Genomic DNA, 72089 nt, shown 5'->3' on the forward strand with positions numbered 1-72089 from the left:
GAGAAAATTTCATTTAAGAGCCAACCTTTTGACCCTAATTCCGAATATGGGCCACACTTTTGCGGCTAATTTTATATGATTTGGTGATGTTTCCATACGTTTGATACTCTAGAGTGATTGTAGATCATACTAACTAAAAATCCTAAAAATGACCAAACAAATTTCAAAAACTTTCTTATCAAACACTTCTTTTTCAAAATGGCGAAAAGAAAGTGAATCAGTATAATCGCATTTTACAAAAAAGTATGATACCTACCTAACTGGAAGGCATGTGTCTGGTACAGATTTTGGTGCCATCAAATTTTAACTGGCTTGTTTCGTGCTTGGAGGATGGATCAAAGGCTTAGTTTTGGTCAGAACCTTGGTCATCCAACAAAATTCTTATTGCAGAATTGCCAGGGGAGGTTTATGGTTTAGTTGAAAAGTTTATATTGTTTTTAGTTCAATATTTCTTTCTTAATGAACACTCCTTTGACGTGGGGATCAGATCCTCCATTAACCTGTTGTTGGTGCATTTGTCTCAGGCTTCAGGCCGGCTTGTATGGTCTAACAGTCCCTCCACCAAGATGTTTTATGGTTTCCTATGAGTGTAAGCCAGAAAGACGCAACCCCATGCTCACAGGTGTCATATTGTCTAGAAACTCTACTGTCTGCAGAAAATGCAATGGACGGGCTCAGCCCGTTTGGAGAGATTGATAACTTCGGTTCGCATTCAAAGTTTCGTAGTCCGGATGGGCAATGGATGTTTCTTATGTGGCGTTGCTGCTGAATGTTCAAATCACCTGTTTTTCACTTGCAAGTTAGTGGCAAATGTATGGAAAAAAGTGGTTTTCATGTTTGGCAAGAGGATCCCATTGCTTCTCTATAATACTGTGAGAGTGTGAGATGGAGCCCATGGACTGTGAGAACCCGTCGACAAAGAACTCCAATGGAAATCATCGACCACTTTCTTAAGGGGATCAGAAGCATGATGCTTCGTAGCCCTGGATCTCAATCTCCATTTCAATCATCCACTTGGTCTTGGGCGGGCTGGAAGGGTTAGCGAATGCAGGAACTTCACCAAAGGTGGTCATGGTGAAGTATGGTGATGGTTTGTGTTTGGAAATCACCTTGGAGAGATACATGAAATGATGATGGCATTTAAATGGACCCTTCTGGCTGGATTCTTTAGAGGAAACCCACACAAGCATATTTGAATATCAATATGCATTTTAAGAGTTACGATCTCTGAGGAAATGGGCATCCCCGTTGAAATTTTCTTCATTGAGACAAGGTTTGTTCTTGATTCATGTCAATAATATGGAAGATATGAACCGTGTGCTTCATGGCCAATGGCTACTAGGTATGGACCTAAAATTGCAGGTATCCAACACAATGATGCGCTAACTTTGTTTCTCGGCTGTTTCTGGTTTGATTTTAGGGTTTGTGCTTAGAATCACAGTAGGTCAGATATGACATTGATGTGATTAAGAAACACAAACAATTACAATAAAAATGCTAAAGAAAATAATCACAAAACACAAGGATTTTACATGGTTTGGAAAAATTGCCTACATCCACGACAAGAGTACTGAGAGTCATTATTAATACAATAAATTCACAAATGAAAACAATCACACTTGTCGTTCAACCCACTAAGAAGATCGATGCCTGCAACTCAAGATCTTCCTCTTTGACACCTTCTCTCACACTCCTCTCAAAACTCAAGAGAAGCCCTAAACCTTAGAGAACACACTACTCTCTCTCCCAAGCTAAGAAACTTCATATTTTTCCAAAAAGAAAGAACACTTTCTTTCCAAAACCCAAAACCCAAAATAATACTTTATTACTATAGGAGAGCCTATATGAACCAAGCAAAGCTGAACGGGCTGGTGTTCGTGTTTGGCTGCCATGCCTATTTTATAAGTTTAAACAAGCTCATTACAAGCCCACCACTGGCTGAACAAGTGCATGCCATGCCCTATTTAGGGTTTCACATAAACCCGGTGTTACCTGATCATCTCTAGGCTCACTTTACTAACTTCATTCGTTGGCAGTGACACCTTTCAAGGCTTGTTTTTTCAAACAAGAGGCATGAACATGATATCATTTTCACAATTTATTTAGGGATGGCAGTGGACCGGGGAAAACGCCCAACCTTGTCCCATTTGGACTAGGGATGGAGGTTAAAATCAAAACCCGTGTGGGGATGGAAGCAGGAATGCACTTATGCTTTCCCCCGCCCCGTCTCGATCTTCGCCCCGTTTCCAATTCTTTTGTAGGGATGGAAGTAGATCGAGGAGAAACGGGGCCCTCTCTGCCTCACCCCATTTGAACGGAGGATGAAGGACATGAAACAAGGATGAAAGCAGGGATGGAGGTTAAAATCAAAACTCATGCGGAGATGAAAGCGTAGATGAAAGGCAAGATTTTGAGACAAGCAGGGTGGAGACCTTGTCCCCTGCCCCGCCCTGGTCCATTGCCATCTCTAAATTTATTGGGTAACAAGAGAACCTAGCTCGAAAGGACTAGGTTCTCAACGATCTTTAGTAATCCCACCACTCATGCTCTTGAACTATCACATACATGACAAAAAAGACACGAAACACAACATTCTTGAGTCATTTTTCATTGAAAATAGTACGCAATGGATCTTGACACATGGCAAGTCGAGTGTCTCTTTGGCATGGCCCTTGAAAATGGAACATAGTTGTTTAGTAAAAAAAAATATGAATTTGCCACAACCTGTTTTTTTAAAAGCTTCAAAAATCAATGGCTTATAATGGGCTAAATTTCTAAATTTTAGAAAAAAATATAGTTTTATATAAAAAAAATATAATCCAAGGCTTGATTCCCTAGCAAACAAGACATGTTGAACACAACTATGAGATCAGACTCTGAATTATGTCTCTGTTTGGCAGCCAGAGATGGGAACAAGATGGTATTTGATAAGGGTTCAATTACTACCACATAATCCCACAAATGTTTGGAAACCCTATTTTGGGAGAGAATGGTGTTGAGAGTGGAGAAGGTAGCGGAGATAAGCCATTTTCAACTATATTCTCACATGTAGTTGACAACTCTAGCCTCATCACTCGTTCTCATCACTTCTCTCATCTCCTCTCTAACACCAGTTTTCAAACAGAGCCTAAGATACTTACAATACTGGAAGTTCTTGCTGAGCTCCAATGGTTCATCTGATGACTTAAAGCCCGGAGGCCACTAACATGGGCTCCGCGTGGTTGGTAGGAGCTGTCATTGCACGTCTTTTTGTGGTAGGACGTTGCATGTTCAAACCCCAATGGTATGTTGAATAATAACTGGTGGGGGTTTGCTTAACCCCAACTTGCCTTTCAAAAAAAAAAAAAAAAACAACCCTCAAGCTACTTCCTTGCTTTTGGTGTTCCTGCTGCTTTTGCTGGTATAACAAGGATGCCTGCTTCAAAGTTGGCACATGTGACACAAGTTTTGTACCACCTTATTCACTTGCCTCTAGGGGTGTCAACACGTCAGGTTTGGTTCCAATCTAAGTGGGACCAAACCCAGACCTGATTTGAGATGCTGGTATCGCTTTCAGACCCAAGTTCAATCAAACCTACCATAAGAAAAACTATATCATGATCCTATAAGGATTATATGAACCAGTCCCACTAACATGATATTTTTTATCTTTTTTACATAGAAAAGTTATGGATCTTAGTTGGAACTTGGTTTAGACCCAAGTATGATATGATATTTCACAAACCATACCTGGCGCCGTATATTAATTGGACCCTTTGAATCTGACCAGGATTCTAATCGCACCTCCTTGTTTATCACCAAACATTGATTGTATAAGGTTTGGTATGGGTCGTTACAGGTCAAACCCGACCCATTGACACCCCTACCTCCCATCCAAATCGGCTTTCTTGTGGAAGACACTATTATTATTTTACCATTATAAAAAAAAACTTTTAATAAAGAATGCCAAAAGCTAAAATTTGCTTGCCAAATCAAGCTCGAGACTCAAGTAATTAACTAGGTGTCCATTAGCAGCAACTATGGGTTAGGTGTAATTAGAATCAAAACTACAAGATAAGAATGGCTTGGATCTAATAACACATGACTGATTTGGTTTGGACTTAGTGGAGCTCCAACTTGGTCTAGGCAAAGGCAGACCAACCCCATGTTCTAGGCAAATAAAACAATTTTCACCTGCAACCCTTACCCATTTTGGTTGAGGCTATTCCTCTCCAGCTTGTTTGATGGCTTGTTCAGGATTGGATGAACATGTTCGTTCTGTTTGTTTTGTAACAATTGTACCAAGTCCAACATTTGTTTTGATCGTACATGGACACTATGTTCCGAAGTCCAACATTTGTTAGATCCACTATGTGGACAGCATGGACACACATGGATAATGGGTTAGATAACTTTGTTTTCGATCATACGACTCGATTTGTCCAACCATATGAGTGTTTGAACATGTTTATTATGGATTTTAACTTCGGATATGGATCTCAGATTGGATCTAAATTTTAATTTTTTTTAAAAAATTGAGTAATTTGAGAAAAATAATAATTGATATATTTTTAATATAAATGCTTTAATTAATATCATATTAGATCTAATTATGAAAGTTTATCAAAAAATTATGGATTTTAACCCTGAATATTGATCTCAAACTCCATTCAAGTACCAAAAAATGTTTAATTTTTGGCTAATTTAAGAAAAAAATAAGAATTCATAGTTTTTTATATACAAATGTAAAAACCATAAATAAATCATAAAAACCTTAAAATGCAAAAAAAAAAAATCATAAGTAAACCAAAGTACTCTAAACTACAAGATCAAGGGCTTGTACATATATATAAGTGAACATTGTCGTAATAAAAACAATTGATCATTTGATTCTTCTCATTCACGTTTCCTTAAACCCTGGAATTCATATCCGCTTCCTGATTTGAGAGATTGTGGTTTTCTTTTCTGCGATCTGATTTTTTTTTCAGGTTCTGGAATTGGTAGGGAACACAACGAGGGACGATAAAAAGATACAGATCATCCCGAGACACATCCACGAAGATGAGTTGAGCCGACTATTGGACACTGTGACTATCACCAACGGCAATGTCCTGCCCAACATCCATAACGTCCTCCTCCCCAAGAAGACCGCGATGGGCAAGACGTCCCCCTCAGAAGATTAGTTTGCTTTGGCTCTGTTGCAACACTATTGTCGCGGCTGATGCAAGATTATTTTTCTTTGGCTCTTTTTCTCTCTACATTGATCTTCTTTTGAAAATGGTTGTGGGCAGAAAGAGTTATGTTTTTCTTCCTTTACGATTTTTTTGAATCATGATGTTAAAGAATGCAGTTAACTCAGAATGAGAAGTGGGTAATTGGTGACGAATCTGATAGGATTATGGAGCATAAAGTGATAAGGATAAAGATAAGGTTACTGAAAACATAAGAAATATACATGTGATTGATAAGGATAAAGACAGAGTTAACGCAGAGTCAGTTCAATCTAGAACACTGATTTTCAATAATAACAAAAGTTTGAATTCGTTGAAAGACAAGGATGTTCAGGAAGCCAGTAGAAGCTCTTAGAAGATTGAACCAGGCATAACGTGAAAAGTCCACAGTCATTAGCTCTATCGTTTCTGATAAATGATAGAGCCTGGTTTTATTAAAAATGATAGTCTCTATCATTTATCAGTATTGCATTTTATTGTATTTGGTATTCTCATTGATGTAACGATTTTTTGCATATATATACACTCGATTTCTCTGTGAAAAACGTATAGGGGAAAATCGAGTTTTCTTAAGCATCTATATTCCTTTCATGGTATCAGAGTCTGTTCAACTCCCATGAGTTTTCAATGGCTTCTACATTGCTCTTTGTTACTCCAGTGACTTAGTGGAATGCTATCGCCAGTCTAGTTTTGATTAAACTAAATTGAGACAATTACTTATTATAGAGATTGCAACTTGAATCCATTATGCTTAGTCAGGACTTTCTTAAATTCGTCGATGGCACTTTCCCTCAATCAGACCCTGTCATCACCACAGAAAATGATAAAAAATCAAAAATCCAAATTATTCTATTTGGATTCATTCTGACCAACTTGCCCTTAGCTGGATTAAAACAACCATGTCTAAAGTCATTTTCGATCAAATTATGAGAACAAAAACGTCGCATGAAGCATGGCTTATCTTAGAAAAAACTTATGGGTCTCAATCTTCTTTAGCACTCATGATCTTAAAGAAAGATCTGACTTTCATCAAGAAAGAAAATATAGACATGCTGTTTTATTTAGATCGCATAAAGTTTCTTGCCAACTCCCTTGCTGCTGCCAACCATCTCGTAGAGGATGAAGACCTAGTCCAAATAACCTTGAATGGTCATCCTATTGAGTATGAAAGCTTTGTGACATCAGTCACTACTACTCAGGCACTGTATTATTTCCCTGATATCTATGATTTGCTTCTCAACCAGGAAAAATGCATGCTCTTAAATCACGCTAAGCCCCTTGAAACGTCTGAAATCCAGCAAACAACCTTCACTACCTCCAGAGGATGAGGCCGTGGCCGTAGTTCTTACCATGGTCGCGGTAGAGGACAAGGTAGAAATTTTTCTCTAAATTCGTCCTCCACCAATCCTGTACCTCAGAGTCCAGGTACCTGTGGAGTTATTTCTTGTCAGTACTGAGGCAAACATGGCCATACTGCCAAAAATTGTTGGGATATTCCTAAAGCCTTCTCTGCTATGTCACTTCAGCAAGCCACCGATGACTATTGGTATCCTTACACAGGTGCTACAAATCATCTATCCATGAATAATCAACAACTCTCAAATAAGTCATCATACCATGGCAATGAGCAAATCATGGTTGACAATGATAAGATGCTTCCCATCTCTTCCACTGGTAATCTTACTCTAACATCTTGAGGTTCTTCTTTTGATCTAAAGAATGTTCTTCATGTTCCTGCTATCATGAAGAATCTGTTATTTGTGAGCTAGTTCATTAAAGACAATGATTGCATCTTTGAATTTACTCCTTATGAATTTCTTGTCAAGGACCGTCAGACAGGTAAGATTTGTCTCAGGGGACCGAAATCCAGCATGAGACTCTACCCAATTAAATCAGATAGTTGCATGTAGGTGACAACTTATGCAGGCAAAGCAGCCTCCTTTGACTTATGGCGTCATCGTCTTGGACACGCCAACAAGAAAATTATTTCTTTTTTAAATTCCAGTAATGCTATTTCTGTTAATAAAAATAATTCCACAACAGTTTGTATGAGTTGCCTTGTCGGTAAAGCTCACCAACTTCCTTTTCAACAATCTTTGTCTTTGATGTCTTCTCATCTTGAACTTCTTCATGCTGATGTGTGGAGGCCTACCCTAGTACCTTCGCATGATGGTTTTCAGTTTTATCTTCTAATTGTTGATGATTTTACTTGGTTCTCTTGGTTGTTTCCTTTATATGCTAAGTCTCAAGTGTTTGAAGTTTTCAAGACTTTCAAAAGTGTTACTGAAAAGTAACTCCAACATCCTATTCGCTCTTTTCAATCTGACAATGGTGGAGAGTTTACTAGTCATGAGTTTGACAACTTTCTATAGGAACATGACATACTGCATCGATTTTCATGCCCACACACACTAGAACAAAATGGGCTTGTTGAGCGCAAACATCGGCATGTCGTTGAAACAGGGCTCAGTCTTTTGCATACCTCTTCTCTATCCTATTCTTTCTGGGTTGATGCTTTTTACACTGCCACTTACATCATTAACTGTCTCCCAACCTTTATCCTAAATCGCAAGACCTTATACGAACTTTTTTTTCACAAACCTCTCGATTAAACCCATCTCCATGTCTTCAGTGCCCGTTGCTATCCACTTTTAACACCTTATCACACCTTCAAATTTCAGCCCAAAACCTCACTGTGCATTCTTCTTGGCTTTGCCTCCTGCCACAAGGGATATCTATGCTATGATCCCTCTCACAATCACACCTATATCTCTCGTCATGTCTATTTTGATGAGTCCCTTCCTGATATTGAACCACAATCCGCTTCTCCCTTTCCTCCTTTTTCTGACTGGGGTCTTATTAACCGTGTACTTCTTCCTCCCCCTCCTCTTCTCCCCTCTCAACCGACACCCTCTCTGGATAATTCGGCTCATCCGATTTCTCCTGTTTCCAGTGCTCTTCCCACTTTGGTCCCTATTCCTGACCCACCCATCCCCTCATCTCCAATACACATATCTATTGTCAGTCGGCCGGTTGATCACACTCATCCCATGGTCACTCGTTCCATGACTAACTCCCTTAAGCCTCGTGCTTTCCTCTCGACTCGCTATCCCATCTCCTTTGAGTGCTTTAGCACTATCCTCCTCCCAACCGAACCAACCTCCATCAAGCAAGCCACTCTTGATCCCAAGTGGTGCATGGCCATGAGTGATGAATTCAATGCTCTTAAACTTAATCACACCTGACATCTTGTCCCTCCTCTTCCACATTATAACGTTATTGGCTCTAAGTGGGTATTTCGAGTTAAACGACATGCTGATGGTTTTGTTGCTCGTTATAAAGCTCGCCTCGTTGCTAAGGGGTTTCATCAAGAAGAGGGCATTGATTACTTTGAGACTTTCAGCCCTGTAGTAAAGCCTACCACTATTCATGTGGTTCTTGTGCTTGCCGTCTCTTCAGACTGGTCGATTCATCAATTGGATTTTAATAATGCTTTTCTTAATGGTCTCCTCTCTGAGGACGTTTATATAACAGCCTCCTGGTTTTGTTGATCCTTCTTGTCCTCAGTATGTCTGCAAACTTGACAGGGCTCTGTATAGCCTCAAACAGGCTCCACGTGCATGGTACCAGCGCCTCAGTTCCTATCTGCTGTCCCACAACTTTCGTATCTCGCTCTCAAATGCTTCGTTATTTATTTTTCAAGATCGTGGTCTGGTTATCTATTTACTTGTTTATGTTGATGACATTATTATTACTAGCAGCTTTTCTCTTACTATTCGGGAATTAATTAAGTATCTTAGTATTGCCTTCTCCATCAAAGATCATAGGTGGCTAAATTATTTTTTGGGCATTGAAGTTATTTATGCCCCCTCTAGGCTCTTTCTCAACCAACACACATATGCTCTTACGTTGCCTCTATGGCTGGTGCCAAGCCCATCACCACGCCATTAAGCTCCACCTCTCGACTTTCTAAGGATGATGCTACTCACTTTCACGATTCTACTTTATATCATAGCATTGTTGGTGGACTCCAATATCTTACATTCACCAGGCCCTACATTACGTTTGCAGTAAATAAGGTATGTCAATTTATGCATCAACCTACTGTTACACATTGGTCTGCTGTCAAACTCATCCTTTGCTATGTCAAGGCAACCATTCATCATAGCCTGTTTCTCGCACGGTCCTCTTCTCTACATCTCAACGCCTTTTCTGATGCTGATTAGGCTGGTAGTCTTGATGATCTTTACTAGCAGTTTTGCAATTTTTCTTGGTTCAAATTTAGTGTCCTGGTCCTCCCGCAAGCAATTGCCCGGTCCAGTACTGAAGCCGAATACAAGTCCCTAACCTGCGCTGTTGCTGATATTCTTTGGCTCAAATCTCTTATATCTGAGCTTGGACTTGTTCCTTCCTCTTCACCTACTCTCTGGTGTGATAATCTGGGAGAATTATATCTTGCGGCTAATCCTGTTTCCCATGCATGCACCAAACATGTGGAAATTGATTTTCACTTTGTACGTGACCATGTGCAAAAAGGACATCTTCAGGTGCAGTTTGTTAACTTCGCTGATAGCAGATGGCCTCACCAAGCCTCTACCAGTCTCACGTTTTACTGTTATCCGTAACAAGCTCAACGTTGCTGACCCCACGTTAAGCTTGCAGAGGCATGATAAGGATAAAGATAAGGTTATTAAAAACATAAGAAATATACATGTGATTGATAAGGATAAAGATAGAGTTAACGCAAAGTCGGTTCAATCTAGAACACCAATTTTAAATAATAACAAAAGTCTGAATTCGTTGAAAGACAAGGATGTTTTGGAAGCCAGTAGAAACTCTGAGAAGATTGAACCAGGCATAACGTGAAGAGTCCACAGTCATCAGCTCTATCGTTTTTGATAAACGATAGAGCCCGGTTTAATTAAAAACGATAGTCTCTATTGTTTATCAGTATTGTGTTTTATTGTATTTGGTATTCTCATTGATATAACAATTTTTTGCATATATATACACTTGGTTTCTCTGTGAAAAACGTACGGGGGAAAATCGAGTTTTCTCAAGCATCTATATTCCTTTCACAAAGCATTCGTGTGAAAAATGCAATCTGGAAAATTGTGATAGTTGAATTTTGAAACGAAAATAGCATGCTGGAACACTATTGACTATACTCTGAGATTTAACCGAAAATGCACCGAAATGGTTGGATGTTGGAACCTGGGAACAACAAGATCCAAGTCTAACATTATGGAAGCGGGGTTAGGTCATTTGGGTCGAACTGGGAGAGACGATCATATCAAAGAAAAGAGTTGTTAGCTTTAGGCATTACAAAAAATGAGCAAAACCTGGCCAAACAGATCACTCGGACTAGCTGTCGCGTCAACTGCCCGAATCTTTAGACATTGTTTGGATGTGAAAGTGTAAGCCTTATGACCAAAAAGTGGGAAAGTGAATAAACCGATCTGGATCAAGTTTTTGGTTGTTCAGATTGGTTTGTTAAGTTTTCTTCAAAGAAATCCCACAGACATAAGCATCATAACTTTTTTATTTTTTATGTGGGCTCAATCAAACGTGGGAGAAGAATTTCCTAACCTGTTTTCTGAGGAGAAAAGTGGGCAACCTCGGTCTGATTTTTCTTTTTTATAGGCAGGCTGTGGTTTGGTAGACCCTTACCGGTTTACTGAAGGAAACTTACGTATGCAAAAACAACTAGGTTGGTCATTCCAAGATTTACTCACCCCCATTTTCGCTATTTTAGCTGTCTGGCCAAAAAAATGTGAATGTCTCTATGCACTATTCATATGAATTCTGTCAAAACTATACAAGATTTCCTTTATTTGACTTGGCATATTCTACCTCGGTCTGATTTTTTCTCCCAAAATAATCTCAGAGGGAGATCTCCAGCCTACTCAAATGCGTTACAATCCAGCCAAAACCTTGAGTAGTTCAAAAGCAGAGGCTGGCTTACATCTCTCATGATCTCCTAAATTAACTCAAGACACCGTATGTGGTTTCACACAAAGCGGCTTTGTTCCGCCAACATAGCAGTTCAAAAATTAAAACCAGTCCAAGTCACTGTTATATTGACATGAATGGTGAAATCCATCCCATCACCCTCTACTGTCACTGTTCTAAGCACCCTTCCCACATCCATCCCAACACCGGCTCCCAAACAGAGCCTAAATGAAAACGGTCCAGCCATATCTTTGAGATGAAATTAATAGACAATAAATAATTTAAATATCGAAATTATCATAAAACAAGATTCATGGCCAATATCCATCAAAGAAAAGTTACATAAATTGAAACATGTCAACATATTAGATAAAAAACAAAGCCGCCCACTTTGCTAAAAGAAGCCAAAAAATGATTGTCCTTCCTAAACTCTCATTTTCAATAAAGAAAAGCTCCCCCATCATTCAGAAACTACATGAACAAGTTAGGCCTTGAGGCCTTGAAAGTGGTTTTCAAATTCCTAGTTGGAGGTCTAACCATCTTATAGACCAAAGGAAACTTGATTTTGGAGTCATGAAATTGTTTGGTGCTCTCCCTCTTGCAAAGCTTAGCAGGTTTGGCGACAACGTCATCCCGCGCAACACAGAGAAAATGCTATCAAACACCCCCTCTTCTCACTAGGGACAAGATGGTGTGCGTCTGTCTGTAACAGTGTAGGACTGAATTTTTACTCAATCAAGATGGTTTTTGGTCTGCTAGGGATGTAAATTGGTAGATTTGGTTCGGATGTAGAGATTACTGAATTTTACATAGTCCGGTTTGGTTTAATTGGTTTCAGATTCAGATTTGGATTTGGATTTGGATTAGGAAAAAGCTACTGCAACTGAATTTCAACAGGTTAGTAAAAATAGCTAAATGAATATACATTTTTACATGCAATCAGATTTGGGTGTTAATGAGATTTATACGCAAATTCCTTAAGTTCTAAACAAAATTTGAATCTGACAATTAATTAGATGTTCTCTTTAGCCAACACTTTTAAGAAAAATTGGATTAGGTTGAAGATCCGACCTAAATTGGAAAAGTTAAGACATCCCTACTTGGCACGGCACAGCCTAGCAAGCCTGATGTGATTAACATGTTAGGTAGGTAGAGTCCTCCAAATGGGTTGAACCTAGACCTAGTTTAGGCCCCAAGAACCGTACATCCAGTATGAGATCTGATTGATGTAGGACACGGCAAAAAGGATATGGGACACATCATTCTCAGGTTTTCTCATTAAGAATAGTATATAAGACACGACACGTGAAATAGGATCTGATAACCAAGGAGGTATTCATTATGGGGCCAAAGCCAAAAAGATATGAGTTCCACAAGTTTCAAAAATTCAAATTACTACCTCTATAGACTATAGATGATATTTTAAATTGCAGCAACAAGAACCTTTAACCCTTGTGGAAGAATTCAATAATAAACAGTGGAAGAAAAACTCTTTTATTTTATTTTTTTGAATAATCACAGAGAAACCGCTTCTTGTTCATTACCATAAAAGCCTATGTGACACTCGCATACACCCATCTTTAGCTTCATGGCAAAAGACGCACACGCACGTTGTTTCAAACTCGTAACATCCCATCAACTTGATGAAACTCACGAATCTTCCCTACCAGATGAGGGGGCAATAGAAGCAAAATTCTTGTAAAATGCACAAAAAAAGTGGGTTTCAGTTATAATTCTTGATCCCAAAAATTCACTCCATTGGATCCAATCACACCCTAATAAAAAGAAAGGAACACGTGTTTTATTTTTGTAATGAGAGAGAAAGATAGATAGATATAGAGAGAGAGACTCCTTCGGATCAAAACATATTTTTTTTTCCGACAAAGAAAGTTGGGGTTAGGGCAGACCCCTACCAGTTATACAACCGTATCATTGAATTCGAACTTGCAACGTACCAACAGGTAACGTGCACTAACTGCCCCTGCCAGACAAACGAAGCCCCCATTGGCAGACCAAAACAGAAATGACATTTTTAGACTTTGAGTGGAACAAGACTCTTGTCGCTTGAGACAGAAACTAGCTGATTGATCATTAGCGATTAGCAGTCGTAATAAAAATCGTACACATAACACATCCACACACACACACACACCCACACACCCAAAAAGAGTAGATTATTTGATTTGGTGAATGCTTTTCAAACATGAATGGAAGCCTTGAAGAGAGCAGCTTCTCATATCCATGTTAAGCTCTTTAACAAACAAATACAGCTAAAAGAATAATGCACAATTTGCTGGTCATACAAAGACATGCCGGAGGGCCACCAGTATGTACATACCTGTTCACCTCATCACCAGTCAATGCTTTCTGGCGAGATGCTGATCACGTGTCTCTGTGATCTCAGACAATCCTAACCATACATGAAGCCGGCCAAAACAAGGGCATGAATGAACCCGTCATTAAATAACAAACAAACAACTTCAATTACAGGTCTCTTTCGGTCTTCAGCCTCTTCCGAGCTTGTTCAGAGTCACCACCGCTGCTGGTTTCTGGCCTTGAATGCATAACAACATGATTACTAGTAGAAGGCTCTTCACGGTCCTGCCACAATGAAAGAATGAAAAAGAAATTAGGAACTAATAGAGAAATCAAGCATGTCAAGAGCAGAAAAATATCAGTTCCTTATCCAATTTGGATGAGCACCCAGAACTTCAAACAAAACGTCACATTTCAAGTGAGCATCCTGGTAGGTTATAGGGGCTAGATGTGTCCGCTGCATTGCAGTCTTACGTGCCCTACCTTTTACAGGAACAACTATGCAGTGTTTACTAATGCATTGGACTTAAGACAAGCAAACCTAAAGGCAACACCTTTTTTTTCGAAGGAAACATAAAAAGAAATCCCTCACTGAATCAATCAACAGTAAATGCCAATAATAATGACAGTAAGAATAACAATAATACATCTCAATTTGAAGTACTTAGGGCATAGCTGAAAGAACAAACCTTGCCACTTGAAGTAGTGGTTGATGGCCTGACAGTACTACGCTTGCCTAGATTGACCTGCACTGAGATGCTGGCTTGCGACAGATCAAGACCAGAGCTCTGCAGCGCTTGTGTTAGAGCACCCAGTAGCCTGTACAACGAAAGATAGCCGCACCATTTTATTGATGTCAAACACTTAAATTTTTTTTTAAAGGTTGGAATTTCGAGGATGATTTATAACCCCAAAGGACAAGCAATTAAGCAATATATTTGCAAAAATTATGGACAAAAGAAGATGTAGATCACTTACTGTAACATAATGATTTTATGCAATCAATTTGCGAGGTTCACATCAAACATAGAGCACAGAAAACGAAAGGAAACTGACAATTTTAGAAAAGAGAAGCAGAACATGACATCAAGATTTAGAGAACGTGAAGTGTTGGTTAGTGTTTGCAATGAGATATCATTCAGCAGCTTGAGAAAGATGTAGGTTGTGTAGCTTGTCAACCTGTGGTTCCAGTGGGTCTTTTGAGTCTCAAATTTGGGCAATGGGACAAATTCCTGCCGATATTTCAAGCTTTCAGGAAAAAAAATTGAACTGCATTGGTGCTATATCTAGGTTTGTACATGAGCAGCAGCACACATGAAATCAGATTGTTTGCCTTGGTTTGATTAAAAAAAAAGGTTGAGTTGCTACCCGCATTATCTTATTTCTTAATAAGCCTACTTAATCTGTGCCCATATAGATGCCTTAAGCTCGGCTAAATTATATGAACTTGACTTCAGCTCATTTAAATGGGCTTCAGGTTGGGCTCCATCTCAGCTTATCAAGCTCATAAATGAGACCGCACATGAGCGGAGTCTGAACCATCTGTGAGCTGCTTGGCTCATTGCTGTCTAAGGAAATTATGGAGCCAACATAATCATAACAATGTCATACTCCTGCCACTGTGGCGTACAGAAACATAAATAATTCAGGGCATAGCCTGCATGTGGCAGAGAAAATTTTGCTCAGTAGATTAAGTTTCAGAAATGCTTTAGAAACTAAGAAAACAAACAGCAAAAGAAAGAGTTGCTACAATATTCAGGTTTGAAAGTCTAGATAAGGGATTCATGTCATATGAATCGAGTCAAAGTCATCCAGTCAGTTAGGCTGAAGCCTAATCCAATCCAAGTCCTGCCCGTTTGATCAAGGGTGCAACCTCCTTAAAGTAAGAACATTGTTTAGAAAGATAAATATAGTTCCAATAGTGGCCACAAGGCTTGAACATAGGAAACAGAAGGTGATGGTGAGTGCCTAGCACTAGGCTCATTCCATGCAACCTGATCATGTATGCCATGCATGATGTGTGTGTGTGTGTGTGTGTGTGTGCGCACTTCTAACATGCTGAAGTTTCCCAATTGGATACATTTGCCTGCTTCAGCAACAATGTTTATGTTTTCATAAAAGTGAATGATCTCCAATTCTAGCACCTTCATATTGGAGGCAACAAAAGTTTCCATTTTCCAATATCCGAATAAAACAAAGGCCACCAAACTAGCTAAAACATAGGTATAGGTATAACCACTGATTTTGCAGCTTTTCTGAATCCATTTCCAGAAAACAAGAAATCTAGAAGGGAATATGAACCCTAAAAGAATAAATCATTTAAATACGCAGAAAATGTTCACGGAAGCTTACTCCTGGGAATAGATGCTTGAGACATTGATGGCACCACCTTCAACCACCAAGTCCTCTTGTTCATTGCCAGCCAACTGAGATGCATCACTTCTGAATGGCCGATCAGTGGAATATGACCTTGGCCAATAATGAGGTTGAGATTGAGAAAGAGTCGACACATTTTCAGTGTCTGCAAGCAGCCTTTGATGTGGATGTGTAAGCACATTCCTGACAAAGGGGGAGTACATGGATGGAATTGGAAGGGGAACAGTACCAACAGTCTTGTTGGGAAAGCCTGAACTATGCTCCTTCTCTTTGAATGGAGTAGCCGTATTCAGGGCCCCAGGTAGTGTCAAATTCTGTGAGTTGACAGCAACTGATGGGGTAACAGAAGTACCTCCTTCATCAAACTTTGATCCAAACACCAAAGCTGGGCCACTCTTCTGGGTTCGCAAATGATCTGTGTTACTCCCTGCTGGCCCTTGGCCGTTTTTCTGTTCAAAGAGGCATAAGAACATTAAGATGATCATTGATAACACGGATGAATATCTCAAAGGCAAAAAGATCCTTATAGGTTGAGATTTTCAGAAGATATATTTAGGAGGATGTGTGCATATCAAATAAGCACTCAGCAACAAACCATGTATTTCTTGTTTCCCCTTCCTCAAGAAAAGTCAAAGTGCACTTGGTTTGTTGAATTTGAATCCCATTGCATGCCATTGAGATAGAGTCAACTTGGTTTGTTCAATCTGTTAACTACATGAAGTACATAATCTGCATTCCACATAAAATGGGGCGGGGATAGAACAGATGAAGTATTCTGAAGATATGGCAGTTTTTGTTTTGGTGGAATATAAATGCCATGGTTCAAAACAAAATTTCAATTCCATTGAATCTACTTCTAGATGTGCAGACAAAACAGGAGCTTGCATAATTCTGCCTGAAATATAAAATTGGAAGAACAAATAGATTGAAATGACAAAGCCAGGCCCTTCTACTTCAGAAACGTGCAAAATATCCTTGAACTTTAGGTAAGAGGAACAGATAATCAAAAGGACCAACTATTTACAGATGAAGCTAAGGGGCCATTTGTGTTGCAAAGTAACTCCGTGCAGAAAAGAGTGTGGAGAATGTTACCGCTGAAACAAAGTCTGACCACCCCCTGTCAGACTTTGTTGTTGCAGTAAATGTGGGTGCTAAGAAGAAAAAAGGTTTCGGCGCAGAAACCATCTCTCACGTTTGCATGTGCCACAGTTGACTGTGTGGGCCCCACAGAAAAGGGGTTTTTTCCATGACATGCAAATGGACACTAAATATTCTGATTTTAAAGGAATGAAATACTCATGACTTCAAAAGCGGAAAGAGCTAACTTTTTCAAAGCAGAATCACTCACATAGACATTTATAGATGCAATTTTGAGTTTGTTTGTGTGCAGATGCATAAAAAAGAAGAAAGCTTACTATTCGTCAACATCAATTAGAGTTCTAGGACACACAAAATAGATGCAGAAAAGGATTGAGAAAAGAGACCAGTTCTTTACCCATGACATCATTTTCATCTTCTCCTCATCCCATTCTTGATATTGTGCCTCATACTTCTGAACTTTTTCTTGTAATAACTGAATATATTCAATAACCTGCGAGACATATATAAGACAGAATTAAAAGCCAACAGAATGCAATTTCAAACAGTTAAATGCCTCTGTCTGTGTGTGATTGTGTGTGTTATCTGGTTTCCAGACAAGGAAGAAGATGGCTGTATTACATCCTTCTCAGGGGGGGTAAATGTTCCTCAAACACAAGCACGAGTGCACACTTGCACACATGCATCAACAATCGATTATAACATACCTCTACAAGGAATGAAGCTTTATCCCGTTTTTGGTCACTGTGAGGCACCAGCTCTCTTAGTATTTGAAATCTGCACAACCAATTTACATGAGCTAAAAGGTTTAAAATATTTGAACAAATAATTGGAATTCCTTATGAATTATTTACTATTTCATATTGTTCGTCACAAGAAATGGTCCATCATCAGTGGCTTTACCAAGAAAAAAAATCAAGTTTTGACCATATAGCACACACATGCGCATACACACACATCCGGAAACCCAGGTTCAAACATGTATGCACACAACAATTTCTAAGGACCGCACTTAAAACCTTTCATCAAGGATGATACTTCAGTCACTATGAATTAGTTTAGCAAAACTTACACAATGATCACCAATAATAACAAGTACATCGAACTTCAGATATATTATTTAGGGTTTAAACATAGAACCAACCTACTGATAACATAGAAGGTGTCCCTATTATTCACCATTACTAACTGTAGTCCTGCATGTTGAATAACTGTAAATATGTGGGCATTGCAGGATAAACCAGGTCCTCAAGTCTCCTAACACAAATGTTTACAGGACTAAATGACGTGCACAGAAGCTAGCGTATTCACTCCCCTTAATCATGTGGTTCATTCCTCTTAATCATATGGGTGGAATGCTCAAACATCAATAGAGTATCAGAATAAGGATGGGCAGAAAGTACTACAATTGCCTAGTTTGATTCAATAAAAAAGAAGAGAAAAGTCTGATACTGAGATTTTTTTTTCCTGAAAACCCTTGGGATAATGGGTGTTAAACCTTGGGGCAATGTGCCCCTAGAGAAAAATAATTATAGATGAAATTGTTGATGCATGGGCACATAAAAGTGCAGGTAATAAACGGAATATTTATGAATTCTGAGAAGTTGGCCAAAAGTAATTCTAATAGGCAATGAAATTCATAACAATTCTGCGAATTAATATTCTGTTGAAATGCAAATCTCAAGGAAATCTTTGGCAGACCAAGTCAAAAAAAAATTCTTGATAGCAACTTGACTGTATCTTGATGCTCCAGTAAAAATTCCCTAACAAACAAGATCCATGGGAACCGAGGTGATTTATTCAAAAGACACATGATACACCATACATCTTTATACTATAGCAGCAAAAAATAACTACATAAACCACCAAATTCCTGTTCTTCTCCGCAGTCAGAAAAAAAACTTATTTTTCATGGACAGCAAACAAAATTATTTGTGCAAGATATTTCTTATGGGAGCTTTAACATTAATGTTCTAAGCCTTAGAAAATTGTAAACGACTTCTGTAATCATCATGGTAAGCTACTTAACTAAAAACCAAATACGAATCATCCCAATCATGGTCTGTTTAGAATGTTCCCAATCACCTAGAGCTCGTTTCTCCTTCTTTCTTTGTTATAATAACAAAGGAGACAGAGGAAGTGACTTATCTTAACCAATCTACATGCTGCCTTAGGTTTCCTTCAATTAGTAGCAAGTGAAAGCACACAGAAGCAATCTACATGCAGATACCAGTACTTATTCAGTGAATTAATTCAAAAGTCCGAACCTAAACCACCAGAAGAAGAAAAATATACCGTAACATAATGTATAAAATAGAAGCATTAAGATGAGTTCTTTTTTCTTAATGAGAAGCATTTAAATAAACTCCATATTGCTAAGAGGGAAAAAGAACAAAATCAAAGGGAAAAATAAATTCACAAACAACGACTACAATAGACAAAGAACAGGAAACAGGAAAAGGTAAGAGATGACAGCATCATCATCAAGTGCAACAGGCAAACACGCTAACAAAGAAGAGAAGGACAAGCACCACCCTTCCTCCCATCATCTTAACCACCCATTTGAGCAATCGACGGCGCAGGTCGAAATGAAAAAAAAATGATTGGGAGCCTGGGACCCACAATCATGCGCCTGTAGGGGACCCATGATCATGCTTCGGCAGATGCAATTGATGGCAAAAAAGCTGCAGCAGCAGCAGAGAAACTTGCCTGTCATTGATTTTGCTCCTTCTGCGCTGCTCCGTAGCAGAATGCTTCGACCGCGGCGTGCTTGCCCTCTGATCGTAGCTTTTACCATCGGATTTTACCGCTACATCACCTGCGAGTAAACCATTTACACGCTGTTCATTCAGACTCTTCAGACAACACCACAATAGAAAGAAAGCATTTAGGACATTAATTAAAAAAAAAAGGGAAAGAAGAACCGAAACCTGATCGAAACCCACATTTATTTAGACAAATACTCTTAAAAAATCTCCAATAAAAACAAGTAAATGCATTGTCATTGGGTGATAGTTTGATGAAAAAAAAATGGGTATTTTAAAGGCACCATAAAACCACCAAAATTGCTTTGACCCTCCAATTTTGATTTTTTGATATCTTGGCTTCAAGAAAAAAGGCCAAAAAACAATGTACCCAACAATCAACACAAGGAGTTGTGGTGCTTATTATACCTCGGTGAGAAGAGCTCTCCTTCCTAGTGTCTCTGCTCCGATCCATACACTCATCTTCATCTTCGTCCTCTTCGGAGCCCCCTTTAACATTCTTCATCATCTCCATGAAGCCTTGATTGCTCTGTCCCCGCTGCCTGCAGGGTCACACCATCGAGTGATGTATACCTAAACCTCCACGGACCAAAAAAGCCACTTGCTTTACGTCAAATTACAACAATATCAAGTTGGTATTGGAAGAGAATTTGGGGGGTAACTGGTTTGGAAGGTCATTCCAACCACCTTTTTCATCAGGAAACAAAAGCACCTTTAGCTTTGAGTGGTGGCCCGGTTCAGATCCAAATTCCTATTTGAAAGCGGGCAGAGTCAAGGGGTAGTCTGTCCGTTTGGAGAGTGGTCAAAGTTCAATGTGGTTAGCGGACTCACTCCCTGCTGTCTCAAACCAAGAGACGAGTCAAAGCCCCATTCTATCGGAGACCCGGCCAGCTATGAGTATGATCCGGAGGTTAGGTGCAAGGTTGGCTAGCTTGGACTGAGTGGTTGTCTCGGCCAGAGTAGACTGAGAGCCAACTAAACACAGACTGGGTCTCAGTCAAGTACGACCAATTGGGCCAGTCAACTGAATCGTCTGGGGATCTCTCTCTCTCTCTCTCTCTCTCTCTCTCTCTCTCTCTCTCTCTCTCTCTCTCTCGAATAGGACAGGTTACATGGGGCCTGGAAATTATCAGATGGGATGCTAGTAATAACAGCTTTTAGATTTTTTTTTCTCCTGAAGGCTTCAATTGGAAGTAGGGGAAACAGGAAATTTCTGTAGGAAATGTGAAAAACAAATCTCCCATGTTATTACAATTTGCAAATGAGTGAAGATTTTCATTTCCAGCCGTATTTATGAAAATTTCTCCACCAGACTTGGTGAATTTATCCCTACCGCTCATCATATAAAATTTTTAATATAAAAATTCAATTTTGCTATTGAACATGACCTTTAGTAACAGATATAAGTCATTTATCCAACTCGAATTGGGTGACATGCAGCCAAAGGGGGTGTTGGGGTAGTGGGTTGAGCCTTGGCTATCAAAAAGGTGCTCAAGGTTTGATTTCTGTGGGAGTCATCCTCTTACACACGCCAACGCCGAACATAGGCCCTGTAGACGAGGGCCCTACCCCTAACGACTAAGGTTTCCCTCATGGGTTTGATCTATGATCTACCTACGTGAGATGGCATCGTCACCGTCCATCACCCTCTATTGTAGCAATCCACGGGTTGTACTCATGACATCGAGGATGTGGGAACCGCTGATCGCTATGATGGACGACAGCGATGCCATAGCACCTGATCTGTGCTCTCTTTTGCTTGGTTAAATTAAGAAAAACACAGATCCTTATCTTCATGTGAGCCAATCAGGTGAAATGATGATTTACAAATTTATTGAAAAAGCGACAGACCAAGATGTAACGCCTGTCTTCTTTGGAATCCAAACCAAGTAGTGGAACCGACTAAGACGACAGGTGTCAAATTTTTGTCAGACATTTTGCATAAAATGTTTTTCCTAATCTGCTCTCTATTTTCATAGGCGTTTTAACAGTCATCAAGTCTTCATCGAAAAGAATACTCATCCAGTCATCCTTCTCAAGAAAACAAAGAGAGCTAGTCATGTTATAGGTTATTACGATTTAACTTTATTAAACAGCCTTTTCTTATAGAAAAACTTCTTGTTCCAAAGCAAGGATAAAATAGTCTCCTTGTATGTAGTTGGCAGTTTGTATTTGGTAATTTAAATGGGTTTCACTCATCCCCAAAGTCATCCCTATCTTCAAACCCTCCTCGGGATTTCATTTCATTGACGCAAGTTGTTCCAATGAAATCGGACTCCATAGATGTGATCTACCTCGTTCATTTAGGGATGTTAGCATCACAGTCATGTGTGTCCTCAAGACGTGGGGATGCCCGCTGAGTGTGTCCAGCGGACATGAATTGCCATTCACCATCGTTCCGTGCCCCCCCAACCAGGACAACCTTGGACCCACGGGAAATCTTTTTTTAAGGGCATGTGGACAGGGTGGGAGAGTACATCTTGTCCTGTCTGTGGATAGTACAGGACAGGATGCACTGTCCTGTCAATGTGTGTTCGCAATTCAAACGGACCAGTGGACATCGACATTTAAATCACCAAAATCCAACTTATGTGTAGGATATTTTGGCAATTCAAAAATCAACAGTTGACAAAACACAAAATTTGTGATTTAAAAAATCATATTTCTTTGCTGAAAAAATACGATCCAAGGGTCGATTCTTATTAAACCGTCGATGCTGAATCCATCTATAAGGTCAAATTTGATCCAAACAACTTGAATCATAAGGTCTAAGAGGGGTATGAAGATGGAGGATGACATAGGAAATGAGTGGAACCCAAGCATGGTTATCTTTTTGAAATATATTATAAAAGATGGGCAACGTGTATAACAAAATAAACTTTTCTTTTAATTTACCACTTATGTTTTAAACATGCCAACAATGCATTTATAGCTTGCTTTGTAGATTTTAAGCATTCCTCACATAATCACTCCCCGAATGTTTTTGAAACTTCTGCCCTGAAATTTTGATAGTGAAAAATAAACTGAAAACCCCTGTTTATTTCATAACAATGGCAAATCCCACTATTCGTCAAATAGGTGAGTGTGAGCAATGAAACACACCCTTATGAAAGATCAGAGCATTGAAATGGTGGTGGTGGGGGAGGGGGTGCTGCTGCTTTAGGGGTTTGGGTCTAGAGATTCATGAGTATGAAATGTAGGGATGTCAGATACACGTTCAAAGATCAGAGCATTAAAACACACCCTTATGAAAGTAGGAGAGCGATCATCACGCAGGCCTTTGCTGATTTATAATTCTTGTGAAAACTGAGTGCAACAAAAGCTGTGCCCAACATGGGTTACGGCCTTAAGCGTTAATTACTTCATGCAGAGGCGATTTATCTTTTTCACATGGAACCTTAGGCTAAACTATGTTCTGCCTTCACCTTATGATGCACATGATGGTGTATAATAGGCCTCCCTCTTTTTTCTTTTGGTCATTCTCATTTAAAATGTAGACCCGGCTCATTTACGGTTGAAAACATAGTTGTCCTCATTATAATTAATCAATACGATAATTGGTACCATGTTACCCATTGGTTTAGGCCAGCGTATTGGTCGATAGTGATACCACTTAATTTCCACTGGATTTATTATAATTTGATAGTCTTAGTACCATGCTACCTATTGTACCCTTTTGCCTAAGCTAGCATATTTGTCAGTAGTCTAATGACAAACCATTGATACTGTTTACCTTTTTCCAGTTTAGCGTGGAAAAACCAACACTACGGTTTGGACATCCTGTTATAGGAAGAGAAGCGTCATGTTGACCGTGGACCTGAATCAATACCCGCAGTGTAATACTCCATAAATATTCCTTCTGCCCAGTGGAGATGGTTTCTTATTTGACTTAAAGGCTCGTGGCAAAGGACTTGCACTTGACCTTGGATATCGAACTTTTGACCTCTTTCAGGTGTAAGAACAATGGGAAACACAAAGCGAGAAGCTAGGGAATGTAACCTGGTGGGTGGGGCTCTGCCTAACCCCAGCTTGCCAATGCAAAGAAAAGAAAATCAAAGAAAGGATGGGGAGCTCACCTGACAGGCACAGAAGATGGCTGAACCGTGTCTACCAGCTTGCGGGAAAAGCAGTTCTTTGCAAACAAGGCCATGTTGGCCACCCCATTGGGCACGCTCTCTGCTGACCGATACCCTGGGTTCTCCACATGCTCTGGATGCAAATCATCACCAACCCACTCATTACTCATCTCTGTCTCGACAACAACTTTTCCACAAAAGTCATTTCGCATTACAGAAAAGAAAAGGAAAAGAGAACACAAAGAAGGAAACAGATTTCAGCATTTCACGATTCGCAATCAAATCACCCTTCAGAAAAATATTGGCACCCCATCATAGCTAGATTTTACTCTATGGAATGCCCATACACTTCCTTGATTTCTTACCTCTACTTTTTGAACACGGTTGCACGTGAGAAAAAGCCTGTGCGAAATGAAAATATATAGCAAAAATCTTCTCAAGCACTTCCAAACGAGAAATGTTTTTCATATATATATATATATATATATATATATATATATATATATATATATATATTAATATTTTTATATGATTTTGACATTCATATGAAAGGTAAAGACATGATGGTAAACATTTTTATATCGTTCCATCCCATGCTCTTTATACCATGTGAACATCCAAATTTTTAGAGAAAAAATTTACCACTTCCAAACGTGCCTAGGAACAAACTCACCAGCACCGCATCATCTGAGGCAACAATACAAAACGGTCCTTTTCCTTTTCTTCAACGCCCCCCCTCTTTTTTTTTTTCCGAAAGGAAAGCAACATAAAGGAGCCTTTGGAGATGAGATGTCCCTCAACGAGGTAGAGATGATGCTCAAACCACGTGGGAAAGGGCCAGACGCGATGAGATGATCAATACCCGTTAAATGGCTCGGATGGGCCATTACAACAAGCGCGTATTTGTCAACTAACCTAGTGGGGCGCGGGAGACCATGCCATGCTCGTGGTCACGTGGCAATCATGCATCTAGGAACAAGAATCCTATTATACGACATATGGTGGGACCCATCATGTGTCCCAACCGACGGCTAGGATTAGTCCACATCCCTGCAGCTAGGAATGTGGACTATTCGTAGCCATCCAGATCCATCTGTTGGACGATTAGGATCTGATGTAGACGCACAGCATCATATATGTCGTAGGATGGGATACTTTCTCTTTTCTAGTAGGAGCCATTGGGTTGTTTATCACGATCGAATCTCACCTCCCAACTTCCAATATTGGAACCCCACAAATGGGGTTAGGTCATATCAGAATCAGCCACGATCAACCGCCCATCTCCAAGATGAACGGCAAATCGACGTCGTCAAAGGGTGGTTCCGCAAGTCATTGGAACAGTTGTGACAAGTCACAAGAGCTCCCTGTTTAGGTCCTTTTTTCCACACTTAAATAATAAGGGTGCGTCTGGAATAAATGAGAGAGGCCCCTCTTTCACATGGGAGGATAATCGTTGGACCATTCTGCCTATGTGAAATATGCCGCTTGAAGTATAGTGGTGTATATGTGAAATAATGATATATGCTAAGAATCAATAGGTACGTGGTAGACACATGAGAAAGGTCACTATCAGGACCACACAATGCTAAACCAAACAAGTTCAGGAAAATATAAGAATCAATAGGTACGTGGTAGACACATGAGAAAGGTCACTCTCAGGACCACACAATGCTAAACCAAACAAGTTCAGGAAAATATACCAACTTCTTATCCAACGGAGGTCTTCCTTTAATCGAGCAAAAGAGGCGTAAAAATTTCATGGTCTTTGTGTCCATGGTCTAAACTGATGGGATGGTGGAAGTTTGCGTAAAGACAAGAAGCTGAAGTTCTAAATCAGTACCAGCACAGCCCTCACACAAAAAGTGAAGTTTTCATCCCCATTTGCTACATCCAAGGGCCATGCGTGCTCCGCGTGGACGGAAACGGAACCATGAACATCTCATATCCAGTGTTGCTTGGATATCTCTCTCTCTCTTTTCCTCTCGATAGGCACACGTTACCATGCAGCGATGAAACAAAACGAGCGAACAAGTTCTTTCTGAAAGGATTGAGTCCTGCTCACCCGTGGTCCATAGGGGCATGCCATGTGCGTTCTTGTCGGCTATGTTTTCGGTGGTAACTAAATTCCAACTTCACAAATCAGTTTCCAGGAAAATCTCGGAAGCAAAAATCTCACGAGAAATTAAAAATTTCTGTTTTCAAGGAAAATCTCGAGAGAATATTAGCATATATGTAACATTAAAAAATATATGTAAATGTGAAGGAACATCATGCAAAATAAATATCATGACAAAAACACTATGTTTATAATAGGCAATATTTTGAAAAATATCACATTTTAGGGGGAATGTATCTGAAATCGAAAATATCACGCTTTAATATTAACAAAATTTGTTACCTATGCCACAAATATTGTTGATATCTTGAAAATGCCTTGATTTTATTATGATACTTTCAGACAATATATATAGTCCCAAAACTATATCCCACAATATTAACCCAATATTTATCCAATAAAAAACAACTTCATAAAATTTTAAATTTCCCTATATTTCTGTTCGTACTATTTATATTTTGTTTAATTTTTTTACATTTTATATTTTCTATAATTTCCAGAGTTTTTCATAAAAAACAAAAAAGTTCTAATTTGTCGTGATTATTTTGTCTCGCCGATAAAATCACGTTTCGAGATTTGACATCGAATTGTTACAGGGGTATATGCCACGACCATGTTAGGACGAGTGTGGCACACCCTTATACGACCCATATTTGAAATGGGTATTTCCATGATATATATCCAGGGGTGTCAACGGGTGGGGTTTGGTTAGGACCCAGGTGAAACCCAGAACTATATTTTCCGGTATGGTATCGCATCCGGACTCAGGTCTAATCGGGTCTAATATAAGAGAAACCATACCCGAACCCGATAAGAACTACAAGAACCAGACCCGGATCAGTTAAAATAATATTTTTTTATGATTTTTGCATTGAAAATTGAGGGTCTTAATCGGAACTCTGGTTGGGCCTGGGTCTGGTATAAAATTTCACAAACTATACCCAGGTCCATGTATTATTCCGACATTCGGGTCTAAACTCGGGTCTTCTTATTTGTCACCATACCCGGACCCTATAGGGTTTTGTCGGGGTAAACCTGACCCATTGACATTTGACACCCCTATATATATCCTTAAAAATGAATATGGATCCGTCAGTTACCCAACCTGTAGTAGTCGTCCGTCCTGTGTATATCCTGAGCCCTGACCTACTTCGAAGTGGGACCCTCGTTCGAATTGGGAAGAAGCATAGCCCCACCAGAGAGGGCGATGAACACGGACGGTAAGATCATGCACCTCGAAGGTCCACATTTCATCACACATATAATACGGTAGCAAAATGAAGGCGAGGAGATAGAGTACCTGTCCACGACCGCCGCTCGCCGAGCTTGTCACCCACGGCGCCGTTGCCCACCACGACCGAGTCCTGCCACAACGTGAACGCGCCCCCACCGTAGAAGCTGCCGCCACCACCACCATTGATGCCACTTCCCTTGACCTGGGTTAGGCCGACCTTGCTATTGTCGGTCTCCGCCTTCTCCTCCGGGCTTATCGCTGGAACGATCACGTCGGCTGGCTTCCCGTCGCCGAGCCCAGGGTTCTGTCCCGCGACGTAGCCGAGGCCCACGCCCGGCAGCACATGCGCTCTCACAGCGGGCTTCTCCGCCAGCTCGGCGCCACCATTGACTACCCTCTCCAACGGTTGCAGGAAGTCGTGCGTCTTCGGGTGCGTGAAAATTCCTGGAGAGTTTTGACAGATGATCATGACGATGGATCGTTGAAATAGCCAAAGGGTGTGGATAGAAAGCATGTTTAGGGGGGGGGGGGAAGGCAATTGGAGTCCTTGTCTGCAGCCGGTGAGCCACTGACTTGGACCCGCCGTTGTACAAGGCCGGGTCAGCCGAGCTGCAAGAGACTCACCGTCCCTAGGCAGTAGGTGCTCTGTAGAGCGAATAATTTTCTGAACGAGAGGGCTCTGGGGGTAGAGCGTGAAGGTCTATCTACGTGCGTTCGGTGAACTTCTGGGGAGATAAACGTTATTTGGACGAAAGAGTAGGGGCGCTTTTTTGGAACGTTCCAGAGGACAGCGTACCTTGAGCAGATTTAGCATCGCCGTGCTGAAACGTCGAGTTCTTGTAGAGCGACAGGAAATCGTGAGTAGGTTTCGTGCCTGCAAAGAAAATGCAATAAAAAAGGAAAGAAGAAAACGTTAAGCGGTCAGTCGGAAAAGAGGACGAAAACAGTGACGGAAATTACCGAGCTCTGGGTTTGGAGAGACTCGTCCCTCGAACAAATTGGTCGTTTTGGAAATAGTTTGGGGGCAATTTTGGTACTTAAAAATAAGAGCCAAAGCAGAATCAATCAGGAATTCGTTAAGGGGACAGCAAGGTTTGGGGACTATACATCAAATAAATAAATATATATTTCCAGGAATATAATCGGACCACTAAAAAAGTTCAAAATTGCAGAAATTTGTAGCCAATTTCTTCCATAATGCAGCGTGACATTCGTCTCACGCAATCAACGCTCGCGAAAGGAGTTATTTCGGTAATTCGGTCATTTTCAAAAGTAAAAATAAAAAATATTTATCGCATTATATAATCTGTAAAAAAAATGTGAAGAAACTAACACACACACACAAAAAAACTGAATCATTAAAAAAAAGAAACACAAATAGGGGAAAATTTAGTCGATTATTTAATAAAAAGAAAGCCAGTTTATTTCGTGAGAACCAAAATTCCTTTATCCAACCAGAGAGTTCATTTTCCTAGCATCGATAATAATAACAACAATATTAATAATAATAACAACAACAACAACAACAATAATAATAATAATAATAATAATAATAATAATGGAAAATGAGTTTCGGGATTTTCCACCTTCTGTACCGAAGGGGCGCTGCGGCTGAGGGAGCTCCATCCAGAAACTTCTTCTCTCTCACACACCGGTCTCTCAAACCACTTCGCCGGAAGAAGTCCCGAACTAGCCGAATATTCCGCTGGAAAAGATTCCTTCACAAGAAACCCGCCTGAGAATTTCTCCTCCTTCTTACACACACGGATTCCGCCCGAAACTAATGCTCCCGGACGCCCGAAGCTTCCGTTACCGTACGCTACAAGTTTCGAACATCACTCACGTCTCAGAATAATCTAGCTTCAGAGAACAAAGAAAAGGAGAAGAGAAGAAAAGGAAGGAAAGAAATATTTTCTCTCTCGCTCAACTGAGTTGTGCTATTCCTCCTCCGTCTCTACTGGGATTCACCTCCAGACATGAATCCGAGTCCTATTTACCAAAAGCGAACCTTTCCTCCGAACGGGAAAATTCACCAAATTCTCACCGTTTCCTTCTTGGAGAAATCCGCCATCAACCAAATTTCGACTTCTGATAAAAAATTACAGGTAATGACAGATTTCCCATGCCATCCGCAGTCGTTTTCCACTAGAATCGCGTCCTTCAAGAGATTTCCTCGCAGAAACCCATAAATTCCCAAGTTTTCCTTCAAAAAACAATTTATTTCACGGAGAATTACGAGAGAAACGAAGAGAAAGTCCGCGTTTCACTTCCCTTTCAGAAATCCACCTCTCCTGCGAAATGAAAAAGCGAAAAACTAAAATTAACGAAATTTTCCACAAATTCAGAATTGTCCGGAGACAGTTTCCGAATCTCTTTAGAAAAAACGATTAAGGACAGCAAAAACACGAACGAAGGAAAGGAAACGAAGAAGCCAAAGCCTATGGCATTACCTTTCTTTGCCTCATCTTCTGACTCGCAGAAACTCGCCATTTCAGAGAGAGAGAGAGAGAGAGAGAGAGACCTAACCGTAATCTGCCGAGTCCGTTGCAGACCAGGACGAGACTTCTCCTCTTCCTTCGAGCTCCCCGCGGAGGCAGACGAGACGGCGTCCCGTTCCATCGTTTTATTTATACTCTCTATCTCTCTTCTCTCCTCAACCAAAAGGGAAAAAAATCGCCCCTCCTCCCCGTTGCACGTCTTTCCGTTGGACGTAACGACGTTGTTTGACGGCGTTAGTGACGGCGTCGAGGCGGTAATCTCCGTTCGTTTTCACTTTCGGTTTCGGGTTCGAAAGCGAGTAAGAAACTTCCTCGGGTAGCGTGACTTCGTCGTGCAAGCAAGGGGCTACTTTTGGATCGTCAAATGGATCGGGATAGAGATTATCCAACTCACAAAGCTTGATGCCTGAACAGGAGGTTGGGCAACTAAGTTGGCAACCCGAACACCAAATTTTATGATCAAGTGGATGTTTTTTGGTAACTTCCTTCTCAACACAACATTTTGGCGAAACCATATTTTGTCAATATATGAAAATTGATGTTTCCATCTCCATAAGAAGTTACAGGGGAACACATATCCAGAGTCCAACATCACTCAAGGTCATCACTCATTTTGAAAGCAATACTAATACTAACCAAACTCTACGGTCACCACTTGTTACAGTGCCGGATTCGGGTCAGACGTAAGCATTACTGGATCCACGTAGCTTAATTGGATCGGAATCCGGAGAGTGCGCGCGTACGCGAGGGAGTTGACCATGGCTAGCGTTGACATCAAAGTACTAAAGCCTCATCATTAGCGTCGATCCCAAGAAATTAACCACGGTTAAGTCAGGGGCGCGCGTGACTTCCCCAAGTCACGTGCTAGTTGGAGATATGGCTAGGGTTTTTTTACCCCTTTTGCCTTTTTCCATTTTTCTTTTTTTTTTATCCTTTTTGTTTTCCCGTTGTTGGCGGGACCCACAGAGGGGCCAGCGAAGACAAATGCGGGAAACGCGGGCATCTTGATGAAGCGTCACGTGCATCGAGATTCCACCAATCCGTTTTTCCCTTTATATTTTTTAGTAAAGGAAAAGTCTTTTATGCCCTCCAATCAACTTGAGAATGCTAACCGTCACCCTGGACGTTAATGACGAAATTACCCAAGGGGCTTGAATTTGTCGGACCAAGATGCAAATGGGCCGGGCCCGGATCCGGATTAGGTCTGGTTGGTCAGGTTTGATGTAGAGGCCCGAGGGTTATACAGAACTAGCCCAGGTTCTTGAGCCTAAAGACTGGGATCGCATTGCAGCTTAGATCTGATTTAGAAAGGGCTAGGTGGCAATGAGTCTTACTGGGCCAAATGGGCTAGGGCTTAGCTGGACCTTCTCAGGCCTACGGAGTAACTGGCCCCGTTTTGATGTTTGGACAGGATGTGATATAAGGTCACCATTTGCTTTATGGGTTCAATGGGTCTATGTTTTGGGAACTGGGAACCAGTTATGTCAAGATCCAAATGGAGTTCAAACCATGTCATAAACATACTATATCCAATTTTCATGATATGGACCTGTCTCCCTTCTACCCTTGTGTCTCAAGGACCATTTCTGGTTGATCTGACAATAATTAGTCTTTTCTTTTTAGGAAAAGGTTGGCATTACAAATATCTTATTCTTCTCATTTCTCTCTGGCTTTTCAAAACGATCGAGGAACCCTCACCCAAGCGAGGAAAACCTGGGATGGGCCCCACGACCACCCAGAGTATGTTGCTATGCGCATGTAAAGTTTATCTAACTCTAAACCTTCATATCAATGTTGCGTCAATCAATGATGTCATAAAACAACACTAAAAACTATAGAGAGATGAAAATCTACAAAATAGAAAACTTACCAACCCAATCTACTAAGAAATTTTTTGGTATTTTTCTTTTGAGATTCTGACCTTATAGATGTGTTCAACATGATTGATTTACTAAAAATTGATATTTGGTTAATGCATTTTGGATGGAAAAAATAAAAATGCTTGGGTGAGAAAGGTTTAGAATGGTTGACAAATCTTTTTAACAAGATTTGGCGGATAAATAAGATGCTTAATGAGTGGAGGAAGAATACTTTGGTGCCTCTATATAAAAATAAGGGTGATATATAAGATTGCACAAACTATCGTGGTATAAAACTCATGAATCATATTATGAAACTTTAGGAGAGGATGATTGAGTATAGGTTGAGGAAGGTTATCATGATATCAGAGAATCAATTTGGTTTTATGCCTGAAAGATCAATTATGGAAGTTATACATCTTCTTAGACAACTTATTGAGAGATATAGAGAGAGGAACAAAGATTTGCATATAGTTTTTATTGATTTGGAGAATGCATATAATAGAGTACCTAGGGATATTTTCTGGTGGACAATGCTGAAGAAAGGTGTTTCGCTCAAGTACATTAGTATAATTAAAGATATGCACGAAGGAGTAGTAACCAATGTCCGCACTTGTGGAGGGGTGACAACCAATTTTCCTATTACGGTTGGGATACATCAAGGATCTGCATTAAGCCCTTTCCTATTTGCTATAGTGATGGATGAGCTTACGAGATCAATTGAAGAAAATGTGTCATGATGTTGTTTGCTAATGATATTGTTTTGATTGATGAGTCTAGAGCTGGGGTTAATGATAAGTTAGAATTATGGAGACAGACATTGAAAGTAAGAGTAAGACAGAATATATGAAATGTCAGTTTAGTAAGCAACAAAGTAGTGATGGGAGTGTAGTGAAGCTTGGTGAGCAAAAAATACTGGTGGATGACTGTTACAAATATTTGGGATCTATCATTCAAAAGGTTGGAGAAATTGATGGAGAAGTAAATCATAGGATAAAGGTTGGGTGGATGAAATGAAAAAGTGCAACTGGAGTGTTGTGCGATCGTAGAATGCCATTGCGGTTGAAGGAAAAGTTTTATAGGACGACAATTAGGCCCACTTTACTATATGGCACAGAATGTTGGGCTGCCAAGAGACATCATATTTAAAAAATGAGTGTAGCTGAGATGCGTATGCTTAGATGTCTGTGTGAAAATACAATAAAAGATAAGATTCGAAACGAGAAGATACGTAAGAAGGTAGGCATTGCATCCATTGAAAATAAGATGAGAGAGAATCGTTTACGGTGGTTTGGACATATTCGACGAAGGTCTAATGATGCTCCAGTTAGAAGGATGGAGAAATGAGAAAATATATTAGTTAAAAGAGGTCGGGGTAGGCCTAAGAAGACTTGGATGAAGATGATAGGAAAGGATATGAATGCTTTGAACCTCACCGAGGACATGACATTAGATAGAAATGATTGGAGGAGAAGGATTCATGTGGAAGACCCAGAATGATTTTCTTTTTGGTTCATATCGCCGACCCCAAATGTTTTGGGATGAAGGCTAGTTGTTGTTGTTGTATTTTGGATGGAAAAAATGGCATTTGAAGCCTCAAAAATTTATAAAAATTATAGATTGTTGAATTTTGAACCTTATAAAACCTATCCATGCTTTGAAAAAATACCAAAAATTGATGGTCCAAAGCTATTGAGTACCATCGGGTAGGGAAACACTTGGGTAGTTTTCCACTATATATATATATATATATATATATATATATATATATATATATATATATATATATATATATATATATATATATATATATATATATATATATATATATATATATATAGTGAAGGTAAACTGTACAATCAAAAGAAGGTCCAAAATCTAAAATCGATAATAATTGACAACATTCATTCTCTAACGATTGAGTTTTTCATTGATCGAGCTTTACATGTTGGATTTTTATCATTCATTTAGTGAGAAATATGTTTGGATTATGAATTTTTTATGTTTATATGCGTTTTTGAAGGAGCTAAAAATCAACAACCCACAATACTTTATATTATAAAGTTTTAAATTCATTGTGAGTCGTCCATTTTTCATGTTTTGAAAAACATGCCTATATGTCATAAAGTATTGATGTAAAGCACATTTCTTACTAAATAAATTATAAAGAACAAATATATGATGTGAGATCAGAACGATGAGATGCTCAAACATCAGAGAAAGGGAGAAATATGATCATCGTTGATTGTAGGTTTTAAACATTTTTTTGGTTGTTCGATCTCCCTTCTCTATATATAATATAATATTATATTATATTACATATATGTATATATATGTGTGTGGTACAAAAGAGAGAGAAGGTGCGGGAGGGAGTGCACTTTTTTCTTTTAAAGTAGAAATTGCTTGAGAGATTCTTCTTGCTCCAATCATCGGAAAATAAAGTTGGTAATTGGTCATTGCTTTTCTAACGATTGTGGGGCTCATTTTAGTTATTTTCCACGATAGCAAGTGTGTTTTACCACTACAAGAAAAATGTTATTTAACGACAAAAAATTGTGACATAAATAATCCATTGCAAACTTGCGATGGATTAGCGAGAAAAAACTATCCGTCCCTAAATTTGAAATTAGTTACGAAATTAGTGACAGAAAAATTTTGTTGCAAATGCCGTTACGAATTTGCGACGAAAAAATTCTATCTCAAACTCCATCACAACTTTGCGATGGATGGGCAACAATATTTTTTCGTCGCTACTCCGTCACAAATTTGCAATGGCATTTCTGATTGAATTTTTCTGTCGCTAATCTGTCGCTAAATTTTCCGTAAAACCCTAATGCGAGCCCCTTTCTTTTCCCTTTCTGTTTCATTCCAGCGCCTGCCGCTGCCGCCCATCGCCCATCACCCGTCGCCCTCTCCTTCACCTCCTCCTTCTTCCCTCACTCCATCTCTCTTGTCGCTGTGTGTCACCGACCCCCAAGCACTCTCCCTCTAATCGTCTTTCTCGACCCGCCATCGTCGACGAGCACCGCCGCCAGGCGACAGCGCCACCCCCACTGCTTCCCGCTCCTTCGTCCTCTTCTTTTGTTTACTAGGATCGACGCAAGCAACCATCTCCACTGCCTCCTTGCCTCCCTCGTATGCTCTCACCGGCGACCCTAGCCAGGTAACCCTCGACGCCAACCGCCTCCGCAGGTAACCTCTTTCCCCTTTGCTTGTCTTCTTCTTGTTGTCCTCCTTTTTCTTTCCTGTCAACCGACAGTGGTTAAAGCCCTATATGTGTGTCTTTTTTTGGTAGCCATGGCCGTTCGGCAGGGACTGAAGCCCCTGCCAGTATTCCATCAGGTCGGCAGCCATGGCACTTTGGTAGGGGCTAAAGCCCCTGCCAGTATTCCCTGTCTTCCTGTTGCGGCAGGGGAGGGCGAAACCCTCCCTGCGCTCCCCCTCTCTCGCGTTCAGCGTGCCTGTGCCCCCGGCTTGCTTGCTCACTCATTCGACGGTTGTGCCAGCTATTGGGGGAGCTTCAGGCCTGTTGTGCATGCTTTGGGCATGAGTGGGGTTGGCTTTGGTACCTAGTATCGTCATGGCTATGCGTTGTGCTTTTGCCACAAGGTGCTTGGCACCTTTTCTGTCTTCAAATAGAGTCTTTGTTCTCCTTTGATTTGTGAGATCAGTTTTGCATTTGATTTGGAGAAACTGAGTTCTTGTTTATATATTTGTGCTTTGCAGGTGCGTAGCTGAGTTAATTGCAGGATGCTTAGTGCTAAGCATTACATGCAGCTAAAAATGCTATGCAAAAAGAAATAAAAAAAAATGTAAAGGCAAAAGCATGCAAATTGGTTTAACACCCGTGGTGAGTAAGTGATGCAGGCACATCCGAGGTTATTTACTTTCTTGGATGCAACACTTTTATGTTTACACACTCACTTAGTTGTAGATATCTAAGACTGCTTTGTTGGAGCTCAGAGATCATGCTGAGCATAATTTGAATGTATGAAAATAGAAGTGCTCTTATTTTTGGAGTTTGGATTTCATGCTAGTCATGGTAGTAGTTAACGAGATATTGGAGTGTGTTTACTGTAGGTACATGTTTGACATTATTGTGGTATGAATGAGTGATTGTATTGTCATGTTTGATGTGACTGTATCCATACTTGTATGAAGTTATTTTCAATTTGATTATGCCTTTCATGTGAAATTGTATCATAAAAATATGTTTCAAATGAATGTATCATGTTGATGAATGTGATTTCATCATTCTAAATATCCTTGTGATGAGTGTAAATATGATGTGATGGTTTTGCACATGAAAATATTAAGTTATCAATACATGCATCCTAGTTCTTATGATTGAATGGCATCATATATATATATATGTGTGTGTGTGTGTGTGTGTTTATGTGTGTGATATATCAAATCATTATATCCACCATCAATGCATGATAAATTAGATATTTTTTTTATCATAGCATTATTATGATTCTCTTTTAACTGGTGAAGATAATATTTGTAACATCATAGGATAAAATGACTGCAAACCGTGAATGAATGTATCGTATGATATTTGATAATAAGGTATTGCTCGAATATATGGATGGTGTTGACAGTTTTATTGAATTTACAATAGTAAGTGTTAGTGTAGTGGATCCCATAAGTCGGATCAGGTGCCCCTGCACGATATGTAAGGGCAATCGATTTGTAGAACCTCATGGCGTTAGACATCACCTATACATGAAGGGTTTTGTGAGTGGTTATCAGAATTGTACGCTTCATGGTGAAGAATTTTGAAATAATACGGGTGAATGTGGTGCATGATAATCCATATGTAAATTTGATATTTGATGTCGCAGGACCAGAACTGGGTTCTATTGTGGGTCCTACTGATGCACTAACTGGGGTAGAGGAAGAAGCACCAAACGATGCAGCTAGTAGATTTTATGACTTACTTAGAGATGTTGATGAGTCACTGTGGAATGGTTGCAAGAGTCACATTATCTTGTCTGCAGTTCTTCAACTATTGAATTTGAAGTCAGAGTATAATTTGAGTCAATCATGTTTTGACCGTCTGTGCTCTATTGTGAAGAGTATGTTGCCCAAAGATAAAAAATTATCATAAATTTTTATTGTGCGAAGGTTATGGTCAATGCTCTAGGTATGAGGTATCAAAAGATAAATGCTTGTCCAAATCACTGCATATTGTATTTTAAAGATTAAGAAAATAGCAGATCATGTCCATCATGTGTGCATCCTCGGTTCAAGCCAAAGACAATGGGCAATAGTAGCACGATGTCAAAAGAAGTGTCATACAAGTCACTCTGCCACTTCTCTCTCACCCCTAGATTGCAACGACTATATAGGTCTTCAAGGACAACTAAACACATAAGATGGCATGCAAATAAAGTTCGACATGATGAAAACAAGATCATGCATCATGTTGATGTGAAAGGTTGGAAGCACTTTGATCGTACTCATCAAATCTTCGTAATGGAAGTGACAAATATTAAGCTAGGTTTATGTACAAATAGATTCAATCCATTTGGAGGTAGATCAACCCCATACTCGTGTTGGCCAGTATTTGTCACCCCATACAACCTTCCTCCAAGTTTGTGTATGAAGCATCAAAATCTTTTCTTGTCTTTATTGATCCCTGGTCCGACCTCTCTGGGCCAAAATCTTGATGTATATTTAAGGTCATTGATTGATGAACTAAAAATACTGTGGGATGACGGTGCTCTCACTTACGATGCCCACAAAAAATAAAACTTTAATATTAAGACTGTTGTTCTATGAACAATTAGTGACTTTCCTGCGTATGGTATGTTATCTGGTTGGAGCACACATGGGAGGTTGGCATGTCCGTACTGCATGGAGGATACAAAATCTTTTAGATTGACGCATGGAAGGAAGTCATGTTGGTTTGATTGTCACCATTGATTTCTACTCAGTGATCATCCGTTTCAATGACAAATGAATGTGTTTCAAGCAGACATAACTAAAATAGAAGGTCCATCTATATGATTATCTCACATAGAGATTTTAAGATGATTATGATACTTTCTATATGGACTGACAGATGCTCGTAGTTCGACGCCCTTCCTAGGATTTGAGAAGAAGAATAATTGGACAAAGAAATCTATATTTTGGGAACTACCATATTGGCCGACCTTATTAATATGACATAATTTAGATGTGATCCATATAGAGAAAAATGTGTTTGATAATATGTTCAATACGGTAATGAATGTCAAAGAAAAAATAAAGGATAATCCGAAGGCCTGTATGGATTTAAAACTAATATGTAAAAGACCAGAATTGGAACTCCAAGGGTACAATGGCAAAGTACTAAAAGCAAAGGCAAGATACGTGCTTGAACCAAATCAAGTAAAGTAGGTATGTCAGTAGTTGAGACAGTTGAAAATTCTAGATGGATATGTCTTTAACATTGCTTGAGCTGTGAAGATAGACGGGAGACAATTATATGGGTTGAAGAGTCATGATTGTTATGTCATTATGTAACAGTTGATTCTCCTAACATTCCATGATATATTAGACAAACCTATATGAGGGGTATTATCCAAGTTGAGTAGATTTTTTAGAACATTGTGTGCATCGAAAGTTATAGTAACTAAGGTAAAGAATCACGAGGATTCTGTCGTCACTACTATTTGTCAGCTAGAGAAGATATTTTTGCCAGCATTTTTTGATGTTATGGAATATGTGATCATACATTTGCCATATGAACTTAGGGTTGGTGTTTCTGTGCAATATCGGTGGATGTACCCATTTAAAAGGTATATTTTTATTTATACTTTTCTTTCTAATGCTATTGGGAATTTATTGTATTAAAAGATGTATATTATTGACAGATGCATGTTTGACCTCAAAAAAAGATTCAAAATAAAGCAAGAGTGAAAGATTCAATTTGTGAGGCATACACTTTAGAAGAGATTTCAAAATTTTCATTTATGTACTTTGAACCTCACATTCCAACACGTTACACTTGCCCACCTCGTAATGATGATAGAGAACAAGTTATTATGGCTGATAAACTATCGATTATTAAACCACTTGGGAATGCCTTTGGCAGTTGCCGGTCAAGACTCTTGGAAGATCGAGAGCAAGACGCAACACAAATCTATATCCTTTTTAATTTCTCAGAGATCGACCCCTACATCGAGTAAGTATACATAATATGTTACACTAAGTTCTCTATGTACATGGTTATTCACAGTTTTTGTTTGTTTATTTTGCCTATATATGGCATTGTGATTATGCACTTGTTCTATACTAGTTGATATACCTGTTTAAGTGTCATTTTATGCAGACAAGAGATGTTGGTTATTCACACTTTTTGTGTATTTTTAGCCTATTAGTAGCATTGTGATTATGCTCTTGTTCTAGTAGTTGATACACTTGTTTAAGTATCATTTTATGTAGACAATAGACGATTATTCACACTTTTTTTTTGTTTTTAGCCCATTAGTGGCATTGTGATTATGCTCTTGTTCTAGTAGTTGATACACTTGATTTTTGAGGTCTGGGGTCTAGTGAGGTGATTGTTTGTGGTGGTCGAACTATTATTGAGATTTGCAAATATCATTCCTTTTGTTGTGTGAAATTTTTAAAATCTCTCCATAAAATTTCTAAACTTTTCTACTTGTATGGAAAAATATTTATTGATAAAATTTTATGCATCTTAGGTCCTTTGTGCTTAAGCCTATTCTAGGTTGTGAGAATGAATCATAATGGGTTGTGATTTGTGAAATTGCTCTGTTTCATTATTATGTGCATTAAATATGCTTTAATTGCATGTTGGAAATATATGTGTTTTATATTTAATTATTTTATTCATATTGTTGTATGCATGAATTTAATTATCTCCTCTTTTCTTTAGGGCTTTTTTCAATTGTTATATTTTATATGCATGTTTTCAATGTTGATTTGTTATTTCATTTGAAATGCTTTTCTAAAAATCCTTGAGATATTATTTATGCATAATTTTTATCTCTTCTTGATGATTTATATGTCCTTTAGTGATCAAATTCTCTTATAATCAATATTTATATTTTTCTTAAAAAAATATGTTGATTTTAGGTTTATGATTTGATTTCATAAAAATTTATCCTTGAGGTATATGCATAATTTTTTTATTTATGCAGAAAAAATATGTTGATTTTAGAGCACATATATGCATGCTTGAATCACTATGACATTCTTTTGACAACCTTAGAACACATAACTGCATGATTGAATCACTATGAATTTTTTTGGTCAACCTTCATTATAACAAATATATAAATGATTGAATCAGTATAATTTTTTTTGACTGCCTTATAACACATATATGCATGCTTGAATCACTATGACATTCTTTTGACAACCTTAGAACACATAACTGCATGATTGAATCACTATGAATTTTTTTGGTCAACCTTCATTAGAACAAATATATAAATGATTGAATCAGTATAATTTTTTTTGACTGCCTTATAACACATATATGCATGTTTGAATCACTATAGAAGTTTTTTGACAACCTTAGAACACATATAAGCATGATTTCATCACTATGATTTTTTTTTGACAACCTCTAAATTCTATTAATGTACACTTTATTTCTAGTCTATGTATCATTCAACCATATATGTTACTTTGATTCTCTTAGATTAAGTGCATTGCATATAATTTATTTCATTATATTTTGTTTATCAATACTAACATTTTGGTTCTCTTGTAGGATGCTAGAGATAATCAGCGTAGAGAAGTTGATGAAGGCATGGATGGAGGGGCAGATCGAGACAATAAAGATGACGATGATCTGAATCTTGGAGATGATTAGCTCCATCTGTTGAATTTGTTTCAAACGAAACTCTTTATATATGTTCACTTGTAATAAATTAGAATTTGGCGAGGATTATACTGGGTTGTTAATTTTGTTTCACTTATAACTTGTGTTAAATTTGCTTTACCTATTTTGTATTTGTATTTTTTATGTGTACTTTGTTTTTTATACACATGATATATAAATTGTATAACGAGAAATTTTTTATCGATATTTATATTTCAAACATTTTTTTTTTAATTTTTGTGATAGATTAGCGACGGATAATATCCGTCACTAATTAGTATCGGCCTCTAATTTAGCGACGGATTAGGGACGGATATTTATCCGTCACAAAACTGAATTGGTCGATGTTTTGTGACAGATTGTAATCTGTCGCTGCAATAACGCCGAAATTAGTGACGGATGTGTATCTGTCGCAAAACCAAATCTCTGCGGATTAGCGACGGTCTCACGATGGATCATGGCATTCGCTAATCCGTTGCAAATTAGCGATGAAAGTAGGGACAAATATATTCTGTCACTAATTAGCGACTAGAAAATTGCGATGAAAGTTATCCATCGCTAAACTGTTTAGCGATGGATTACGTCCATCACTAATCCGCAAATTTCTTATAGTGTGCAGGGCAAGGTGAAGAGGTCAATCTTGTCCCGTCCCTCTCTCTGTTTCTTCTTTGAGATCAGCAGTTCAAATTAAACATACAGATTGCTCTTTCAACCAAACGGCTACTTTTGTTTTTTTGTTAGGCTAAGGGAAAACTCCATCAACGACCACAGATTGGTAGGTCTTTGGTTGGTAAAATCCTTCATGTTCATCCTGTCAGCTAAGCAGCACACTCAACTTTGGCCTTGTGCACAACCTCAGTGGGGTTTCGATCTCGGGATATCCCGTCAACTTGGTGAGATTTACAAGTGGCCGGCCCCTACTAGATGAGTAGAGCCCCTGAGGGTACCCAATGAATAATTTTGTCAAAGCATAAAACAAATATTTTTTCCTATTTTAAATAGGTTACTCTAAACTTACTGTTCTAGGATTTAAAAAAAATAAACAAAGAAATTTGAAGCTCTCTCCTTTTATCTGCTTTTCTCTTTCGGCCAAATAAAGAATGCATGTGAATCCTATGGGAATGGGGTCCTTCATTAATACCATTGTGATACATCGTACAATCATGTTACCAAATGATTTTACACGAATGGAAGGAAACACAAGTGCCATTTACATGTTCCCCCTGTGAGAGAGAGTTGTCAAATTAGGAAAGGGGAGATTAATGAAATCAATGAAAGTTGGTCCTCACTAGGAGAGATAAATATTGGCCTTAGGATTTAATAATAGACGGTGGAGAAAGTATATTTCATACATACGAAAAATATACCATTACTAACAGCATGTTTATCCATTGCCATTTACATGCTAAAAAGCTGACAAAAAATAAATAAAAAGAAAGTAGCATTTACAGGCTAAAAAGTTCACAAAAAAATTAAAATAAAAATGATAAAAGATACTAAATAGTATGCAAATTTTTTTTTTTTTTGAAAAATGACGTGACTGCTTGTAACAAAACAAATCTTATTTACCAACTGATACCAGTCCTTAATAGGAAGGCTACCGATTAGTAAAGCGGGCTTCCGATAAGGCGTGTGACTGAGGAATTCTCAGGGTTCGGGTTTCCTTCAACAATAGAAACGGGCTTCTCTGATGCTAATTGCATTGTCCTTCAACACTTAAGTATCTACCTAACCCTAATTCGATTCGGGTCACCTCATTTAGGCACCACTGATACTAGCAACTATCCAACCCCACAACCATAACACACTCACTATTTACGTTTTATCGGATTTACCCCTTCCTATACCAGCAGACTTGTTGACGGCCGTTGCTAATACCAACTTGCATACTTCTTTGGCATATCCATGAGGACTCAGCACATTTGGTAGGGGTGACTTGGAAGTGTCTCTAAGTTGATGAGACTGTCATGAGTTCGAAACTCACAATTGTGCGTTCTTTGCTGGTGTACTCGAGGACCTGGGGTTTTAAGTTTTTTTTTTTTTCCTAATTATCAGAAAAAGAACCATTGGCAGATAAATCCTTTGTGGTTAATGCGTGCAAATCAATTAGGTTGCCATGCATTTAAGTTACGTGGTCTGCATTGGCTCTTGAACCCAGGCCCCACTCTCTTTTTCATTCGGCCAATCACCACACGATAAGGTGGGACCCGAGACTTATTGGACCACATGGATTGACTTGGACATTTGACGCTCCCTAGATGGGGGCCCCTGATTTGATCATTAAGACCTGTTTTCATGTCCTTTGCCCAGCACGAGGACAGGACACGCACGTGCTTCCTGCACGTGTCTTGGTATCCGGACACAAGTGCACCACCAAGAAGGACACGGTACGATCGGATTCAGACATGCCCCCTTAACGTGTGGTCAGCATATGTTACCTTCATTATGCACCAAGTGAAAAGCATGTAGATTCTTACCACCAATTGCAGCCAAATTTCACGCTAACTTTCCATTGTATTTTTCTTTTTTACCAAGTTATTTCATAGAAATTCAGGTTAATTGGATCTATCCTACGTAGATTAGTCCACATTTTCACCTGGATGTGGATTAATCCTAACCTTTCATGTGCATAAGCTAGACATGCTAGGATCAACATTAGAATACTGTGGCATAATCATATCTTGTAGGATAGGATCTTTTTTTTTTCTTTCTGAAGGTAGGGGCGACTGGTGAATGTCGCCAAGCTGAAGAGACGTTATGAGTTCAAAACCCATGAGTTATTTCCCCTTATTGCAGGGCAGAAGCAGGGTGCACTTCCTAGTGTACAAGGCTGATCTGGGGTTCTCACAGTGATGAGATTTTTTTTTTTAATTATTCAAAAGAATAAAAAACCAAGTTATTCCTGTACATAAAGGGGTGCCCGATTTCTTGCCACTATCGCTTTTAATTTACCGCACTAAGTTGGTCCACATAAATTTAATGTTGAGGGAGAGAGAGAGAGAGAGAGAGAGTAAAGGAGGGCATAGGGTTAGTGCTCAAGTTTGTCTTGCAAGCACGTGCATGCGACTTTGAATCCATTACACTGCAACAAAAGGAGGGGATGTGATGACCTGATAAGGTCCATTACCTACGGGATAAAAAGATACAGAAACCACCAATTTTTGCATGTTCTGTGATAGGCCCCGCCACCACATCTTTTAACACCTTGTACGATTTGGACAAGCGATGGACAGTTTCTAGCTTTCAATATTTTATTGCATGTTTTGCAATCAAACCTTACATATTAATGTGACCTGCATAGCTTGATTAATTAGTGGAAACCATGTATATATTATTGCCTTTCCTCTAAAAACAAAGTTGAAACCATGTATTAGACTAGCAAATTTTGTTGCATGCTTATATATATTTACGAAGAAATTCATAGATCAGCGATTCATTTTGTCCCTAAACTAATTTACAATAAAAAGTATTAGGTTTTCTCATTGAAATAGTTCAATCTAAAATATATTTTGCAGTAAATAAGTAATGATAACCACATATACAGATTTAGATTATGCAGAAACTACATATAAAATTGAAAACTAAGAGCATGTTTGGAATGTCGGCGCTGGTATGGGCGTTTATGCATTTGGGATGTGAAGTGAGGCCCTTTCTCCATTAATGTATTTACACTAAATCATGGATTTGGCAAAGCAGCTGTCACTTCCTCAAATGCTTAAACTCCATAAATTATGACCATCCCAGCTACCGATCCCAAACAGGTCCTAAATCTGTCCATCGATTCCATTCACCATCTGTATCACAAAAAGAGAGGGAGAGAGAGAGAAAGTTCAGCGCCAGTAAAGCCGAGATTGACGCCAACTAAGTTGCATGAGTAGAAGCCAGCCATGCAGGGACCGGAAGGCCATCAAGTGCACCAGCCTACATCACAAGTCCACTAAGACGGGGAATTTCTTCCCCCCATTATATTTCAAGTTGACCTTTCATTGTAGGTATTTTTTGATTAATAGTTACAACACCACCATGCTACTGTCCTCCCAAATTTATAAGCACAGGTAATGTCTTATGTGGGATCTTAGAGATAGACCATATGGATACGTGGGGTTCTATTTCATACAAGTGTCAGCAGGATGCTCTTCTCTTTTCTTATATTTCCAAGCTTGGCTACCTACATTATGAGCTCAAGGCGTTAGCCCCGTGATCACTAAGCACCACTAAGGCCACCACAACAATAGGGGTGTGCCTTCTTATAATTACGTGGCAAAAGTAACATTGTGAGATCTGGATCTTTATTTTTTTTTTCCAAAAGAAAAAGTGGATGTTCCCCCCCTCTCCCCCCCAACAACCCATACTTTCTCTCTCTCTTATATATATATATATATATATATATATATATATATATATATATATATATATATATATATATATATATATATATATATATATATATATATATATATATATATATATATATATAACCCATGCACTAGTACATATTCTTCTTTGTATAGATCTCGCCACAAAATATATGTTCGATCTAACTGTAGAGATGTGTGTTTAGCATAATTTATTTATCATGTTAATTAACAGGTTTATTATCTCCATCGCATCATAAGATTTAACTTTCGAGATAGTGAAAATTCAACAGCTCGCAATTTATGAGAATCAGGATGGTGTAAACATGACCCAAAAGCAATTTTAACCAAAAAAAAGCAAATAGATCAAGCTAAACATGTTCCAAAGGTTACATTGTGCTTTTGGAGATCAGATCTATATGTAAATCATAAGTATACCACCATAAGTTTATGGTAGTTGGATACCATGAGAGAGAGAGAGAGAGAGAGAGAGAGAGAGAGAGAGAGAGAGAGAGAGAGAGAGAGAGAGAGAGAGAGAGAGAGAGATGAAAATGTCCACATATGAGCTCAACCCATGTGCGGGGCTTTTGTCAATTTTGGAGTAAACCAGTTGCCTAAGATGATGAGGTTTCCCTCTTACATGTACACCTAATCATAATCATGGCGCTAAATGTAAAGTGCTTCCATGTACGTATGTCCTTTTGGAAATTTATCATGAGTTTTCATATCATCTATTATTGTCATGACTTCATTACTTTACATCTGTTCTGCAACCATAACCAGCACCAGATGAATGATGAACTTCTCTGCTATCTATATCTTTTGTGGTTTGCATCCCTAGAAAGATGACCTTTGAATATTGCCCATATAACCTTATGCCAACATAATCTAGGATAAATAAGGAGCAGTTATTATCGTATTGTATATGACGTTATATTCAATCCCCACGGCACATCATGCTCTGCTCTCACGTATCCCAAGGTTCCCAAGTGTGATCTGCGATCGGGATTGAATGTAACGTCATATACAATATATATGACATTAACTGTTTTCATGATAAATAGTTGGTTATTTATCGGCGAATTTGAGAACAATTTTAAGCAAACATACGGCTTTCCCAAAATATAGTGGTGTCAAAATGTGGTGTTGGGGATGGAGTTGCCAAAAGCATCCTCTTGTGAATAGTTTTGAAGTGTGGTGTTAAAGGCGACCAACACCATCCCCCAATGCAGTCTTTTGGCAAGGCCACTTCTCCCAAACAATAGAGGGTGTTGGGCAAACAGCAACGTGCTTCTCCCAAACAGCAGAGAATGTTGGCAAAGTCACAATGCACCTTCAATTCAAGGCTCCCAACCAGTCTTAATTTTGTGATAAAACAGCGTCGTGCTATCTAGTAACATTCTATTATTTTATTTGTCTAAACGATTCCAATTCAAATTAATTAGAAGAATATAATGAAAAATATTGTCAACCATGGCTTTTTTCTGTTTGCGTTGTGTGCAAGTTTTTCCTTCTTGAAATTTGCTACCTGGCGCTCTTATTATTCTATCAAGGAGAACTCCAATGCTCTATTGTCAATGAAGAGAAAAAACAACCAATTTCTCACAAAGCTGACCAAGTTTTCCTTCTCCTCACATCAATCACTAACATCACCCAAATTATTGAATACTTTTCTTAATTCTTGAAGGCCAATGATACAACAGGCCCCAATTGATATTTTTAAAAGAAAAAAGCCTTGTCCTTAAGAGTTTTTGAGCATGCATGTTTGTGTCACAACAATGCTTTATTTAAAGAATTCCATGTTATTCCTTTTTACACCCCTACCCACCAAACAATCTCTTATTATTAAAAGAAGACCAGCCTCCATACATTGCACAATTAAACTAAACAATCCGTAAAACCCTAGAGATTCCAAGGACAAGCATACAAAAAGCACCATTTTCTTTTTTTCACATAAGATAAGAAGTAAATGTCCTCATTCATGGGGTTAAGAGACAACGTGAAAAGCGAGCATTAACATGATGATTAATGAAGGGATTTTTACACTACTCCCACAACCTAGACATTCCCTTTAGGGCAATATCATCTTAGGGATCAGTAAATAATCCAAGTCCTCTGGCGTGATAATATTTAATCCCAATCAATGTAAAAAAATATTTAGGATGGTATGGGAGTCGCCCATGGTGATTATAATAAACACCTACCGGTTCCCAATGTTATCAAAATGGATACGGATCGATTCGACCGGATTTGGCCTGAATGGGGTCTGAATCAAATTACGTAAATATCTTTTTAATTTTTTTTAAAAAGCATGTTTTTTTATTATGTCAATTGAAACCGATTCGATTCCGATGGATTTTTTCCCCGGAAAACGATTGGATTCGAAAACTGATTCCGACACCATTGCTCATCTCTCTCTCTCTCTATAGCTCAAACTTTTAGTGGGAAGAGTGGGGCCTGCTGAGAACACGTGGCGGGTGTCTTGTGGATGGTGTTGGGTGTCACGTGATTAAAAAAATATTCCCGACCTCCCAAATCACGTGGCCAACTAAGAGAAGGGGGGAGAAGAGGCAAGCTGGTGGGCCCCACCCCAAGGAGAAAAACCAGTGGTTTTGGTAAAAGCCGGTTTTTCGGTGGTGGGGCTCTAGCCTTCCTCCTCCCCCCCACCCCACCCACGTGATACGGAGGCCGAAGGGCGTCGAAGCGTCATAATGCAACATGGGGCCCTCGGGGCCGTGACGTGGGCATAGCACGTGAGCGACGGGTTGCTGCAGCTCACGTGCTCCCATCCCCTGCCACATGGGCCCACGTGCCTCCCACTCCCGGTCGAGGCGCTCTGAGTGCGGGCGGGCCCCACGGGAGGCTCCCACCGTGTTTGTTCAATTCCAATTCCCCCGTCTTCGTCTCCTGACGGCGTTAGACGGCCGTTACTTGCCGTCAACCGCTGGCGGCAGCGATCCCGTTAAGTTTTCGATTTTCGAGAGCACCCCGATTTGATGAAGAAATTACCAAAAATACCAGCTCTGGCGGTCTTCGAACTTGGATCAGAATTTGAGGTGATGGCACCGGGTTCGAGTCAGGGTCCAACCAAAATGGCTGGACAGACCCAGATATCAAGTCCTAATATGGATAACCTGCTGAAATAGTCATCTTTTATAACTTTACATCGAGAAATTGCTGATATTAATTGAAATCTTGCGAAACCGGGTTGGGTTTGAAAAGTTATAAATAATTCTGGTTGATGTAGGGATCCAGGGGATCACTTACTGAAACACACAAACTTGGCACCCAAGCACATCCATAAAATTAGATTATCTTGGAAAAGCTAGAAAATTCATTTTTTTAAAACAAGAAGAGTCGATCCTTAACTCATCAAGTGTCGACCTTCAAGATAACTCACCTTGAAAAAGAAACTCAAGAAAAGTCGACCCTCAGAACAGACGTAACCCAAATTCATAAGAAGAGTCGAGTCTCCCAACCTAGGATTCAACCATCAGTTCAACAAAACTATCAAATATAAACAAATGAGGAGTAGACCCACCCAACTCAGGGGTCGACTCTCAAAGTAAAACATAATATGAAGACCCAAGAGGAGTCGACTCTCCCAACTCGAGAGTCGACCTTCAGGTGTGCCATGCAATGATCACACGAATTCATGTCATGGCTGCCTACATGCATGGGTACTTTATTAAATCTTTTTATTTAATTTCTATTGCATTACATGTTATGCATCACATATATTTATGGTTACGATCCTGTTTACAATCAAGAGGGTACAACTCTCTCGATATTGTAGGCATCACCAGGCCATTCAAGTGATGTTCATCAATTCATTTTATTTACAAAATCTCCAATAATCACCGTGATATTTTCACCATAGCCCAAGACTCTTTATCAAGACATCCCTCTCTCTAGGGCCTAGAGTTCGAAACCTTATCTCTCTTTCTGTAGTCAAAATAGTGCATTATTAGGCATACAATAACAACTCTACCTCTATCCTGAGTATCGAAATCCAGTGTCTCCTAAGCCTTGCGGTGGGGGATGAATCCCTTAGATCCAAATGATAGGAGCTCACTCAACTATCTCAAAAATTCTCACACGAGGTTGGTGCATGTTTGTTCACATATGACAATTTGACTTGAACTAAAAAAAAAACCGATGAACATAAACAATCATTCAATGTAGCTTATTATTTAAATATTAATTCATTATGTATCATATAATACCCTTTTAGTACTACGGGACAATGCCCACACAAGCCACATTCAAGGTCAACACCCTAAACATGATCTTGAGAAAAAATCCGTCGCAAATTTTCGTCGCTAATTAATATTTTTCTTGTAGTGCAAGATACCTCTAGGGTTATCACACTAGAATTTCAACTATATGTATACATACCATTTTCTTCTCATTGATATTACCATCATTGTAATACTCATAATTGGAAATAATGGAATCTCACATCTCAATACAATACATAATATATAATATGCATATATTGCACAAAATGAGTTCCTCTTGGACCACCTGAAATCACATTAGTGTCTCATTGCACAAAGATTTCTAAAAAAACAATAAATACTGAAATCACAAATCCATACACAATTATTTCAAACTTGATTTATTGAATCTTAGGCTAAACAACTGATACCCAAAGTCAAAAAATCAAGAAAAACACATTTGGGTGTCTTAAAAGTTGACTTTCTTAAGCCCAAGGGTTGACTCATTTGTTTAGGAGTCAATTCTCAAAACTCAGGAATTGACTCTTTGCCTGCATGGGTTGACTCCTATGTTCAAAGGTTGACTCTCTGCCTGCAGGAGTCGACTCTTTGATTACAAGTGTCGACTCTTATATTTTAAAAGTAGACTCTTTATTTCTAGGAATCGACTCTCTGCATACAGGGGTCAATCTTCTATCCCTAAAAATACATAACAGAGTTATGAAAATGAGGTATCGACCCTTGATCTGCATGGGTCAACTCTTAGAGACTGAACAACATATACATTCATGAAGGAGTCGACTCCTGATCTGCAGGAGTCGACCCCAAACAAGGCCAAACCAAAATCTGAATATCAAAACAACAATTTTTTAACAAAAATGTATAGATTCTTGTCATAAACATGAGGTAAACAATTGCAACATACATTATCTATGAGAAACAATCTTGAACTTGGCATTCAAAGCTCAAACCCATATAATCACACATGTATGCTTTTCAAAACACCATTTTCTAAATATACTAGTGTCATAGGCATGCAACATTTCTGAAAAACTTTCAATTTAAACACGATTTGTCAACTTTAAAAGATCAGGTAGCATATCACGAATTTCTCAACAGAAAGTTTTCATGATGCACATATTAGCTCACTTTCCAAACATTCCAAAACTTCACCTATGCTAGCAAGGTTTCAAACAAAACTCTATCTACATGGTTATATGCCCCTAGAGTTTTATGGAGTAGGGAGATCACTCCTTGATAATCACAAGAATTAGAAAAATTTACCAAACTACGAGTTATTGGCACCCATGTTCAAACTACAAATTTATCAAAGTTTCGCAGGAACGTCCTTCATAAAAAATAGTTCCTCACCCTCAAGGAATTAAACATCCACGAGACAAATTTGCTATATGAGAGTCTTCAAAATCGATTCTATGATGTGCATCTAGTATATCTTAACTAAATTGTGATGGGTGTTTGAGAATCAGGTGAAAATCTGAGTTCAAGTGTGTGGCTTGACAAGGGAGATGAGAAAACAAGTGAGGAGATGAGAAAGAGTTTGAAGAAAGAGAATATGAGAGAGATGGTATGAGAATTGGGTGGAAATCTGAGTGAGAGTGTGTGGTTTGGTGAGGGCGACGAGAAAACAAGTGAGGAGATGAGTGAGAGTTAGAACATAGAGAGAATATGAGAGAGATGGTACAAAAATCAGGTGAAAATCTGAGTAAGAGTGTGTGGTTTGGTGAGAGGATGAGAAAATGAGTGAGGAGATCATAAAGAGACACTGCAAGAAAAACGTCAATTAGCGACAAAAATTTACGATGGAAATAATTCATCGCAATTTTGTGACGGATTAGCAAGAGAAAATGAGCCGTCCCTAAAATTTGATTTAGTTGCGAGATTTACGACGGAATAATTCCGTCGCTAAGTAGCGACAAAATTACATCCATCGCAAACTATGTCGCAACTTAGCAACAACTTTTTTTCGTCGCTGATTAGCGACAGTGTTTAATAAAACTCTATCAACCCTAATCATTTTCTATTAATACATGCCAACACAACCACTTACCAAAGTTACTAAAATACCCTTGTAGTTGGTTTAATTTCTTAACCTATCCTTCTTATACCAAAACTACCCTTAATTATAAACTTATTTACCAAACAACCATTACTTATTAAAACCAAGATCTTTTAATAATATACCTAACCTATCTCTTTCCAATTTAATCATTCATTTTTCTAAAAAATTTAGGTTAGTCTCTTGCTCAAAAATTAGGATTATGCCCCGATCTAAACCCATTTTTGATGATTTCAAGGTTCATTCCTCCCGAAATCTAATATTCAAAAATATTAAATCATGAATTGCACGTAAACACTTGCATTATTATATTAAAATATGAAAATAAGGATTACAGAAAAGCAGGATGTCGTAGCTGCCTTACTCATACAAAAGTCTTTCTTATAATTAGTGTGTCGGTTTCCTCCAAAACTCGTTTTCTTCTACTCCACCAAAATCAATAAGCGATTCAAAGGAAGACGTGAGAGTTTTCTTTAACACCTGATAAATATTGGATACATTTTATGGCACGGTACTCTCTAGCTGAATCTCACAGGCGCCAGGTTTATTTGTCTAATTTGACAGCATGAATGTGTTTAACATAATCCTTATATTAGGAATTGCATTTTGGATTGAGGGATTTTAATGTAAAATTTGATTTTCTTAGTATTGAAATTTTGAGGAATTGTAGACTGTTGAATTTTTGTAGCTTTAGAAAATCTGATTATACAACATGATCAGACGATCTAAAACATGTTTTTGACCAAGAAAGTTACATAAATAATATTCATAGGACTTGATTGGGCAAACAACCAAGAATATGTGAAGGGACTGATACCGTGTCACAAAGACACTTGGATAAAGGATACATGACGCCGGTTCGACTCCAATGTTCACTTTTTTGGAAAAAGGGACACCTTTTTTTATTTTTTAATAATAAAAAAATAATTTTTTGTTTTTTAATATTATAAAATACATTTTTATTAAAATAATACTTAAAAATATATTAAAATATTACCAGTGCGTGTCGTGTATATACATATCTGAATGTGTCACAGGGCACACTATCAAAATATCGTGTCCTTGTGACATAGGTCTCTTCATGCAAAAGTCAAAAGGTCAGACTTACCCCTTGCTGACCACCTTGAAATGAAGCCTCACTGTTGCTATTGTTGATGAGAGCAAATCCAGTGCTTGGGCCCCACTTAAACTGACTACCATCTTGGAGGATGGGTGGTCCAAAGACAGGTGGCACCATCCAGCAGGCTCAGTACTACATATGGCCTACTTGCTAAAACCACAGTGATAAAACGTTTAAAACCGAAAAATATCGGCAGCCAAAATCCTGCGAGAATTTAAATTTGTATATTTCTTGCTTTTATGGCTAAATATTGACAACAAAATAACTTAAAAATAAAACAACTAAATTTTAGAAAAGAAATTTAAAACTAAAAAAGAACAAAATAAGAAAGACTAAAATTCCTGCAATATTTATATTTTTATTGTCTATATAGATAAAATTTTGCTTCCCATTTTACATTTTTTGTTAAAAACGCTGGTACTTTTCACAATGCCATCAAATTCGTTTATAATCGGATATGGTCTTGGGTTACCAAATGCAACTAAACGGAATCGAATTGGATCAGATATCGGATAAAATCGGATTCGTTGACATTCCTATCTGGCTGCTGCTCGTGTTGCACATATTTTTTGCCTCGCAAGACATCCCTATGAGGTTTCCTTTTATTTTATTCTGACATGGTAAGGCCTCGCACCGAGTACCCAAGACCGAGTACTAGACTAGAATATCCGATCTGTCAAATGAAATCCCAAGCCCGACCCATACAATTTAAAGAGTACCTGAAATATAAGTTTTTATGTAAAATTACATACAAATGTTTGGGTCAAGCTGGGTCAGGTTCGATACCCAAGAAAGTTTTGAGCCCAATTGACCGAAATAATATTCTGGTCATCATTTTTATGCTCAAACCCGGATGTTCGGGTTTTGGTTGGATCCGGTGAGGCAAACCGGACCCATTAACAGCTCTAGATAAACGCATGGACTTTATGTTATATCTATAAAACTGCTTTTACCTTTGCTCCAAAAAAAAAGGTGCATTTTATCACAACTTGAGATGAAAAAGAATAACAAAGAAAACAATTTGAAGTTAATATGATCAAGGAGAAATTACAGTCGGTGGATTAAAAATGCGATGAAATGAAAAAAACTATTTGAAGTTAATAAGGTCAAGTGACAAAAGCGTAGCCATTGGATTAAAAATTAGGTCATCCAAGGCCGTTGGATTGTAGGTTTGTACAATATGCATGAAGAGTGCTGGTTAGGAACTTCATTAAAAGGCAAAAAAAAAGGAAAATAATATTGGTTGGGAACAGTTGTGGAGCAGTTTTTGGCTGAGGTCACGGGGGCAACTTAAAAAAGCAGGGCATTCGCGTGCACGTGACATGTCATGTGATGGGGGAGGGGGCCCTACAAGGGTTAGTGGATGGGTAAAGGCGTAGGACTAACCCCATGCATGCATGTGAGGCATCAATGTGAAAACCACATTGCCGAAAAGGGGCAGTCCCTTGGTAGGCCCATGCTAGTTGTTTTTTTTTTGTGTGTGTGTGTGTGTGTGTGTGTGTGTGTGATATTATCATTCTCTCGTGCAGAATTATGTGGTAGAGATAAGTCGAATACAGACCCCATCATTTGACATAAGATGGGTTCCATCCTACATTCAATCTTAATGGTTCAATCAGGTTTAAAATCGAAGCAATAGGACCAGTTGGAGGCGGGTCATACGGTAGAGCATCAATCTCTCCCAAACCCGACTACCCGAACTAGGTTTTTCCTTAACAAATATAAAAAAAAACAAATGAAAAAAAAGCATAGGCACGCACATATGCATAGGTGAAGGTATATATAACAAGGATATAAAGTTGTATAGGAAATACATGCACTACATGCCTATATGCTTTTTATAACATTCATGTGGAGTTGTAAGGGCCTCAAATTTGTGGTTGGTGTTGGCTTGTTACTCAAATTATCATCACCATGCGTATGACTTTTCCTTGCATTTTGTTACTTTCATGTTTGTGGGACAAAAGTGACAACCAACAAGGGCTGTAGTATAGGCACAGCCTGTGACCTACCCAATCAGGCCTTGTTTATTTCCCAACCTATATTTTTATTTTTTCACGGGAAAAACTAGGGCATAGGATAGGCCTACATTGTTGGATTCGGTAAAGTAAATCGGATCCCATTAACAATCAGATTCAGGTTCAGCATGCCCTCATTGTCCGAATCCCGTACACAATCCACCGGATTATCTGACCCGATAGCATACAAAAAACGTCCAATTATTTGATCAGATTGGGTATTTCTTCTTCATATCCAACTCTGAATCTGAATCCAATCAGGCTAGATGCCTAGAACCAACCTGCTCACATGCCTAGTTAACATAGTTCACATGGGGCCAACTATTGGCCTATTAGGGTAGGAACTGGTCGGATCTAGTTGACCAGACTGGATTTTTCATGAGCAGATCTGGTCTCAGATCTGGATTTGACTAAGAACACATGGTGGACTCTGCATCTGGATATAATCTGACCCTAGCTGGTGCCAGATCTGCAGAAAACCCGAAAAGTGTATTTGTTTTTCTGTAAAAATGTAGTGCAGTGAGTTGGGTCAGAACCAGTTCTGACCCCATTTTGAACCTATTTGTTTATGAGATCCAATTCCAACCTGGTTCTGACTGAATCCAACAATAAATGTTCTGAATTCGTCTCATTTACAAAATGGAACTCACTTTTATGGACAGTATACGCCCAAATTTCCTTTGGTTGGGCCAGGGCCAGATGTAAGATCCGACCCACTTGCAGTCCTAGCTAGTGCATTTGCTTTGCACTTAAAACCCCCTGGATTAAGCCTACATAAGTTGGTAATTAATTATACGGCAGTTGCTGGGGCTTAGAAAATGCTCCCTAGAGGAACAGGACCAACCAAAACGGGTAAAGGTTGCAGGTGGAAGTTGTTTTATTTGAATGGCACATGGGGTTGGTCTGCCTTTGCCAAGACCAAGTTGGAGACCCACTAAGTCCAAACCAAATCAGTCATGTGTTATTAAACCCAAGCTGTGATTTTCTTGTAGTTTTAATTCTAATTACATCTAACCCATACCAGTTTACTTGAAGCTAGAGCTTGATCTGGCAAGCAAATTTTAGCTTTGGCATTCCTTATGAGAAGTTTTTTTATAATCGTAAAATAATAAATAGTGGTTTGCACAAGGGCGCCGATTTGTCTTGGAGATAGGGGTGTAATTAATGGGTCGGGTTTGACCTGGACCCAACCCATACCAAACCCTATAAGGTCAACGTTTGGTGATAAACAAGGAGGTCCAATTAGAATCTAGGTCAAATTCAAAGTGTCTGGTTAATATATGGACCCAAGTATGATTTTGTGAAATTTCATATCAGACTTGGGTCTAACCTGTATTCCATCCACAAAATTTTCAACGTAAAAAAGATAAAAAATATCATTTTATTAGGTATGATCTGAGTCTGGTTTATATAATCTTTAAAGGATCTTGATATGCTTTCTCCTATAGTAGGTTTGATTGGACCTGGGTTTGAGCCCGATACCAGCATCTCAAATATGATCTAGGTTTGGTCCCACTTAGATTCAAGCCAAACCCAACCCGTTGTCACCCTTAGAGGCGAGTGAATAAGGCGGTGCAAAACTTGTGTCATATGTGCAAACCTAAAAACGGGCATCCTTGTTGTACTAGTAGAAGCAGTAGGGTCGCCAAAAGCAAGGAAGTGGCCTAAGGGTTTTACATCATCAGATGAGCGAATGCAGCTCGGCAAGAACTTCTACCATTGTAGTTCTAATTGTTGAGAAAAACATGCATTTTCTCCCAAGTGTAAATCAATGGAAGCAATATAAATATAACAACACAAATAAAAGAAATACACAAGATTTACGTGGTTTTCTCAAAATGAGGTACGTCCACGGGGACCGATAGGTCAGCACCAACTTCCACTATCTTCAAACAGAGTTTACAAAGTGGCCAAAAGGCATAAGCCTTACAAACACACAAAGGTGTAATGAAAAACAAGCGGAAAGACCTCATCGAATGTTCTGAAGAACAAACCACACGAAGCAGCCCAAAAGAAGTGAAGAAGCACTCCTTGCTAGTAGAACCACATATACTGCTCTCCTATAGAAAAAACACGCACACACTACAAAAAAAAGAAAAGCACTCTGTTGCTACTGTTCACACACACTGTTGTTACTCCACACTGCAATTCATACCTCACTCTTTCCTCTCTTTAAAAGAGATATAAGAGTAGCAATAAATGAAAGAGGAGAAAAATGAATAGCCAGTCAAGAGTCGTACTAGGGAAAACCCACCAAAATAATGACTTTGCTGTACCAATGACAATGACATAAATTGTTAGTCACAGAAGCTATATTCTGCACATAGATGAGCCCCACAAAGGAGAAAAACCCAACAATTCTCCCCCTCTCCTTCCCGACTTATGTGGAGGCTTCGTCCATTCCTGCCAAGAGTTGACACTTCTCATGCTTGTCTTTAGGCAATGCCTTAGTCAACATATCTGAAGTATTATCATCAGTGTGAACTTTCTCAAGTTGTAACAGTTTATCATTCAAGACATTATGAATCTAATAGTATCTAACATCAATATGTTTTGATCTTGAATGAAATGAAGAATTCTTGCTCAAGTGGATTGCACTCTGACTATCACAATGAAGAACATACCTTGTTTTAATCTCAACTCTTGTAAGAATTTCTTTATCCATAGTAATTCCTTGCTTGCTTCTGTGATGGCAATGAACTCAGCTTCTATGGTAGAGAGAGCTACACATTTCTGTAATCACGATTGCCATACAACTGCTTCCCTTGCAAAAATAATCAAATAACCAGAAGTAGATTTCCTACTATTGACATCACCACCCATATCAGAATTTGTGAACCCATCAAGAATAGACTCACCTTTTCCAAAATACAAACTCATCTTTGAAGTGCCCTAAAGATACCTCAGAATCCATTTCACTACTGCCCAGTGTTCTTTCCCCAAATTTAACAGAAATCAACTAACAACCCTAACTGGATGAGCAATATCTGGTCGAGTACAAACCATGGCATACATCAAATTACCAACTGTTAAAGCATAGAGAATTTTCTGCATCTCATTTTCTTCTTCGTCACTTGTAGGACATTGACTTAAGCTAAGTTTGAAATAGCCTGCAAGTGGACAATTAATAGGCTTTGCTTTGTCCATATTGAACCTTTCAAGAACCTTTTTAATATAATTCTCTTGTGATAACCATGTTAGCCCATGTGATCTGTTACGAACAATTCTTATCTCAAGAATTTGTCTTGCTGGACCTAAGTCCTTCATATCTAAGGACTTACTCAGTTTTAACTTCAACTTGTTAATCTTGCTTATGTCTTAGCCCACAATTAACATATCATCAACATAAAGCAAAAGAATAGTAAAATTACTATTTGAAAATTTCTTCACAAATACACAATAATCTGTGGTGGTTCTTGAATACCCATACTCAGTCATGAAAGAATCAAATTTTCTGTACCACTGTCTAGGTGCTTGCTTCAATCCATACAAGCTCTTCTTCAGTTTGCAAACCAACTGATCATTATCCTTGTCAATGAAACCCTCAGGTTGCTCTATATAATTTTTTTCTTCTAAGTCTCCATGCAAAAATGCAGTCTTCACATCAAGTTGCTCAACTTCTAAATTCAAACTTGCAGCTATACCAAGTACAGTTTAGATAGAGGACATCTTCACAACTGGTGAGAAGATTTCATCAAAATCAATTCCCTTATTCTGACCAAAGCCTTTTACAACAAGTCGTGCCTTAAATCTAGGTTGAGAGTTGTTCCCATCATTCTTTTGCCAGAAGATCCATTTGTTTTTTAAAATATTCTTCCCTTTAGCTGGTTTCACCAAATCATAGGTGTGATTCTCATGCAATGACTTCATTTTCTCTTTCATCGCCTTAAACCACTCAGTTTTGTTTTCATGCTCCAAAACTTCTTGATAAGTCTCTGACTCTCCTTGATCTGTTATCATCACATACTCATGTGAAGAGTATTTTCTAGACGATCGTTTCTCTCTGGTAGATCTCCTTAACGATGACTGTAGAGGTGGCTCTTGGGGTGCCTGCTCCCCCTCAATCTTTGGCTCAACATTTTCTTCCTCTACATTATCATGAGAAGCTTGCATCTCTTCAATGATATCCTCAATAACAGGTGAATCAAGATGATCTAAGTCAATAAGATCTCCAGTGTTAGACTCAATTGTCTCAAGCTTGTCAATATCTTTAATAGTCTGATCTTCCAAGAAAACATCTCAGCTTCTGACAACATTTTTATCAATTGGATCATACAATCTGTAGCTAAATTCTTTATGCCCATAACTAAGAAATATGCACTATTTTGCTTTAGGATCAAGCTTAGACCTCTCATCCTTTGGAATATGAACAAAATCTCTATAATCGAATACTCTCAAGTGATCATAGAAGACTTCCTTCCCTGTTCAAACTTTCTCTGAAACATCGCCATTCAACGGAATAGAAGAAGACAAATTAATAGAATCAACTGCTGTCCTCATTGCCTCACCTTAAAAAGATCTTAGCAATTTGGAATGTGACAGCAAACATCTGACTCTCTCAAGAATGGTGTGATTCATTCTCTCTACAACCCCATTCTGTTGAGATATCTTTTTTACTGTCTTTTCATGCCTAATGCCATGATTGGTGCAATACTGATTAAATGACCCAATGTATTCACCACCATTATCCGAGCGAACACATTTCAACTATCTACCAGTTTCTCTTTCAACCATGACTTGAAAATGCTTAAATACATCTAGAACTTGATCTTTAGTTTTCAGTGTATAAGCTCAAACTTTTCTAGAGTGAACATTAATAAAAGTAACAAAATATAGTGCACCACCAATTGTCTTAACCTTTAAAGGACCACATACATCAAAATGTACCAAATCTAGAACATGAGATTTTCTAGATGCAATGTTTCTATGGAATGATACTCTATTTTGTTTATCATGAAAGAAATAAACACATATTTTCAAAGATATACCTTTTATCCCTGCTAGAAGCTCTTTCTTGAACAAAACTTGTTATTTTTTCTCACTCATATGCCTGAGACTTCTATGCCATAGATCGGTGGACGAGTCATTCTCTACAGCATTCACAACTCCCTTGTAAATCTTTGCTTGCATAGTATAAAAAGAGCAAGTCTTCTTTCCTTTTGCTAACACCAGAGAACCTTTGGATTGCTTCCACCTTCTATCATTGAAATTGTTGTTGTAGCCTTTATCATCCAACTTTTCAACAAAGATTAAATTTAGTCGAATATCTGGTGCATGCCTCACATCTTTAAGCAACAATTTGCAACCAATATTTGTTTCCAAGCAAATGTCACCTATATTGATAATTTTTGACACATCTTCATTTCTCATTCGAACATTCTTGAAATTACCTTGCGAGTAAGAAGTAAAGAAATCAGCCCACGAGGTAACATGAAATGAAGCTCCAGAATCAATTACCCAATCAGTCTCTTGTTCAATCAAAATAATGCTAGTATTATCACAGATAATCATGAGTTCACCATCTGTAACTGCAGCTGTATCATTTTGCTTTTCCTCTGAATTTTTTTCTTTATTCTGCTCTTTGAACTTGAGTTTTCTGCACTCCCGTTTCATGTACCCTTTCTTGTGACAATAATAACACTCGACGTCTTTCTTTAAACTCGAGCTTGAACGACCTCTAGATTTGTCACGATTGTGCGGAGCCCTACTCTTACTCCTACCTCTCCCTCGATTTTCTATTACAAGAGCCTCGGAGTGAGAAGGACCTGATGATTTTCTTCTTGTCTCTTCATTTAACAGACTGCCAATAACTTGGCTCATAGTTATCATTCCATCAGGTGCAGAGTTACTAACAGTGACAACCAAGGTTTCCCAACTTTCAGAAAGTGAACTAAGAAGTAACAAAGCTTGCAACTCATCATCAAAGGTAATTTTCATGGTGGCCAACTGATTCACAATATTCTTAATCTCATTCAAATGTTCTGCAATAGAAGTGCCTTCTTTATATTTGAGATTCATAAGCTTTTGAAATAGGAAAGCTTTGTTTACTGTCGTCTTTCTATCATAAAGACTCTTCAATTTGGTCCAAAGACCATGTGCTGAATTTTCAGTAGAGACATGATGAAAAACACTATCATCAATTCATTGTCGAATGAAATCGACAACTTTTCGGTCTAGCTTTTTTCACTCATCATCTTTCATTTCTTCTGGTTTGCCGCTATCACCTTCTATGAGTCTATCCAAATCTTTACAAACCAAAAGATCTTTCATTTTTGTTTTTTAAGTCATCCAATTTATGTTATTCAAACTAATCATATGCCCAACGTTGCTGTTCATAATTTTCATACACAAAATATAAGGAATCAAAACTTGATTACCCCAGCTCTGATATCAGATGTTGAAAAAAAATAAGCACTTTCTCTCAAGTGTAAATCAATGAAAGCAATATAAATATAACAACACAAATAAAAGAAACACACAAGATTTACGTGGTTCCCTCAAACTGAGGTACGTCCATGGCGATCGATAGGCCAACACCTTCGACTATCTTCAAACAAAGTTTACAAAGTGGGCAAAAGGCATAAGCCTTACAAACACACAAAGGTGTAACTAAAAATAAGAGAAAAGACTTCACCAAATGTTCTGAAGAACAAACCACATGAAGCAGCCCAAAAGAAGTCAAACACTCCTTTCTAGCAGAACCACACGTAGTGCTCTCTCACAGAAAAAACATGCACACTGCTGCTGCTGCACACACTGCTCTACTGCAGAAAAAGAAAAGCACTCAGTTGTTGTTGTTCACACACACTGTTGTTACCGCACGCTGCAGTTCATACCTCACTCTTTCCTTTCTTCAAAAGAGATATAAGATTAGCAATAAATGAAATGGAAGGAAAACAAATAGCCAGTCAAGAATCGTACGAGAGAAAACCCACCAAAATAATGACTTTGCTTTACCAATGACAATGACATAAATTGTCAGTCACAAAAGCTATATTCAGCATATGGATGGACCCCACAAAGAAGGGAAACCCAACACTAATACGGCACATTTGAAAGAGAGAAAAATTCTCATAGAAAAAAAAAAGTTTTGCCAATGAGAGTTTTGATATGACAAGTTTTTCAAAAGAAAGCTTTTCGCTTGTTTATGTAGCATGAAAAAAACAGAGTGGGAAAATATAAAAAAATGAGAGAGATGAGGAGGGTGGTGGTAACGGTGAGACGGTGGGTGGTGACAGTAGAGAGTGTAAAAGTAATTTTTCTCTTGGTAAGTAACATTCTTCCACCATCCCCATGAAGGAATGTTTTTTACAAAAAAAAATGTACTTTTTCGGCAAACTCTTTCAGCCAAAAAGTATCTCTCGTTTGAAAAGGTCGGGCAATCCATACAGATTTGTCATTTTGCATCACTTTTCCTACATCTTTCTCACTTTCAAACTAGCCCTTAAGCTCGGTTTGGGAGCTAGTGTTCGAGAGAAGATGAGAGAGGTGATGAGAGTGGAGCAGAAAATGACTGATGAGGCTAGAGTCGTCGACTACATTCTTGTAAGAATGTAGTTGAAAATGACCCATCTCCACTCTCAATGATATTCTCATCTTCGCCTAATGTTTGGAGACAAAAGGGAACTTGGAGTCGATGACGAAAGAAGCTGGGCATGGAGGGGTTATGCAGGGGGGTCTCCTTCATTCCCTGATTCCAGAAGGACTCGGCGTCTGGTCTCCTTTGATCAAGATAAAATTATTGTTCGGTTAGTGGAAACATGAACCGAATAAACTATGGCACTGTAACATGACCTAGAAATGTACATACATTATTTTAATAATTTAAATAATTAAAATTTCAATAAAAAATAGTTTTTAATAAAAACTAAAAAGCTGGTAACTTGTGCCCTGGTTTGAAAAAACTACCTATCGACTCACGTTGCGAACTTGTGTCACACATCAGGTCGTACCGGTATCTTTGTCACGTAGCCCAGCATGTAGAAGGCATAGTCACAAATATTGCTGTTTTTTTGGGAAATTGATACAATCCTGAAAAAAGTGATATTTTTAAAATATCATTTATTTTGAGACTATTACATTTTTATCATAATATTTATATTTTATTTGTTTATTATAATTTGTACATATTTTAAAGGATACATATATTGCCCGACCAGAGGAATGTCACCAAGTTGATGAGACTTCAAGTTAGAAAGTCATGGGTGGCGTCCCTTGTCTCAGGTGGGCAGAGGAGACCTCAAGGGTTTAATCAGAGTTACTGAAAACCCCTTATAAGAGGATAGTAAACACGTTTTCTGAAAAATCGTTTGAGAAAGAAAGAACATCACGTTTTCGAAACATGTGAGAAACAGCAAAAACTTTATGAAAAATGTGCTTCTCATACTGTGCAAAACGCGTTTCCCATATTTGGGAAGTGCATTTCCAACATTTTTCAAGTATTTCTTTCTGTAGGGTACATGTTTCTCATGTTGGGTAAGTTTTTTTTTTTTTTTATTAAACGTTTTCCATTGTTTTTCAGTTGTTTCTTAATTCGCATCTAGGTTCGTTTCTCAGTTTTTTCCTTGGCATGTCCAAAAATAAAAAGATACATATATAAATATTTTACAGAGAATTTTCTGCTAAAGTAATCCTTTTTAGTTCGTGAGATTTTTCTTTGCCGAAAAAAAATTCTCGAACAAGAGGTGTGACTATGGTACAAAGCCATTCAGGCGTGCAAACCCGATAACATGTCGATGTCTAAGCATGGCACGTTTCAAAAGGGGACACGGTTACAGGCTGCTACAACAAAGCAATTGGGCACCTCACACGCCACAACCACCCAGCCAATAGTTAGGCCAAGCATCCCCAGACGTCAACCTTCCTATCTTTAGCAGCTTTTCATCATGTATGTAAAGAGATAGCACCCACATCGATCACATTGCATGCTCTCTCTCTCTCTCCAAATGGCACCTCCATCTCTTTCAAACCAAGGCCCCAAAGCCAGTCTTTCATCCAAGCTCACCATTCTTTTCAACAACATCATGTTCACCCACTTCTCCATTATCGCTCTCATCTGCTTCATCTTCCTTCCTCCTCTCACCCTCTCTTTTATCTTAGTCTCTTTCTTCTCCTTGTTTCTTCTTATCCCTGCTCTCTGTCTTGCCCTCCCCTTCCTTTTCCTATATCGTCGTTTCTCCAAATTCGCTCGCAATTCTCGTGTTGATGATCCCCACAAAGATGCCATGGTCGAAAGCCTGGCCGTCGCCATCGTATTGGATCGTGAAGAGTTGCCGGAATTCGACAATGAATCCGAAGAAGATGGAAGAGGAGGAGAAGAAGCGGAAGATGTTTTTGTTGGTTGCAGAGATGAAGAATTTCATGACGAAACGTCGCAGGAAATGGTATGTCTTTATTTTTATTTTTTTTTGAGTTAAAAGAAGATGATCAATATATTATACGTAATAATAAGAAGAATACAAAGATATCCCAGCACGCTACATGCAAAATAAGTAAAACAGGGCAAGGACGTAAACCCGTTAGGTATCACCAATTCGACGAGCTTCCAACCATGCTAGATCCCATTACGACATTTGAAGTGAGCCCGATCCCCGAGTTCCTACTGAACTTTAGAAAGAACTGACCTGCGATTGGAACCAACATCCCTTAAACATCCTGCCGTTCCTTTCTAACCAAAACTGCTCTCCAAGTCAAAAGCACCCAACATCTCCACACAAAGACCTACTTGGCTCCCTTGTACTGAATATATTTTGCAATTGCCAGTTGCCTTAGATAGGGGTGAAGAGATCAAATGCATTCAAAGTCCCCCCCCACATCCCATCCTTTCCAGATTCCTGATCCCTTTGACCAGCTGGGATTTTCTGCCCAAGACGAAGGCTATCCTTCCAGCTTGTACTTAGCTTTAAGGAGCCTAGTCCATAACCGATCCTCAAAACACAGCCACCACCACCACCATTTCACTACAAAACCACGATTCTATCTCCCCAACTCCTTGATTCCTAGGCCCCCGATTTCTCTTGGCTGCGCTACTAACTCCCATTTCACAAGAGATTTGGACCTTGTTAACACGTGATGAATCAGAACGGTTCTCCCTGCAATATATGGACAGAAAATTCGAAGACCCCGATAGAATGCAACCCCGGATCCTATTCTCCGCTTGAGCCCAATGAGAAGGCCGTGCAGTACCCAAGTGCACATTCCTTGGCACAAGGTTGAAGCTGGCTGTACTCCATGGTGGGCACGGGGACCTGGGGTTGTATGCCATTAATGATCTTGGAAATGAGGCTGGGTTTTCCCATTATTCCTCAAAAAATAAGGATGGTTTATGCGACTAGCTTAAGATTTCCTAGCATGACAAGTATATCAGTGAGGAGATTAAGTTGCTGTCATTTACAGCAAGAGACCATTGATGATTGAATCAAGATGAGCAAAGCTTATGGTTCTTTCAAATCTGACCTATGGGTACTGAGTCTACGTTCAAGCATGTCCCTATCATCTCACTTGCATAATTTACTTACATGTCTCATAATTATAATGGTTGGTGCTTTTGTGACAGGGTAAGAAGGAAAGAAGTTTCAGTTTTAGAATGGGGACTTCCAGGAAAGAGGTAAGAATTCTCCCCTCTTTTTTTTTTAAATAACTAATAGCAAGAACTGGTGTATACAGAGCTATGTGATAATTGTAGGTCTGGCCTTCTGATGAAAGTTGGGACCTCTTGGCTCTAGATAATCATTTTTCTTTTAAAAAATAAACTTCGTGGTATCTCAGGATTTGTATCTAGAAATGGGCTTTTGTGGCTCGGGGTCACATTGTGGAAAAATTGATCATTAACCTCATGGCTGGTGCCATCACCATGAAATGTTTACCTCATTATTAATAAGTTTTATTTCCTTCAAAAAGAAAAAAAAATCATCCCAATCAATATCATTAATATTAATATCGAGTTCCCGCGCGATGAGGGAAAATCTTGCAAAAAGTTGAATTTTTTTGCTTTGTAAAAAAACATTATGCATGGAGCATAGTGACAAACGTTTAAAAACGGCAAAATATCATTTTTTAAAAAACTCGTGAGAATTTGAATTTTTTTTGTAAATCTTGATTTTTTTGGGCAAAATCTTGGCAATAAAAAATTTAATTAAAAAGTATAAAAATTATTTTTATAAGAAAATATTAATAAAAATAATTAAAAAATAAAAATACATGGTTTTTTCATGATAAATAGCCGTTTAAAACGTAAATATTGTGTTTAAATTGCGGTATTTATGTTTTTTCATAAATCTCTTGATATTTTGAAAATCTCGCTAGAAATTGCCGTTTTAAACTTTCAGGAAATTTCTCGCAATATTATCGTGAGATTTTCATAAATCTCGTGGTATTTGTCACTATGGCATGGAGATATACAAAATACTTAATAAATATAAATAACAAATCTGAAATCTTTGACATTGAATAATTTCTTTAATGCACAAATATAGCGCACAAGTATGACGTAATTTGAAAATCATGAAAATTTGGATTGTATTTGATTCTAAAAATGTTACATGTTAAGAAGCCAAATTGCATTCGTATGTCCATTTAGTGAGACTTTGCACAAGAAAGAAGATAGACATTCAAACTAATTTCGAGAGTTGAAAAATACTTTTTCTCATAAAAAACAAATGATTCAGGTGTCCGGTTCCTAGCAAATCGACCATGCCGAATACATCTATGGGTCAGAATTGCAAAAAAGTATTGGAAAGCCCATTTCGACCCATCTAGCGTATTTCGTTTGGCAAGTACTTTTCATCACCTGAAGTTGGTGGTTTACTTCTCTTGCAGTTCCACAACTTCGAAGAGCTGCTTACTTTTTGTTGGAGCAAAGAAAAGGAAGAGCTATAAACAGCTAATGTGTTTGAGAATCTGTTGTAAACAAAAAATGTGGCATGATATGCATGGTTTTGCATGAAGAATGTCGCCGTGAGATGGATGGATGTTGGTGGGAACAACACAAAGTAGGAGTTTTTGCAGGAATGCACTTCACTGGAAGTTTCTAGTTGACAAAACACATATAGCTTAGAAATGTATCATATGATGTATAGTTTCCAACGTGTACATGAAAGCATAAAGTAAGAATATGATATAAATCTTGGTTGGTTATGAGTGTCTTTGGAACTTATGATTGCCACATGAGAAATGAGTGGCATTACCAAACAAGTGGGCATTGTCTGTGCGAATTAAGCCAAGGACCAATGATCATATTTTCAGGTAATGGACTTGCAGTTTTTTGTTTTTGAGGAGAAAGAAAATTTATTAATCAAAATCAGGCAACCCTTAGAGATTCAAACAGAGATACCTCAAGAGAGAACATGGGGCACATCCAAGCTACGTCGCAGCCAGGCCATTTAGCTTTAACCAGAGTGCCAACTTCAAGAATCACCATTCCTCTCAGAAGGGGGGAATTTCGCTCCTTCCGGATGAGCCACCATGCAGTGACTAGAGCAAAACTCCATTTTTTTGGAGGACTGAATTCTTGCATGACCCGATAAGAGATCCCTAAAAGCCTCACGCACCATAAAGGAAAGGTCAGGCCAGCAGGATAAGAAAATGCTTTGTGTGAATGAATATTCCCAGAATAAGTGAAACGAAGATTCTTCTGCTGATTCACTAAGAGGGCAACGATTGGGAAGGGATGAATAACCTCCATTTCTTCAATTTGTTTTGTGTTAGGGGCTTGTCGAATAGCACCAGCCAAGCGTAGAATTTAGAAGAAAGACCCAGCCCCCATAACATTTTTTGCGGGAGAATGGCCAGTTTCAACAAGGAGGAAACAGAAAACTTACCATCGGCGACACACACTCTATTTCACCTCCTGGTTATTAGAAACGTCAAGTCCATCCAGAAAAATGAGGCCAAACTTTGAGCCATTGTTTGCAAATAGCCGTAGCCGAGCGAGAGAAACGATTAAGGTCCCAATTGTTGAACTTTTGAATCAGGGTCCAACAAGATGTGATCGGGTTTGACATAGGCGCACCAAGAGACGCAATAAGAGTGGGATGACTGTTATGAGAATGTAGATGGTTCACATTCAATGCATTCTCGCTCATCCCCCACTATATAAGGAGACACCCATGGATGCTTGATGAGAGCATACATGGGTTATTGAGTTTCATTCGGAGTCTTTGGGTTCTGCGGTCCTGCTCACCTTTTGACTTGGCGGCCTGTGCTCATTGAGAGCATCGTTTGGCTGAAGAGAACGTCGACAACCCATGTCTTTAAAAGCTTCAATCGGATCAACCATGGCAGCTTCCGGTAAGTAAAGTTCCCCATTGATTTTTGCTAACAATGGGTTATGGCCCACCATGCTTTCGTTGTGCATATCGTCGTTGTGGGTGCGTTGGCGCACTATGCCGACGAGCAAGGTCGCGCGAACCAGGTTTCAGCTGGGTTTTTGCAGCCCCCGCCACCTTAGGCAAGTCACAACAGCCACCGAGATGCCAGGACAGGCTCTGACGGGCAGCGGTTGGCCATCGTGGACAGCTGCCTGAGGCCTGGCAGCCATCGAAGGCCGCAACTGGATGTTTTTTTTCGGCATGATGACCATGACGGCGGGCCGCCACCGACTGGCTATGGCCATCGACGATTGGGGCCGGTTTCCTGAGGCTGTCGTTGCTGGCTGTGTTTAAAAGTAGAGGGGTCGATTCCTCCCCGGGCCATCTTCCATCGACACAGCCGTTGACAACTGGGGCTGCCCACCAGAGGTGGCTGCTGGTAGCGAAGGCAGTGAGCCCTCCCCGCCACCCCCTCCCTTCTCCATTTCATTTAATCTTTTTTTTATTTTTTCTTTTGACTCCCTCTGCCTTAGTCGCCTGATGACGACTAGGCCCGATAGATTTTGGCCGTCGCTGACGACTGCCATGCTCGGCCATGACTAGTGAGTGTTGGTGAAGGAAAATTGAGAGGGGAGAGACGTTAAATTTTTTTTTTTGATCGAGTTTTACTATAGCTGCTACAGTAAAACTTGACGTGTTGGGGTTGGACCCGATCCTAACTTGGACCCGTTTTATAGGGTTTCAGGTGGATTGGGTTTGCGCCTGTCTCGGTCGGGACCCAATCTAGATCAGAACCCACTGGTGGGACCAGGTGGATCGGTTATGCACCCGCCCCTATGGGACCCGATCCAACCCGGACCCATCCGGGACTGGGTGGATCGGGTCTACTTGGCAGGACTCGATCCAGACCCAGATACATTATCAGATTTCAGGTGGATCAGGTCCACACCCGATCCGATTGAACTCGGACTCGTTGCGAATTTTAGGTAGACTGGGCCTACGTCTCACTCGAACCCATTTAGGGGTTTTGGGTGGACGAGGTCTGATCCTGACCAGAACCTGGATGCTTCAAGTTGGATCAGGTACAATTATGAATCTTAATCTGTTTGATTCATATTCGAATCTGAATCGGGTCTGGGTCCATGAGAATCAACCCAATATCCATTTGAATTGGGTCTGGATTTAGACTGGGTCTGGATTAGGAGATCCGACCCATGTAAAGTTTTGGATCAGATCAGGTCTGAAACATGATCCATGCACTGTATGACCCTTTTAAGAAGCAGAACCAGTTCAGTGAACGATTCAGAGGATTTGGGGATAGGTCCAAAGCCTTTTTTATCGGTTCCATATGGTCTTTCACTGGTTTCTGCAAGTAGAGACCCTGTATTTTGTATCTGAAAAAAAACATGAGCTTTCTCGTTCAATTATAAGGGTTTAGGAGCTTTTGTGCATGTTACAAACCAGTTCGATTGTTCTAGGACTGGTTGAGGGTCTTTCTTAACCAGTTCAAGGATGTTTTAGACAGATTCAGAGTATTTTATAGATGGTTCTAACACTAGGACCCTGAGTATTACCTGCAATAGTATGCTTTTAACATTTTAGTTAAATTAAAAATTTTATTTTATTTTAATTATTTTCTTAATTAACTTTATTTATTATTTTAAATTTTAAATTTTTTAAAACTATAATTTAAGTTTAAATAGAATGACTCTAAATACAAGCAAATTTATTTTCAAATGCATATAAAATCCTTTTAAACCATGTTTTGTCTGGCTTATTTATTTTTTCCCCTAAGAATGCTATTTTCTCATAAATGTATTTCAAGATTGATTTTCACTAGGGTCGACAAGACCCATTGGCGCTTTGAATGCTTTTATTATTTTTTATTTTTTAAGTCTTAATCTAAGACCTCATCTATGCATATTGTATAACACGTTATCATTATCAAATTATCACATATAAAGATAGTTGAAAAAATTTATGAAAAATCCTCTAAAAATTATGGACATTTACAAGTACATTCATCTTCAAGTTGGTGTCTATGAAGTATTATGGTGATAGTCACATCTGACAACATATTTTAGAAATGAAAAACATTGTTTCTCAGTTGAATGACATGAAATTCATTATTACAGAATACTTTATAGTCCATCTGAGTTTGACCTCGCTACCTACTGAATATAGACCTTTCCAGATTTCTTACATTATACATAATGATGAGTGGTCCTTTAATGACCTCTTAACCAAGTGTGTTGAAGAGGAAGAATGACTGCAGGGTGAGAATGTGTAAAGTGTATATATGGCTTGTCATTACGGAAAGTATAGGCCAGAGCAAAAAATGATTCTTTCAAGAAGAAAAACAAGAACTCTAGAAAGTGTTCTAACTCTCAGGCGAATACCAAATCTCAGGCAGAAGGTTCTTCTATAAAATATTTCTTTTGTAAGAATAAGGGACATAAGAAGGTGAATTGCTTGAAACATAAGAAATGACTCGAGAATAAAGATAATAAGTCATTTGTCTCACATGAGTGTATGTGAAAATAGCGTTCCTAAATGGGTATCTGGAAGAGGAGGTGTACATGCAGCAACCTCTTGGTTACAATGTAGATGACTCAAACAATTGAATTTTTAAATTGAAGAAATTAGTCTATGAACTTAAACAAGCCTCCCACCAATGATATAAAAAATTTAATAAGGTGATTTTGAATTTTAGACTCACTGAAAACATTGTTGGTCTGTGCATATACCTTAAGGCTAGTGGCAGTAAGTTTATAATTCGGATTTTACATGAAGTTCATAATTCTGATTTTACATGAACTTCATAATTTTGATTTTATATGAAGATGATATTCTTCTTGCAACTAATAATTTGAATATGCTATATGAGGCAAAAGATTTTCTTTCCTCTCATTTTGATATGAAGGATATGGGTAATGCTGCTTATGTCCTTAGAATTGAGATTTATCGTCATAGAACTAAGAGTGTTCTTTGCCTCTATTAGAAATCCTATATCTTTTAGGTTCTTAAAAGATATGAGATAAAAATTTATTCTCCTAGATTGACACTCATAGTAAAAAGAGATAAATTGAGTTTAAAAGATTATTCTTAGAATAATATATTGAAAAAACTTACAAGTATCTCATATGCTTCGACGATTGAGAGTTTGCAATATATGCAAACTTGCACATGACCAAATATCGCATTTGCTATTGGGATGATTGGTCGATATCAGTCCAATCCAGACATTATACATTGGAAGGCTGCAAAGAAGGCCATGTGTTATTTGCTAGAAATAAAGGACTATATGTTGGCCTACAGAAAGGTTGACTACCTAGAGGTCGTTCGATACTCCGATGTGGACTTAGAAGGATGTCTCAATAGTAGAAAGTCTACTACTGGATATGTCTTACTATTGCTAGGTGGTGCTGCTTCATTTCAAACCTTCAATTTCACTGAAGAAGTAAAGAACTTGAAAATGGTCAGTCAAACAATGCCATATTTTACTTGCTCATTTTTATAAAAGGTGAAAACTTTTTCCCGACAATTATTCTTGTATTTGACATCACCATTCTTGACATCCTGGTCATTTTAAATACGTAGGGATACAAGAAAATATTTTGATGGGTGTAAAATCCTTTAATTCAGACTTCTTCCTGAAAAAATTGAAATATTCCAGCAAAATCCTTTAATATAAACTAAATTGCTACTACCTAGGGCTGGTAAATGAGTCAAACGAACTGAATAGGCCATATTCATGCTTGGCTCATTTAACAATAGGTTGAGATCGTGGCTCGGCTCGTGTTTGTGTTTTGCCGAGCCAAGCTTGAGCTCGGCTCGTCCCGAGATGGGCTGAACAAGAGATGGCTTGTGTAAAAACATTTCATGTTATTTCATATGGAATATATATATATATATATATATATATTACACTTACTTGTTCATATTTTATATATACATTTTCCATGCATTATTTTTTTCGTGTTTATTTTATGCATTCTTCTTTTTATATATTGCTGTTAAAAAATATATTTTTCATGCATTCTTTTGTGTAATTTTTAAGCTAGTGATCAAAAGCACAAAGCAATTAGTTACCATGGAGGATAGAAGTTGGATTCAAAAGGATAGGTATTTATGCCAACAAATAAGATTATATGATATAACGTGTATAATATATGCATATAATTTAGATTATGTTTTGTATTTGATAAGGATAGTGCTACATGTTTGAATGTAGTTTCTAGCTTTATCACCTTTGGTTTTCTAAAGAGAACAATGCAATTAATGATAGAAATATAAGGTGTCTATATATGTAAGATGCAACAATTTCTCATTGCAATTAATTAAAAGTGTTGCTGATCACATGATCTGTTTCTATTTTGTTCAAAACTACACATGTTGGCGTCATCATGGTGGATCAGTGATCCCACCTATAAGACAACATGTTGATGCATGTAACATAGATGATATATATTAAATGATGCATGATACATTTGGAATACATGATTCTCATTATAATAGAATAGATGAGCCTGTTGAAAGTGAGTGTTCAAAAGCTAATGCAACCTTTATTGAATTGCTGAGTGATGCTGAACAAAAACTATATCTCAGATATGCTACATTTGAAAAGTTGTCTTTTATTGTTTGCTT

General features: G+C 38.6%; 1 protein-coding gene across 5 annotated transcripts; it reads right to left on the bottom strand.

The window, feature by feature from the left end:
• Positions 1–13339: 13339 nt before the first annotated feature.
• Positions 13340–29756, bottom strand: LOC149838486 (transcription factor BIM2-like). 5 transcript variants are annotated; one of them, XM_090006623.1, is made up of 13 exons: positions 29594–29742; positions 29188–29434; positions 28730–28962; positions 27940–28017; positions 27210–27587; positions 23794–23926; positions 20126–20259; positions 19662–19770; positions 17660–17729; positions 17350–17445; positions 15831–16303; positions 14168–14297; positions 13340–13763 (listed from the first exon to the last, which is right to left on the bottom strand). In XM_090006623.1, the coding sequence occupies exons 3-13, from the start codon at positions 28767–28769 to the stop codon at positions 13647–13649; spliced, it is 1758 nt and encodes a 585-aa protein (XP_089862749.1). In that variant the 5' UTR covers positions 28770–28962; positions 29188–29434; positions 29594–29742; the 3' UTR covers positions 13340–13646. The 5 variants fall into 5 exon arrangements, with proteins under 5 accessions (XP_089862749.1, XP_089862746.1, XP_089862747.1 ...); XM_090006620.1 differs by having other exon boundaries at positions 23794–23980; positions 29594–29734; XM_090006621.1 differs by lacking the exon at positions 29188–29434 and having other exon boundaries at positions 23794–23980; positions 29670–29756.
• Between the last annotated feature and the right edge of the window lie 42333 nt (positions 29757–72089).

This window comes from Nuphar pumila, chromosome 5 (assembly GCF_984573655.1).
Source record: "Nuphar pumila chromosome 5, dmNupPumi1.hap1.1, whole genome shotgun sequence".
Lineage (NCBI taxonomy): Eukaryota > Viridiplantae > Streptophyta > Magnoliopsida > Nymphaeales > Nymphaeaceae > Nuphar > Nuphar pumila.

Bases quoted from the DNA above. Each gene is read 5' to 3' on its own strand.
- LOC149838486 (XM_090006621.1), bottom strand. From the start codon at position 28,769: ATGGAGCTCCCTCAGCCGCAGCGCCCCTTCGGTACAGAAG. The intron at 23,981-27,209 runs GTACTCTATCTC...TTTGTGGAAAAG, and splicing joins CGAGCGGCGGTCGTGGACAG to TTGTTGTCGAGACAGAGATG. The intron at 19,771-20,125 runs GTATAATAAGCA...GTTTACTCGCAG, and splicing joins GGAGAGCTCTTCTCACCGAG to GTGATGTAGCGGTAAAATCC.